The 70,719-nt window shown below is 45.7% G+C and overlaps 4 protein-coding genes across 8 annotated transcripts in view; 3 read left to right on the top strand and 1 right to left on the bottom strand.

The window, feature by feature from the left end:
- Positions 1 to 5,968, top strand: part of LOC135254458 (synaptopodin-2-like) — a 26,981-nt gene extending 21,013 nt beyond the window's left edge. For both annotated transcript variants that reach the window (XM_064334633.1, XM_064334632.1), the window contains exon 5: positions 2,136 to 5,968. In XM_064334633.1, coding sequence (XP_064190703.1) covers positions 2,136 to 2,690 — 555 coding nt within the window. In that variant the 3' untranslated portion in view covers positions 2,691 to 5,968. The remainder of the gene's footprint in view (positions 1 to 2,135) is intronic.
- A 6,221-nt stretch (positions 5,969 to 12,189) lies between these two features.
- On the top strand, positions 12,190 to 20,845 carry myoz2b (myozenin 2b). Of its 4 annotated transcripts, none has more exons than XM_064334628.1 (6): positions 12,190 to 12,348; positions 14,012 to 14,129; positions 15,367 to 15,533; positions 16,708 to 16,825; positions 18,622 to 18,805; positions 19,451 to 20,845. In XM_064334628.1, the coding sequence occupies exons 2-6, from the start codon at positions 14,048 to 14,050 to the stop codon at positions 19,674 to 19,676; spliced, it is 777 nt and encodes a 258-aa protein (XP_064190698.1). In that variant the 5' UTR covers positions 12,190 to 12,348; positions 14,012 to 14,047; the 3' UTR covers positions 19,677 to 20,845. The 4 variants fall into 4 exon arrangements, with proteins under 4 accessions (XP_064190698.1, XP_064190699.1, XP_064190701.1 ...); XM_064334629.1 differs by having other exon boundaries at positions 12,191 to 12,322; XM_064334631.1 differs by lacking the exon at positions 14,012 to 14,129 and having other exon boundaries at positions 12,191 to 12,322.
- A 3,899-nt stretch (positions 20,846 to 24,744) lies between these two features.
- Positions 24,745 to 63,683, top strand: usp53b (ubiquitin specific peptidase 53b). Its single transcript, XM_064337899.1, has 18 exons — positions 24,745 to 25,423; positions 32,813 to 33,505; positions 35,013 to 35,105; positions 35,210 to 35,344; positions 38,000 to 38,062; positions 38,851 to 38,933; positions 39,128 to 39,233; positions 40,571 to 40,717; positions 42,701 to 42,850; positions 44,883 to 45,051; positions 47,485 to 47,640; positions 48,124 to 48,270; positions 50,444 to 51,122; positions 53,545 to 53,615; positions 60,229 to 60,307; positions 60,506 to 61,347; positions 61,477 to 61,569; positions 61,875 to 63,683. Exons 2-17 carry the CDS (start codon positions 33,362 to 33,364, stop codon positions 61,551 to 61,553), a joined length of 3,141 nt encoding a protein of 1,046 aa, XP_064193969.1. The 5' UTR covers positions 24,745 to 25,423; positions 32,813 to 33,361; the 3' UTR covers positions 61,554 to 61,569; positions 61,875 to 63,683.
- Positions 63,684 to 64,129: 446 nt separating this feature from the next.
- LOC135254456 (fatty acid-binding protein, intestinal-like) lies at positions 64,130 to 68,019 on the bottom strand. Its single transcript, XM_064334627.1, has 6 exons — positions 67,824 to 68,019; positions 67,310 to 67,482; positions 66,550 to 66,657; positions 64,866 to 66,185; positions 64,569 to 64,684; positions 64,130 to 64,445 (listed from the first exon to the last, which is right to left on the bottom strand). The coding sequence occupies exons 1-4, from the start codon at positions 67,888 to 67,890 to the stop codon at positions 66,135 to 66,137; spliced, it is 399 nt and encodes a 132-aa protein (XP_064190697.1). The 5' UTR covers positions 67,891 to 68,019; the 3' UTR covers positions 64,130 to 64,445; positions 64,569 to 64,684; positions 64,866 to 66,134.
- Positions 68,020 to 70,719: the final 2,700 nt, after the last annotated feature.

Here is a 70,719-nt window from a genome sequence, read left to right as displayed (position 1 = left end):
GACCCGATGTTGCATCATACCGCTTGTAGTTCTATTTTTAAAGAGGGGCGATTTCTTTTATATGCTTTCTTAACATCAGTTTGGAGGGTTGATGCAATTTGGTATATTTAGGCGACTGACTGTTAGTCCACACCCCCTTCCCCAATGTTGCTGGCCAGTCTCATCCACCATCCCAGGCCGCCACCTAGTGGTTATTGATAATGGATGGATGGATTAGTGTTCTCAGCTATTCCAGTAAAATCTCTTCTTCATGAACCTCCAAGATAAAATTTCCATCCTGTCATATGCTTTACTATCTTTACCCCTTTGTGGCATCACAAAAACAGATAAAAACGAAAATCTGTTAATTACTTGTGATGACATCCACTTATGGAAGACAGCATAACATGTACATTTTTTCATCCATGTTAAGTATTTCTGTCACCTTTTTTTTATTGATAAAACAAGTATAATCTCACAGTTTAACCTGTGAGGTAGCTGGTTTGAACAGGGCTTGTGTGTGGCCCCCAAATTGACTTGTCAATAGTCCGGTTCCTCTCAAAGTATTTTCTCACTACTGTGCCTCCCGTGCTGATTTTGTGTGTGTGTATGTGTGTGTGTGTTTTGGGGTTTTCAGGTTAGTTTTTTATCAATATTTCCAGTTTTCCTGTGAAGTTTCTTGGAAACAATACCTGTAAAAAGCAGTATACAGATAAAAAATTAATTGAACCTATCTCCCACACGGTGTTAGATATTATAATCTGAAGCAAAACGTTTTTTTATTTATTTTTTAAATCAATGACAAGAAACCCCATTGAATTAGAAATGTAGCTATCTTTCTCAAGAGGATCTCCCGTATTATTTCATGGAAGTAGCTTCCCTGAAAATGAAGATTAAATTGTGTGACCAATTTTTAAATATACCACATGGTGGCAGCAAAGTTCCAACGTTCAATTACCAGCTGCTGTCATGAAGACGCGGGTAAGACGTCAGTGTGCATATCGCAAATACATGCTCTCTGGCTACGAACGTCTTACCATCAGTGACAAACAACCAGTGTTGTTTACTGTAAGAGTAACAGACGCGATAGCATGTGAGAGTGATTTATGGAAGAGAAAGTCACTGTCTCGTTGAGCTAAACTTGCCACTGTGTAATCCACAAATCCAAGCACATCCAATTTAAAAAGGGCTAAATTTGGCAAGTCTCGATTTCAATTGTGACAAAGGTCACTTTGATGAAGAGAAGGAAAAGATTTGCTCACATGGTGGAGGTTGATATTCATGAGCTGTTTAGTTTGCATTTGCTACTGTTTATATTGCATTTTTAGTGGTAGTGATGTGGAGCTTTCATGATACATGGGGATACAGAGTAATGCATCCTGTGCAACAATGAAATGCTTTGGAATTTAAATTAAGACTAATCTCTCTTGTTAGCATATGGATGTTTTAATTGATATATCCTGCATTCTGAACAATAATCAAATGCAATGGAATTTAAATGGACTCATCTCTCTTGGTTGTGGCGTATTGATGTTTTAATTCATTTATAATGTACTGGCCAATTAACCAGTCTTACATTTGAAAAAAAAAAAAAATCTATAGTTTTAGCCTTAGCGTTTAGCTTCACGTGTCCAGTCCGTTCTCGTGGGCCCTGACTGTCGGTCTCAACGCCAGCTGCCGCTGCCTGTACCTTACCTTTCCTCGCCCTGGAATGTGCCAGCTGACTTCCGTAAGCTTTTGGCTGAAAAAACGAAGCATGTGCTGCCCGCATTTGCGAGCGCACAAAGGCATCGTGCGCATGAACGCCAGTGGAAATGCATTTAGTATTAGCATTTAGCGCTGCGCTCCGGAGTGCATGGTTTTAAGCAGATTAGCTGACCTCGGGGTGAATCTGCGGCCCCCGGCAGATGATGATAATGCTATTTCTAGCGAGTGCACAACTGTCGGAGGCTGACGTCATGGGTGTAGGTAACTGCTGGATGACAGAGAGACCGCAGTGTTGCACAGGCTTACTTAAGTTTGTATTATTATTATTATTATTTTATTTTATTTTATTTATTTAGGGTGTTAAATGGTGGAAATACAGCCTTATATGTTCAGTTTTCATGCAGGTCTTTGGCATTATGGGTAAAACCGTTTTAAACCGTGTCTTCCAGGCTCTGGGCAGGAGCTGCTCCCTGTCTCTGCCCCGGCGGCTGCCGTCCATGAGCTCGCGGTCGGACTACGGGTCCCCGGTGACCACGCCCGTGTTCCAGCCGTCGTGGGGGCCCCTGGAGAGGCAGGCGTCCTGGCTGGAGACGGGCCCCAAGCCCCCCAGCCCCTGGGAGGCCGCGTGCCGGAGCCCGCTGGGCCTGGTGGACGAGGCCTTCGCCCGCCGCGGCGTCCAGGAGACGGTGGCCTCCGGGGTGAGGGCCGCTGCCCAGCGCAGGTCCCTCCCGGAGCCCCCCGCCGAGTGGAGGGCCAGGGTGGCCCACGAGGCCCGTCCCGAAGGAGCCCCGCCCTTCGGCTCCCCCACCAGGAGCACCCCTGCTCAGTATGGCCCCCCCTTCTCCTCCCAGACCAGGGCCACGCCCGCTCACTGTGGTCCCCCCTTCAGACAGTACCAGCCTCAGAGGTCTGTGACTGGCTACGCGGGTCCTGGCTGTGATTACAGGAGACCCCTGAGTCAGCCTGGCTACAGGCCCATGTACAATGCAGCCTGGAGACGGTAACCAAGCACAGCGATCACGTCTTAATGCCTAAAAATAGCAGGATACGCTTTTTTCGGTTTGTTTGTTCGTTTGTTTTTGGCGTACCGGTAGATTGAGGCTCCATAAATTTCAAAAATGGGTGGAGCTATCATGTGAAAGCAGAAGAATCGCTTATTGCAGCCAATGACTGTGCTTTGTTGTGGCGAGAACAGTTGTCTGATTGGTTCATGTGAATTGGTGATTGACAGCACAGGGTAGCTCCGCCCACTTTTGAAGCCTCATGAACCAGTAGTCTCACAATATTAGTAGCTAGGACGTTTTTTAAGGTTGGTTAGAAAGTGTTTGCCACTATAATAAAAGGGCTGAGGTTAAATATCAGTTTGATGATTTATGAGCCTTTATTATTCATCATCCACAAATCAAAAGTGAAAGAAAACCTGAACCGCAGAGATGTAGAAGGGTCGGACAGTGTCTGTTCTGAAGAGATAAAGTGTTTCGGTTCTCTTCGCTTTCTAAGATTTCATTGGCACAGTTGTAGGTGAGGAAACCTTGAGCAGCTCCTTAAGCTCGGAGGTAACTTCAGGTCAATCCCAGTTTTTTTTAAGGAGGTAGTTATACTGGAACCTAAAGTGTTTCAAACTAGGAACAGAGCGCCTTTCCCTGGTTTTGGAGCAATGGTTTTAAGGAGGTTTTGTGTTTATTCAATTAGAATACAATTTCTTCCATTCCTATAGCTGCCAAACATACAAGCTTTTGCAAGAAAAAAAGAAAAAAAATTTTTTACTCACAGTTGAATGCAAAAGGTTTTGTGATTGGTCTGAACAAAAGCCAGATTCCAGACTTGGCTGGCACTAACCTTGGTACAAATCACATCACATTTGATCATAGATTAGTTAATTTTTCGTTCTTACAGTTTTCTGTTCTTCAAAGTCCGAGTCACTTTGTGTCATATGAATCAAGAACATCAAATGTTTCTTTGGTGAAGGATTTGGAAAATAAACCAAATCACCAACTTTTATCCAATTAAAAATTATTTGTGGGTTGTGGCTGTGTATTAGTTTTATGGAAACATTTAGGCAGTGTTGTTATACACATCCACAGTGGAGGAAAGTTGAATGAAATGAGGCAACACAGACAACTAGGCTGTCTAGACGATCATAAATATATCATGTGAGCTTTTGAATACTGCGCAATGTCATTTACAGCTCTGAGTGAAAGGTACATTGACTGTTATGGGAGTTAGCGATGGAAAATAAACAACTCTATTAAAGTCGGGCAGAGAGAAGGTACATAAAGAATGTTCTAGATGCGGTGACAGAGATGTGACGCAGAGCTGAGATGTATTCGTTTTTTTTTTTTTAAAAAAGGTTGCTTTGAGTAGGAAGTCAGTTCAGCTGAGAATGAATATCATTTTTTGGGAGGCTTATATGTGCAATCAAAGGAAGAGGTAAATATTCCACCATTTTGGTTTGTGCTTCATTTTCACTGAAGTGTAGTGTAAGTTTTTTTTTTTTTTTGCTGATTACATAACATATTTTTTTATAATCTCACAGAATTCCAGAATTGTTCATTCCAAGTTGTTAATGCAAGTTTTCTACAATAAATAATAGTTGCTTGATATTGTTATTCGCAGGGAAGTTGCAGTTATCTCTGTAGCAACACCCTAGAGACGTCCCTGTCTAACATCATTGTGAGCTTTCACAGTCTGTGACAATCTGAAAAAATGTACTTTGCAGAGTTACAAGGGAGGCTTTCCTACAATCCACATGGCTTAACATGTCAGAATTCATAATATCAGACAGAGTGGATGCTAGACATTGTTTTCGACATGGTGGCATCAGACCAGAAACATACAAAACTGAAAAGTTATATTTGTCACTGTAGAAATAACAAGACAGAATTGCTGTAGAATAACGATGCAACAATAATAATATTGTGCGAGAAAAATGTCTCCTAAAATCAAACAAAAGTAGCTTTAGAAAGTACATTCCACTGTATCGAGGTCACTTATTCAATACCAGTCCTGAGACAGTTTTTTACAGAATGAAATAAAATATATTTACTACAGTCTGACTGAGGGTGCTCCTGCACTTCGTTTTTAATCTCTGTGAACTTTACTATCTTTTTGTCAGTATTCACGAGCAGGTTTATACAGTGCGACAGAGGTCCTGTACAGTGAGGAAATGGGGGACAGGAGTGGGAGAGTCATTAACCACTGTGTCTGTAAGATTGAATTAAGGCATGTAATATTTCCTGGGTCGTAACATGGCTTGAAATGTGTGATAGATAGATAAATGTATAATTCAACACAGGTGGTTGGCTGTTACATAAGACATTAAATAAAGAGAGATTAAATGAATTAATAAACAGGTTAAAATAGTTTAAATAAATATATATAGTTATATTTTTGCCAGATGACTTTATTCTGTGCCTCTCCATGCTGTTTCACACAGCCTGGTAGATTGACAGAGAGATTTTGTAATTCCATTTACTAATTACCAACAAGACTTACTTTGCCTGACAAGTGTCACGTGACTGTTACACTAACACCTAGTCATATTAACCATATTATGTTATTTTTGAATGTACAGTGTGTTCTTGTTGCATTGCAGAAGGAAATGGATTTCCTTTTGTTCTAATTGAAACAAAAATTCTTGAAGATGTATTGAAGCATATTCACTTGGAAAATGGCATACACAAAGCATGTACGTTTTCCATGTTTATTGGATTTTATTGAACAAATGTTTTGCATCATCTTCTTGTGGCTTGCATTATGATTACATTATGTTTGCCTGATAATTCTTGGTTGTTCTGTGTTTCAACAAAAACAGAGATCTGTTCGCGCAGAGCTTTAATTTCCCTTTATATTGAAAATTCACGCCAATTATAAAACACATTTTTAATCCACTTTTGTTTTAATATGCGGAAAATGGTATAATCACATTTTTAAAAAATAACAGTTTCAAAGTACATTGTCTTCGTGATTTTTTGTGAAATGCTCTGTTTTATGCCATCCAATGTCCTGATGTGAATTGTCACTGCTCTGGAGCACTGCAGTTTGAATTTTTTTATTTATATTTTTGTTGCTAGGATATCTTGGTTTCAAACCAAAGCTTTATTTAAAATCAGGTTTTGGTGGTGTGTTTCATGTGGCCTTGCAAGGTCTTCTTGTGAAAGCATGTGACGTGCGCTAATTGAATATTAAGTTGCATTTTGACTGTATTTTATGAAAGAAATGGACAAAAATGTGAAGTTAAAATAATTGTCATTAAACACTTTTTCAGCATCTGCACAGTTAATGAGTGGCTGTGGAGTTTTCTTTATAAATGGTAACATGCTCAGAATGAATGAGGAAGTGACTTTCTCATGACGATTATAAAATCAGATGCACTTTCACAATTGGACTGAAATATCTAAACACCTTTTGATTTAAAATCAAGCACTTTTATACATAGACAGGTAAACGGAAGTGAAATAGCTTTGGCATGTGTGCGATATTTATACACTCATGGTGATGTCAAACAAACATTTCTGCTTGACAGTACAAAAAACGAAACACCATTGTAAATTATTTAGTTCCGTTTTAGGAACAGTGACCACCATATTTCGTTATAGAAGTTTCGCTCCGAACAGCTTTGAATAGATTTACTAATGATGCTGCGTGCTATGCAGCAAAGTGACATTTGTATTATTTGTGTTACCCATGCAGAATGTTTCCTGGACATAAAGCATTACCCTGGGCAAGGTGAGAGATGGTACAACGCATTCCTTTGTTTACGAGCGTCACCAGCGTAAATCTCACCTATTCATAGCAAGGAATGCTTCTCACACTTAAACGCACCAAGTTAGTTTTGCTTTATGGGTATGACTTAAAAACCATTTATCTTCTGTCAGCTAGTTCCCAAGCCTCTCTATCCTGGTTGGAGGGGTGGGATGGCGGGGGGGGGGGGGTGGTCGTAAAAATATGAATGTAAATCTAAATGAGACAGCTGGACATGGGTAGTGTGGTCAGTGGGCTCTGTGTGTCCAGTGGAAAAAGTTGAACGATAAGAATACTGATTTGAGATTTTCGGGGCTGCTGGGTAGCTCACTCAAAAGCACCGACCCCTGCCCGTGGCGTCTGAGTCCGGCAACCCCACGGGAACAGCGCATAATTGGCTTCATGTCACTCAGGGATGTGGGCGGGATACAGTCGGTAAGGATATATAACATCGTTCACTGCTCGCGTGACTCCTGCAGGCTTATCTGGGCATCCGTGGCCAGCTCTCTCTCTGTGCACACGCGTATGATTGGGTCTCCTCCATTCCCTGCTTCGCCCATGTGTGGCACGTGGCTGCGGTGTGAAAAGAAGCAGCTGGCAGGTACGCATTTTGGAGGAGAACCGCGCATTGCCTTCACTCTCCCGAGCCAGCAGCAGGGGCCGTGTATGAGTGTGCTTGTGCATAGTTTGCAAATTGGGCACACCAAATTTGGGTGGGATTGGATATGACAAATAAAAAATAAAAAAAAGAAATTTGAAAAGAAATTTTAACTAATGATAAACAGTGATAAATGACACAGCTTGTGAGCTGCTGGGTTGGCTCACTCATGTACTTGGTGGTACATGTTTCAGAGAGGAGCATGTGATTGTGTGACCCTACACAGCTCTTTAAATCCTAAGCATTAAGTGCCATCATTATAAATGCAACATTAATTAACAATATGGTGTTAAAATAAAGGTTAAAAATAAAGGGGATAAAAATGAATAATTTAAATGGATGGAAGCCTGCAGTGACGCAGTTTCAAATTATTGAACAGGGAAGTAAGAGGAAACAGATACTAGGAACATGCATAACTTTTAATCTTAATGTGTTTAATGTGTTTTAATCCCATGGGCCCACTGTACAGCAGGATGGCAATCTGGAGGCATTAGGCTACACTAGGACCCAACCGACTGTTTTTAACTGTATTAAGTATTACAATGTGATTCCTCTCAGACTGGTGTGACATCACAAGACACATCACTGCTCTTAGACTGTTGTGACATCACAAGACACATCACTGTTCTGCAATCCACAGAACTCTATCCCATGCATCTTCTGAAAACATTGACATCCTCAACAAGACGGAACTGAATTAGCGTGACGGTAGGCCTATTTCACAAGATGGCGACCAAAACCGGATGTAGGGATACTTTGTTTCCGGTTACCGTTGCTACGGACGCAAGTCCATTTCTGACAGCGAAAAATTGAGCCTAAACAGCGACGTGTGTTCTCACAGTCCCTGATAGCTCTGCCAACGTTCACTGTCCGATGTTATCCGCATTGTCGAAGCATTGCCGGTGAACGTTAAGCGGTCTAAACTGGACAAGGGCTATAAATTATTTTTTGAGAAGTTTATATTCGGTTATGAAGGTAAGTATAAAGTTAGCTCTGGTTCACCAGAAAGCTAAATAGCTAGCTTGCTAACCACATCAAGTTAGCCGATTAAAGAGATGTTTCACTTCGACATAAATTCTTTTCTGGAGGCGACTCCATTGTGTTTTCGTAGCGTGAAGCAACATCTGCTGTCCGTTAACAGCGTCTCTGTTCCTCTCGGTTGTCCCGAAAATGAATGAATAGGGAGCCTGACAACCGAGGAAAAGCGATTATGTTAACATTGACGGTCAACAGGGGAGGCAAATGCTATGTAAGTACAATGTTAGGCTCCACAAAATAACTTATGTTATTATACCGAAGTGAAATATCTCTGAATTAAGTTTTGTACTACCGTTACTATTTTGTGACATGTTTGTGCTGTACTTGTTCTAATAAAGATTTATATTGCTTGTCAGATCGCCTGTGTAATGGTGTTCAGTTCACTACCGAGCTGTTTGTTTTCATCGCTGATAAAAACTACCCACACATTTTTAAATCAGCTGATATATCTTAAGTAGGCTTGTCGCGATGTCCGTCAATACATTTTGTAATTACAATTAACAACTAAAATAAACGTGCATCTGCAGTTTCAACATTGAATATCCAAATATGTGCTTGCTAACAAGCTAGCTGGCTAAAACGTAATTTGCTAATCATAACATAACATATAGCTCGCTAACTGATTTTATGACATTCCAAGTTCCAGCGCACACCAAACTACGGAGGAAGAGGTCTGCATGCTATTTCGCCGAGGCTGTCAACCAGGCGAACGTTTCCCTGCTCCTGTTTACAACCTGAGACACTTCTCCAAACCGCGCAGAGTACAGATGAGCTGCTTAAACTCTGAATAACTCGCGATGTCGGTGTTTGAGGTGCTTGGCTAAGTTAGCTAGCTAGATGCGTTTCCTCATTCAGTTTGAAATGAGCAATGACAGTGTTTCCAAACGCGTTTTTGACAATGTTGTCTTGATTATATAACCAAGGGCAAAGTATTCATACACATGAATTATTATTTTTTTGTTTCTCAAAGAGTGGTAGGGCCTATGTTTGGTGGAACTGTCATGGCAGGCGCACTGCCGCTAGCCATCTTTACCTGTTTTTAGCCGTTCTCAAGCAGGCCAACTCAGACTAGAGTGCGGTACGAAAATGGAAAAAACTAGAACTGTTACAATCACTAGGCCTGTTTGATTTTGATTTGTACTTTGTACTCTTTGCGCGGTTTGGAGAATTGCCTCAGGTTGTAAACAGGAGCAGGGAAACGTTCGCCTGGTTGAGAGCCTCGGCGAAATAGCGTGCAGACCTCTTCCTCCGTAGTTTGGTGTGCGCTGGAGCTTGCCATAACACGGTATTCTGTCGCATGCTGCAGCAAGGGTTTCTATGAAACTCGCTGGTTAAGAGATTATTTTCTATTTCTCTAGCTCTTTGGGCCATTCCCTGTGAAATTTGGTGCCCCTACTTGAAAGGTCCTAATACCAAGAAAATAAGGACCCCTTAATGAAGTCCGAATTATTGCCTCATTCAAATTTTAATTATTTAACGTTTTTGTTTGCTTATCCTTGATTGTACTGTCAAATTTTACTGATGCTAATGTTAAACTTGTTTTTCTCACTCAGTAGCCCATGAAGAAAAAAAAAGAAATTATTCAAAAAGTAAAAACGGCTGTCTTGTGATATGCCTGATTATAAACCGAGTTATATATATATTCAGAATTGAAGTTATATATTCGGAATTGAAGTTATATATTCGGAAATTGAATTTATATATTCGGGAATTGTACTTATATATCCAGAATTGAATTTATATATTCAGAAATTGAATTTATATATTCAGAATTGAAGTTATATATTCGGAATTGAAGTTATATATTCGGAATTGAAGTTATATATTCGGAAATTGAATATATACTGTTTCACCCCCTGCTCTCACAAGCAGCTTGTTTTATTCACTGTTAGATCACTGTTCAGGCAGACTGTCTGACAGCACATCCAGTACAATATGCAGAAGACTAGTTACCAAGGAGACAGCTGCATAATCATAGAGAGTCGGCTCAGGAAGCTAATAATAACCTTTTGAAGCTACTGTTGTAAACTCTTTTTTTGTCACAAACTCAATGATCTTATCTTTAACCACATTGACTCAGCAAAATATAACGGGAAAAAAACAGACTCATTTCTAAATGGTCTAAAGTGCATAAGATGGTTTACTTAAAATGTGCTGCTTGTTCTAAAGCATGTCATTGTGAATACTTTTCTACATATATTTATGAAAAAATTTAAAAATGAGCAAAAAACCCTAGGAATTCAAAGTATCTTCATCTGACATATTTATCTAGGAACTGGGTATGTATTCATTTTGTTATGATCTTAATTAAATATGCAACGACTGACACGATACGCATGGCAATATTTGATTTCGCAAGATCACATCACAGCTTACAAGACAGACAAATGTACACACGTGTTTTTAAAAATAAAACAAAGCACCTGCAGTTTCCTACTAATTTCACTGTGAAATGTTCTGTCGTATCTGCATGACATTTTCTCACAGCCATGCAACCATTATAACTACTCACTGTAGGGAGAAATGTATCACGATATTGTGCCTCCTGCTTGTCGTAGTGAGAAGGGCTGCCATCTCTTGTGAAGCGTGTCATACAAGCCCTTTGTACAAGAGAATGCTGGGATACTATTTTTAGCAGTTCCTCCCCAGTTGTTTTGCCTGTTGCTAGAGCATAGTGTTCCCTGAGTGCTTAGATAAAACAAAAAATTTCAACAGGATCTTAAACTATATTTCAAAAAATTGTGTGTATAGTGGAATTTCAGTCAGATTGATATGTAATGTAGTGATGTATCTTAACATAATTACAATTATTAACATAATATATGTGACAATATGTTACAGTAATTAACATAATAAATGCTGTGCATACAACATAAAGCTCACCTCCCATTTTATTACAGATAACAACTAATCTAATAATAGATGATTCTGATTATTTTAGGATATTTACTTTTTGCCCATAAACCACGAATAATGTCGAACCTTCTCAACGTTTGTTCCCTCCATCAGCGACTGACCTGTCTGAAGAGGCTTTCCCCTCTTCTCTCGGCTTTAGGACATTAACCATTCTGAGTGTGCCCCGATACAGACCACCGTACCTCTGCCTTATGCGATTCAGCTTAGGTCTTAACATGACATGAAGAAATGGGGAAAAAAAAGATTCTCTCCACTCCGTCTGAAGTTCCGGGGGAACTGCCTGATCGTCCTCTCCTGGAGATTAAGGAGCAGACACTGAGGTGGTCAGCTGACCGCGGCTCGGGCCGGTCCTGGGGTGTTGTGGGGAATCGTTACGCAAGAGGGACCCCTCGTTGTGTAAGCCTGTGCGGAGGTGACCTTGGGACACCCCATGCGCAGGAAGCGGGTAAGGCCCACGTTCGAGGGCCCGGGACCCCCCCCCCGTTTAAACTCCGAATAAACCCCCGCCGTTTGACCTTCGGGGGCTTCTCGCTTTAAACGGCGGATTTGCAGCTTTACCTGCCATCCAAGGGGGAATGGGGGGGGGGGGGGTCAGGGGAGGAGGAGGGGACATGTGTAATCTCCCAGCCCCGCCCCTTCTGTGCACTGGTGTGTGGGGGGCGGAGCAGGGCGCTGGGGATGTCTTAGCTGCTTACCTGAGTTGATTCCAAGCGTCCTGGAAACTCACGTTCTTGGACGTGTCAGAGGAACAATACCTCTGCCCCTCCCCACCTTCACTTCACCCCCCCCCCAGACTTCAGGAAAATGTGGTATGGCAGCCTTGACCATCCGCTACACACACCGCCCACTCGTCACAACTACTCACGCATGTTCACCTCATGCGTCAATGTGATGCGCGTGTGTGCGTGTCTGTGTGTGTGTGGGTATGTGGGTATGTGTGTGTGTGTGTATGTTTGTGTTGTGTGCATGTGTATGCTTGTGCGTGTGTGTATGTATGTGTATGAGTGTGTGTGTATGTGTATGTGTGTGTGCGCATGCATGCTCATGTGTATCTCTGTGTGGATGTACGTGTGTGTGTGCGTGTGTATGTGCGTGTGTGTGGTAGTGGGATGGTGAGCGCTATATTTAGCCTCTTGATGTAAGCTGCATACCGGTGACAACAGACACACACTGACAACCCCCCCGGTTGGCCTCAGTTCTGGGGAGTGTGGAGATCTGGGCAGTCCAAGCACCCAGGTTGACCCCTGAGCTCCGCGCTCGCTCCAAGGATACCCTCTGAAGGTGAGGCAGCTGGGACGTCCGCGCAGGTAAGGGACCTGCCCACCGCAGGTGTGCCTGTTTTTGTCGGCTGTCCGTCTCCAACGCCGGGCCGCTGTGGAAGGGCTTCAACCGCACCGCGGAAAAAACAAAAAAACTGACCAACGCTCGCACCGTCGCTTTCAGAGGTCTGCTCAATGATAACCAGCGTCCTGCGCTTTGCCACAACGCGCTCGCCGTCCGCCACTGACCCACGCACCTCTCATGAGCTTAAAACTTGCTCTTATCGTTCAGAAACTTAAAAAAAAAATTGTTTTGTGTTTCTTCTTAGTTGCAGGGTTTAGAGTCAGTTGTTAAGGGCTTCATAAAAAGCAACGGCCAATTCTCAATGTGACTGTTGTGATATTTGAGTAATTTACTGATGGTTAAAGCTTGAATAATTTCTGTACTGTTAATAACGTCAGTCTGTACAAGCACAGGTCAGTTTGTAGTTTATGGCTTCTCCCTGGTGTTTTGGCTCGAGGGTGTCTGGCTTTGGGGCTTTAAAAGTTGCGAAGACCGCTCTTACTATAGAAGCAGGATCAATCCCGGCTGATGTGCTGTCATGGAAATCTGCGGGATTGATCCGTGGGGAATGTCACGAGAAACCGGAGGGAAAGCCTGTGAGCCCCCAGCAGGCACTGAAGGGCAGATTTAGAGGTTAACTGCTGTAGCCGTGCCTGTGCCTTTGTGGTGATCCCTTTGTGGGGACCTGTCCGACCAGCCCACAGTGTTACCCAGAGCCCATTTCAGGACAAAAACCGACAGCAATACGAGATTGATGTGTATCTATCTGTTTGTTTTGGGGTGCTTGGAAACCTGGGCACCCCTGTCTAAGTGTGTTCTGTCTGTCTTTTTTCACTCTTGCTCTTTGCCATTGGAGGTGATTCCTGGCAAATATGGCATAAAAATGTTTTAAGGCATAATTTATTTAATGGCGACAATTGAATAAAACCCATGTGTTAAAAAATTGAATTGTATTTCTGTATAATTCAGGGGGTTGTTCTACTGGATATAAATAATGGTGACACAATGTGAGACATCTATATATATAGAGGTGGGCAATTTCTTGCAGACACAGGTGCCGTGGGACAGTACGGTTTCGGGTGGCATGGGCAGGCCGGGGGGTGGGTTGGGGGGGGGGGATGGGGGGGTTATAGCGTGTGTTCAGCGTCACCACTAAAGTACCTTTAACCCTTACACTGTCTGACAACTGCCTATGAATTCGAGTTGGATTCGGACCTCTGAGAGTCTGAGGCAAGGTGTGCTCACGTGCAGGGCGCGTCGAATGGAAAGAATTACTTCAGTGCAGTCGCCACGGTGACCAGGTTCCACAGCCAGCGCATGCCACAGAGCACTCTTTTTTTTAATATCCAGTGGCATGTCAGTACTAGGTACGGCTGAAATTCAGCTCAGGGACGTTTAAAAAGGAAGCGCTGACGTCGCCCTTTTAAGATGTCCGGTGAATCATCCTGGGAAATCTCAAACGTTTTCCACTGGGAAGCCACGAGCGGGGCAGACAATTGATAGCACTCCTCCAGCAATCTCCCCGAAAATAATCTGCGGCGACGCATTCTCTCTCTTCTTCTTTTTTTTTTTTTTTCAAGTCAGCGGAAAGGAACGTACATGCTGTGTTCCTCTCTTTTTTTGTGTGTGTTCCCGATTGTTCCGCAGGGTTTTAGCATCGCGCCGGCCCCATCCTTAAACGCCATGTCCCGATTCAGCACCCTGTCGGCCAGAGAGCGGAAGATGCAGGCGGCCGCTATCTGTCGAGAGGTCCAGGGCTCCAACGGTATGACAGAGCCTAACGCTGGCAGCACTGTGACGCACACACACACACACACACGCGCGCGCACACGCCCACCCGCCCCTCCGTTTGAGGGACACACGCTAATCGGCCGTCCAGAATGTTATTCCGCAGCCCTTCTCTCGATGGCCATAAATAAGTTAGCGGGACGAGGCGCTGCCAACGCCCGCTAATCCTTTTGTAGTTGTCCTTTTTCAAGCGTCTATTTCTGGCGGGAACAACTGCATAGGCCAACCGGGAAGGCACGAAGATCCAAATCAGCTGAGATACATTCCGCCAGGATATCCTTTCGGCTTTTGATCGGACACTGACATCTCCATAAGCACCGTTTTTTTTCGGGACCTGCTTCTATAGACGCATTAAAGAAGAAACGGGCTTTAGAGGTGAAAAGGTTCCCCATTACATCCACTTAGGCTGTAGATGAGCACCTAGGTGTCACATGATGAAGAATATGCGAGGGTCATTGACCCTGGTCTTAGGAGCACGTGCAGATTATCCAAAAAAACCATTATGGTGAAGACAATTTGACTGCTTAATAATCTGGTAATAATAACTGGTGACAACATTACTGGAACATTCATAATCTGACGCCTGAAATGCATTAAGAGATGGTTTGAAGAGGTTTTCTCTGATTCAAACTACCCCTGCACATTTTTAGAAATGAATATGTATCTAATATTAACTTATTGAATTCAAAACAACTTAAAAGTTGTGTTATCAGATGAGAGTGGCAGCCTTGATCTGTGGGAAGAGTGCATCGTTCGTAAGGGCAAGGTGACATCAGTGTACATTTTGAGAAAGCGGCCTTTGTTGATCGTTGCTGAGGAGAGAGCGACAGCCGTGGCTGGGATCAGATTCCCTTTCAGAGGAAATGGAGTACTGGTGATACTCAGGGTTTCCTCCCTGGGGGAGGGGGGGGGGGGGGGTTGGGTGTTTTGAATAGACCAGAAAAGGCCAGGGAAGCCACCACACGCTGTTTCACACCAACAGCATCAACAAGCCAGGGACCCTTTTACACGTTTCGCCTTTCCCACCCAGGGGCACAGCTAGGAATTCTAGACCTCCTGATTGCTCTGGGACCCCCCCCCCTTTTTTTAATAACACTAATTAATTTTCCCTCCCCAAGCTGTGAGCCCCTGGAACCATCACCTGCTTTCACCCTACCGGCGACGGACCTCTTTCTACCTTAAAAAAAACATCCCGTCTGCTCTCTCTCCTCCAGGAGACACCATGGATTTGGGGAAGAAGCTGTGCACCCCGAAAGACATCATGCTGGAGGAGCTCTCCCTGTTGTCCAACAGGGGGTCCCGCCTCTTCAAGATGCGACAGAGGAGGTCGGACAAATACACCTTCGAGAGCATACAGAACGAAGCCAACGTGCAGCTGAACGTAAGGGTTTTTAAAAAATACATATACAAACATTCATACACAAACAAAGGACATAAACACATATACAGCTACATGTACAACTATACCATACCTATAATCTGCAATGCACAACTAGCTATAAGCTACATGCACAACTATTCCATACCTATAATTTATAAACCAGTATTTCATATATGTCATATGTATATGTCATATCCATATACATATACCCACATACACGTATGTATATGTACACTTGCATGCAAACACAAACATTCTCCCTTGTACATCCATTCACATTGACACAACATGAAAAAAGTAATACACTCCTGAGAGACTAAACAGTTGAATGAGAGGCTTCATATTATCTGCGTGAACAGTGGCTCTGTTTGGCGTGGGAGTTATAGGAAAAAGCAGCAGACCCAATGCCCTGTCTTTGTCCTTTACTGGGGAGTCTGGGCGGAACCTCCACAGGTGCTGATCTGAGATCAGTTTAATGTCTTCAGCTCCTTGTTTTTAGAGTCAGGACTGCTGGTGGGGAAGCTGATCTTGGACCTGTGCCTATCTCTGCCAGTCCTCAGCGCCCGTGGGGCAGACGCCAGCTCTCTTCGGTGAAAGGCCGCCACTTGGTTTTATCGGTGTCCGTTGACGTGCCTTCGCTCCGATTGGCTCGTGGAACGACGCTATCCAAACTCGGAAAAGAGAGATTGCCCGGCGGCGACAGGAGTCAATCTGCAGAGGCTTTTAATGCCTGAAACGTTTAACGAGTCAAACTTTCACTCGCGCTACCGTTAGACTTAAGCGTACGCAACGATCTGGAAGTTTGCTTGTGTTACACCCCCCTGAATGCTGAGCTTGTCGAGAGCTCTTCTCCCAACACTAGGCCCTTTAAGCCAGATAATCACGGGGGACTTTGGGGTAGGTCAGACTTTGAATAGCTGTCACCGAGACTTCTGCGGGATACACCTACGCCATCTGCGGATAAGTTTGATTGCAAGGTTCGCTTCTTCCTTTCGGAAAAGGTCGCAGTCGTTTGACGTCCACGGTTCATTTGAGGCGCAGGTCACGCCGGGTTGAGTGACACAGCCGATGGGGTGAAAAGCGTTAACGGACTTCTCACGTGGGGGATCGATGTTCTGTCGAGGGTGAGTCCGGGTCCTGTCGGAATTTAAAAATAGGGCCTCTTTCTCCTCAGAACGACGTCCAAGCTCAGAACAACGGAACGGCGGGCGAGGGGAATGACGCGGAAGCCAAGACGCCCCCCAACACCCCAGATCCGAGGAACTCCGCAAACCCGGAATCCATCGCCCCAGGTAAAGGGGGGGGTCCCCCTCATCCCTGAGTCCCCTCTGAAACAGAACAACTGAAACACCCCCTGAAACAGAACTTCAGAGGAGTCGTGCTACATGTTCAGCGGTTTTGTTTTTGCCGCTCTTTTCATAGGTAATGTGGGGTCGTCACAACTCTGCAGCCTCTCTGCAGTTGTTGTAATTCACTTGGCCTGTGCTGAGTTCCACCAGGACATTCCTTCTAGGTGTCACACCGCAAAAGTCCCAAAAAAATTACCGGAATTAATTTCCAGAAAATTAATTGGCGAGCGTGGGCGTCCTCACGCGGACGTGGCAGTCCTGTCAGGCGACACATCTCGGCACACAGCATGCCAGACACTTCCTGTCCCGCTGTCTCTCGTCTTCTCTAAAAATCATCAGCGGGGGGTGCTGGCCCGAAAGGGGGGGGGGTTAGGTTAACTTGATACCCTGTTGCTCTGCGCCACCCTCCCCCCCCCCCCCCCCCCGCTGGACTGGGCGAGTCATCTCCTCGCACTTCACAAGATAAACACGGCCTTTGCGTTGCTGCTATTTCCAGTCTTTACCCCAGCCCCCCCCCACAAGGGACACCGTACTGTAATTACTGATCTTACTGCACTCAAAAACTCATAGCGCATTAGCCCACTCCTCATCACACCAGCCCAAGCTCACGCTGCATTCAGATTCATTATACATCATCATCATCATCATCATCACCAGGCCTGGCTGTGCCTCTAATGTACCGCGCCCCCAAAGAGGAACGCTACGGGCGTGAAAATGGGGTCGCGGAAGCCTAATGATAATGTGACACACCTTTCGCTGAACGATCGAGCGCTTCTCATTTCACCCCCCACCACCCCCCCCCCCCATTATTGCTCTTTCCAAACCAGATGCACCTGTGCGATGTGAAAACCGAGAGTGATTTTCACTCTTAAGGTGGTCCAGAGGCATTGCCTTGCGTGCTGTTGAAGCACCTACGGCAGTCTCCACCATAACCCCTTAAATGCCCTCTGTCACTCGCCGTAGAACGCGATCTTTGTCTCATACAGTCTCAGTGCAACCCGAGGCCCGGCAGTCATAATAGATTTCTATAATATGAGACCATAAATATAAATAGGAAGCCCAGCATGTGTCTGAAGTAAATTCCTTCTGGCACGTTGAGTGTTAGAGGAGGAAAACACAAATGGGCCCCCTCAGGGTCAGACTGCAGTTCATACTGTATCTGCACACATGATACTCTCATTAAATAGACTGTTTCGTGTACCAATTTAGACACTGAGGAATGAACTAGGTTGTTTTTTTAGTTTACTTTAAGATCACAGCCCACATTCTGTTCTACTCTGTACTGACTTAGTAGCCCTGGAAAATGTCTGTATTAGATATTTAACCCTTTGATAAGTAGATTTTCTGGAATACTTTTTTTTCTCCAAAATTCTAAATCAGTGTTCTAGAACTCAATTGCCTTCAACCAGTAGTGACTGTTACATCAGCATTAGAATTTTCAGTTAAGAACATTCTAATCACATTTTTGTAACCTCACACCTTAGAGGGTTAAGTCACCTGTACTGCAGAAACTCTACAGAGAACTTTTCTGATACCCTGTCCATTCGTTTGGGCTAAATATCTACCAAAGCAATTTTGATCCGGTACTTTAATCACGGGTACAGCAGTACTGTTGGGCTAAACCTACAACTCTCTGGGTCTAAGCCTGTCGCAACAAAAAATAGATCGCACTCCTGTTCAGAATACTGTGAGGGGGCTTTGGAGGGTTAGCGGTCACAGCAGACTGGCGTGTGTTTCAGGCTACGGGGAGCCCTTGAAGGACATCCCCTCCGAGAAGTTCAACACCACGGCCGTCCCCAAATCCTACCACTCCCCTTGGGAACAGGCCATCATCGATGACCCCACCCTGGCTGAAACGCTCAATGTGAAAATGCCAGTACCTGAACCCAAGCCAGAGGGCCCTGACTTCAAGAGCTTTAACAGGTAGGACAAATAAAAAAGAATCATCTCTACTTACGCTTATTCAGGGCTGAAAAAAATTCAGGTTAAGTTCCCTTCTCAAGGGTCCTACCTCAGAATTTAACCCAACAACCAACCGGTAGGTTACAAGCTCAGTTCCTTACCTCTCATACCGCACCCTACCCATTACGCTGAGTCATAAGGAATAATTGCTCTGGAGAAGGGCTGCCCAACCCTGTTACTGGAGATCTACCATCCTTGAAGGTTTTCATTTCAACCCTAATTTGACACACCTGATTCTGCTAATTAGCAGCTCAATGAGATCTCTAGCTGTTGAATGAGGTGTGCTTCGTTAGGGTTGGAGTGAAAACCTACAGGACGGTATATCTCCAGAAACACGGCTGGGCAGGCCTGCTCTGGAGCTTGACTGTGGTCTCACGTATTAGCAAAATGGAGAAAGGTTGAATAGGGAACAACAGAATAAGCTGACCCTGGGCAGTGCAGTGTCTTTCATAGAGAGCGCACAGCCACTGTCAGCATGCCGTAAATCTAAAGCACGAACGTTTCCATGTGCCGCTGGTCATCCTGTGAAGGTTACTGGCAGAGGGCTGTACAGAACGATGTCACCCTTACCACAGTGTCCTGCCCCCACCCCTCCCGCCCCCCTAGGGTTGCCACTCCGTTCGGAGGTTTCGATAAAGCCCCCAGGGGGATAACGTTCAAGCTCCCCGAGGTGGACCTGAACCCCCCCAAATACCCTGAGCTCCAGGACCCGGCGTCCAAGCGGCCCAGCTTCAACAGGACGGCCCAGGGCTGGATTTCCGACGGCGCCCCCCTCGTGCTCCCCAGCGTGGGGCTGGAGCCGGTGGACGTCCCGGAGTCGGATGACCTCTGAGCGGCCACCACCGCCATCGCCATCGCCATCGCCGCCGCCGCCATCTACGCCGATGACCTGACAGGGGCGTGATTGATTCAAACAGACAGACGGCTCACGCGAAATGTGTCGCCTCACACCAAAAGCTCCCCCCCTCCCCCTCTTCCTCCCCCCCCACCCCCCACCCCACCCCCACCCCCCGCTGTGGTGCAGTCAGAGCAGAGGCACGCCATTGTTGATGCACACCAGAGCGGACAGACAGCTTCCATTTTAAAGGGGGGGGTGGGGGAGGGTGAGAGCTACTGTGCCACACTTTCTACTTTAACTTTCGCCGCAGCCATATCAGAATTGTGCCATGAATTATAAATGATAAATTACACACATTCAATTTAAAATAAAATTTAAAAAAACCAGTGGGGCCTTCAGCTGAAATGTGCTGACACATTTACTTCACTTTTTCGGAAACTGGACAAATATTAGAGGTTCAGCAGCTCTTAAATTTAAAGTTTATTTTTATCCAACTCAACTTCCCCATGTGAAAATAAGGTATTCCTGAATTTAAACGCACATGTAATGTATGTATAAACAACTTAACTGATATTTGTGACTCAGTTAAGGTAACCCACACTGGAGTAGGACTGAATTGCCCCAACATGTTCTTTTGTAAATAACAGTAAAGTGCCTGAGTTGTGAGGCCAATACACTATTTTACCAATTCACTTTTCATGTATAAAACAAAAATGGAATGTCTCTTCAATTTATAAAGAATTTGTGTGAATATTTTGATGCTGTTAATTATTATTTTTTTGCTTCATGTTTAATGTAACTAAGGTCTGTATACATAAGGTGACTTTAAATGTGCTACAAGAAGGTGTTTTATTGTACCATAAAAATAGATATTTAATATTATACTGTACATGGGAATGGACTGAAAGATGGATTCAAAATGCTGTCACACGAATATACATAGTCAGAAATGTTGACCATTTTAAATCCACAGCTATTTAATTTGCATTTATAGTAGCCTGTAGCGTTTACTGGTATTTGGTGTGGAAATCTGCCATGAGAGTTGATCCTTGCTGCTTGACAGTTTCCATTTGTATCCCGGGAACAGTTATGCCAGCCACCGAACTGCCCTGTGAACCCCGCATTAATCAACCGCTATTGGCAATAAATAGCTTCATGTCACACCGGCGTGCGCGGTCTCGACTATTTCAGCCCTCAGGGTTCGACGCGTGTCAAACTGACAAATCCCGTTTGTTTTACCGCTGCGCGCCGAAAACACGCGGAGCCCAGGCGACAGGCCGGATCACCTGGGACAGCCGCCGCGGCCGGATGAGACCGGAACGCCCGCCCGCCCGCCCGCCCACGCGCGCCCGTCAGACTGACGGCGTTCCGCCGTCCCGCCTGCTGAGCTCTGGAAATCCAGGGAGGCGTGCGTTGGGGGGGGGGGGGAGCCTCGACGGAGAACCTTCCGGAGGGCCGGGGAGAGACCTGGTGCCCTCTCGGTGAAGCGACGGGTGTGATGTCACAAAGGGGCGGTACTGCAGCCCCCCGGCCTGGCGCCCCCCTCGAGGCGCTCGATGAGGCTCGCGCAGGTGACGCACGCAGAGCACAGCAGCTCAGTAAACAGGCGGCGCTGAATAGCCACAGCGGGCCTCGGCAGCGGCGGCCTCTGCTTCTACGGCGCTCCAGCGCGGATGAGCGCGACGGAGCAGCGAGCGCGCTCCCTGTTTCCCAGATCCGGTTCCACGCATGGCGCCCTGCCACCCGATACCCCCGGGTCGACTGCCGTGGACTAAATTAACATCGGCAGCGGACACTTTAGCGGAGGTGGTGGACCCTCTCGTTGGTTATTTATGACGGGGACAGATGACGATGTCAAGAGGTCTAGGACAAGGTTTGTTTGGTCCCATATGCCCATTTTCATCAGAAAATTCTAAATTCATATTCATAACATGGTTTCACACACACACACGCACACACACGCACACACACATGCACACACGCACACGCACACACATATATCATTTTGTACCACTAGGTCGCAGGTTTGATTAAAGCTGTTTTTAAAACCACTGCCCCTAGTGGCTGGTTGTGCTCATAGCAACACAAACGACTGGGTCAAGACTAAATATAGAAAGAAAAAATAATAATAATACAGATTAGTCGCGCCTTTAAATCATTTGCATTTCAGCAGAGCTGGCCCAGAGATGGCCGATGGAGGTGAGAAACAGCCCGGAAATAGCTTCTGACCGCAGCGATACACGGTATTGGCAGCCTCATGAAGGTCACCGATTAATTGAGCTTTGAGTCTAAACAAACACACAGGTCACCTCTCTTTCACGGGTCACAGAAGCACATCCGTTTCTGTTCGTTTCATAACAGCGCCCTCCACAGCCACGGGCCATTAATGAGCAGGGCCAGTTTTTATTTTTTTATTTTTTTTTAACTGTCACATATATTCATTGAGTTCCCTTGGGGAAAGAGTGCTATACTACTATAGTATTTTACACACCATAGTATAATACACTAATACTCATATGCTAGAGCAGTGGTCTCCAACCCTGGTCCTGGAGAGCTACAGGGTCTGCTGGTTTTCATGGTGACTCTGCACCTCGTGAATCAATTAGAGCAGTTGATTACACAGTTAACTCAACTCACCTAGTGTCTTGGGTCTCAGTTGGGTGCTGATTTTAAGGTGAGAACAAAAACCAGCAGACCCCGTAGCTCTCCACGACCAGGGTTGGAGACCACTGTGTTAGAGAGTACATTGACTTGTCACTAAACCTGCGATGTTTAGCGAACGCTTTGTGTGATGAACCTGGTCTGTGTGAAGGTGAGGACCCAGAAGCAGTGTCACAGCTCGCGAGACCACTGGAAAGAGTCCCGTTTTACCGCCTGTGCATCTGCATAATTAATCGTTCATTAGCGATGCACTTTGCAAGGGGAAGGAATTAGACGGATCAGCAAGTTTGCTAATGCTGCTCGTTCCCTGTTTAACTAGAGGAACACAGTGAACGGTAACAGTGACAGTTCAGTAAAGGCTGCCTGATGACATTTTCATCCAATCACAATGGGCTATGTTTAATAAAACTGCATACAAATGGAGTGTATTTGTTTTTTTTTGCACACAGTGTTTTTTATTTCAAAGGTTAACATGCTGATGAATACATATACTAATAATAATCAAAAATAAAAATCACAAAGTTTTTGGAAAAGATTGATAGCAAATAATAGATTGTATGCCCCCAATAAATTACAGGGCCGTTTGTTCTCAGGTGTAAAACAGCACCTGAAAATCGAATCCATAGCATGAGCATACTGGACCAAGGCAAACATTGGTATATTCCCATTTCAGCCAAACCGGGTTCTGGTGCAGACACTTCACTGAAGCCGGCCCACTGAATATAGACTTGGGTAGGTAATTGGCTCTGTGCTCAAATGCCAGCAGGTAATTACTGTCTAGGCAAAGAGCACGGAAGAACTCGCACTCAGTGACCCACTGCTACATAAAAAGGTATACTGAGGAACATAAAACATCATGAGGAACATTAAAAAGTGCATTGTCCTAACATGATTCCAAATGACCTTTTTGTTAGTAGCAGGAACAACTGGTCACATTGGTTATTAATTTATTTAACAATTTGCTTATTTCAAAATATCCATGTACACAGCTGGACTGAATGTTTGCTACTACAATTCAGGACAAGTACTCAGTATAAATGTATGACAGCAGTGTGCGGAAACAGAACCAATAACCTTGTGATAAAAACTGGGCCTGAAGCTCAGCTCGATCACGTGACCATCAGGGCTGCCAGGCTGAATTTCCACAGTTACCCTCCAGGTGTCGCTGTTGGCAGTCCAAGTTCATCAATCATTTGCCAAAAAAGCACAGCTACATGACTAATTACACAATTAGGGCCGAATTATGAGGTGTTCTTGAATGCCAAACATTGTAATGTGTTGCAGTCATGCTCACCTGAAAAAAAAAACCCTCAACCACAGATCATGGTAGTCATTTATCAATTCATGACATTAATTTACATTTATTTTGTGAAATGACTGCATTGAATGTGCAATTTACCCCAACCCTGATATTTTATGGATTGCTTGCATTGCCTAATAGGTTACAATAAAGAGTCCAAAATGTAATGTCAGAATGAACACACAAACCTGCCCTGTCATTCTGCTTAGGGGGCAAAATAAGGGGTAACGGAATGCTCAGCACATAACATGCCTTTACCTCGGATTACAACCCCCACGCATTCATCCATAGCTGACTTGTGCATACCACCATGGAAGGACGATCACACTGTTGAATCTGCAGTAAAAACTTGGTCGCGACAGGGTTAACTGAATCAACGCATTATAGTCCGTGACCATGATTGATTCTCTTTCATACCGAGAACTTCTGCCGCTCTGCAAGCAAAGGCAATTATCCAGTCACTCCATCAGCAGAGCATATGCCGCATTCACCCGGCTTCTGTAGTTGCCTTGGGGGGCTGGCTGGATTTTAAATACAGTAAAACGATAGATATTTCATTCTGTCAATCAAATGAAAAAGATTACTTCAAAGTCAGGTTGACCTCTGCGGACTTCATCTGCTTCATCAAATGATAACGCGAAGTTTTAAAAGGACGCTTACGCGTGCATATAATATCGGATAGTTCGTCTACAAAACAGTCTGAGTGGTTATTTGATTTATGCACAAATATAGTCAAAACTATGAATAATACATCTTAAAAGAATAAATACGAATGTGTCATGGTTTACGCAGAAGCAGTTGCGCTGGATTTAACAACGCGCATTTGGTTTCATAAAAATATAAGACTGATAATAAATGTAGATTACAGAATTGTTTTGTAGTTGCTTTAATTAATTCTATTTAGATAAGAGACTGTAGTACATGGAAGTAAATGTTCAGAGAAAATATATAGGCTATATATTTTTTTTTCCTTCAGGGAGTATTACGGATTGGGCAGATGGTGTTTCAAAAGCGCACGTGTTACTCTTGCATCATAGACTTTTTGTAAGGCGGCTTTGATTCATCGTTTGCACTCGTTCCGGAATTTAAAGTGAACGCAAGAACAGAAAATATTATAAATCTAAATATGGCGCGTGGTCAGGAATATGTTTGCGCGTAAATAAAAAAAAAAAAAACCCTATTAAAACAGGGACAACTGTATCGTCCGTGCAAACAACAGAATGCGCTACCTGTGCGAAATATGAAATATTAACAACGCGTCCGTACAGCTACACAACTCACCCCGTGACAGCGTGACAGCGCGGCGGGGGAGCGTTTGCTGAGATTGCTTCAACAGTAAAGACTGTACACTAGGGGCGGCGTTTGACCTCGCAGCTCTTCAAACATCACTAATCCCGGACTGACACTCAGGTGGAGAGTCGACGGCTCACTGCCGTGGCTCATTAACAAATACAAGCAAGCTAAAAAAAAGCGAAAATAAAAATAACAAAAAAACTGCGAGGAACATGTCATTGCGTAAACTGGAAATTGTGACGGGAACGGGAAACCAAGAACGATTGGATTGTCTTACTTTTGAATAACACTTCATTTCAACAGATCCCAAGATGTTCCAGTAGAGTTTCCTTCGATATGTAGTCACTTCTTCCGAACTCCCGTATTCGTTGGTTTAAAAAAAAAGAAATACAAAAGAAAATTATCCAACAAGATCCTATCCACATGACTCAAGAGTTGGATGTAACCGAAACACATCTGGGCTGCCAATTATTCGCGGTTTGATTCGGTGAGTTTTGCTGTCCGTCGAGTGTTTTGTTTGTTAACTTTTCAGTCGCCATTTGCCCTGTCCTCTGTATATAAGTGTCTTGTAGCTGGGGTTTACCTGCATAACAGGTACATCGTTTTCAGGTTGCTGTTGGAAGTAGGCGATTTGTTGTGCGTGTGGAACCAAACGAGGTCTTGCAGATGCCGCCTCTGTCATGCCAGGAGCTGGCGGTCTAGGCTACATCATGTTTTTGTTATTTTCTCGTGTTGTCTGCTTTGCTGGCTGGATAACACGGTGTTGCATAAATAATGAAATACTAACCAAGCATGTCATTCCATTTATAAACAGCAACTGCAATTGGTGCAGTTTAAGAACTGACTTGGCGGTAATTTTGTGACATATTATTCACAGTAAATGATACATATGTTCTTTTGAACGTGTCGCATGATGCAGAGAGGTCGTGAATCCATGAATTTTACGCTGTAAATCTGAAAACATGATCCCCGTAGCTATTCATTTATTTTGTACGACGTACATACACTAATTCACACACGATTCTCAATATTTTGCGAAAACAGTTAACTGTAGTAAATATTTACTTATTTAAATATTTACAATTTGCTTATTTAAAAAATATAGTACTTAATATTGATTAAATTAGCACTATTTGTTTAAATACTAAATATTTACTGTGAATAGAAAGGTTACCGTTAGTGTAAGGTTTAATGACTGTTTTATACAACAGTGATAGACAAATGATTCTTGCAGTCTAAGAAGATACTAGCTATATATACTGTGTCCTTGCTTAAAACTTGGCGAAAATACTCGTTTATGCGACATATATCATATAGGAAGATTATTCAACTGTATTTAAGCTTGTTTTTTCCCTTTTGCGCGTGTACACATGCATGCCTGCCTTTCTGAATATAGAATATATGATACAATAAACATAATTGCCGAACCATTCAACAAGATGAGCGTCTGTCAATCATATTAAAGTGTAATTATTCATAACAACGAGGAATACCAGTAATATGGTTGCTCTGTAGAACTGTACCTGAGCAATACAGTTTAATCTCTTCTGATAGATTCCTAAGAGCACCATACATGTTACATTGTTCCAGACCCCATAAAAAGTGTCAACGGAACACAAGCAGTATACTAAACGTTTAGGATTGCAGTACGCCTTTAAGTTCCTGTTCTGTATTTATTCTTAATTTATGTCCTACTGCTCGCCCATGTTATTCATCAACGCAATATCCCTTTTCACTTCTAAACAGCTGGTGCGCTCCACATCTTAGGAAACCCGGTGACTCAAGTTAAATAGCTACCCTTCTTGAGTGTCTTCATGATATTAATAGTTGGATTTCTGGGAACTTTCCACAACTCAGATAAAACCAAAGTAGTTCTCTTTCTAGGTCCTAAGTCGGACTGAGTTGCTCTCTGTAGTAGGAGAGCCAGCAAAAGAGTGACAAAAAACATTGCTGTTATTTTTGACCCACACTTAGAATTTTAGAGATATAGTTCTAAGGGGTGTTACTTTCAACATAGAACCATAGATACAGTTAGGCAGCTTTTTCTAGTAAAAGTCATCCGTCTATTTATCTCTTCAAGACTGGACTAATATAAAGCTATTAATTTAGCTCAAAATACTCTTTTCTTCCCCTCATGAGCTCCCAGATATGTCCAAAATTCAGCAGCTAGGATTAAATTCAGCACCTTTTTTTTATATGCCCCCCTTCCCACCCCCCCCCCCCCCAGTTTGGAATGCCTAATCATGCTGACGCGGCGAAGCTCGATGCAACCTCAGTTGTCCATTTATGCGCACGTTCTTGTCTGAGGCCTTCACTCTCAGCCAGTGCTGCTTCTGACAGTGCACTTCTGCGGCAAGGCCTGCACAGTCCAGCGCTGGAGCAAGTGCAGCTTGGCAACCAAAGAGCTGATGCCTGATTGGCTAATGGGGGAGGGGGGCGGGGGGGTGGGGGGGTGGGCTGCTAGTGCGAGACGGGACACCCAAACGTCTGAAACCGTCCCGTCCCTTGGCGATGCTAAGAAAATATTATACGCATTTGGGGTGGAAAACTCGGGCTTCGCCACGATTTGGATAGGCCTACGATTTGGATTTTTCAGGCGACGTTTCGATATTTGGCAATATCACACATTTTGCTACGATGCGATCTGATGTAATAAGAACCGATGGATATTGATATGATCCAGCTAACACAGTCATACTACAATGTACACAAACAACCAAAATGGGGTTGAGAGTGGCGTCATGTTGAGCAGAAGGAAAGACAACACTAGTGTGAATGTTGAAGAGGTCGAGTTGGAAATGTAAACTATAATGCTGGCAGCGTTGTTACAGAGCAAACCGCTATAAAATTATGGATATTTTAATATTTTGCTATGATTCATAACGATACTGATTGATTTTTGCATGTTGTATCGATGGGATCGAATTGCTGACCTTTGAACCGATACATCAGTTGGGATCAATGTATCGTTTCACCTCTACTATGCATCACTGTGGGGCTGCCAATGAATCAGTAAGTCAATCAATCAATCAATCAATCAATCAATCAATCTTTATTTAATTCTTGGAAGACACACTGAGTGAATTCACACTCATTTACAATGGTGCCGAGATTACAAAACACAATTAAAACAAATACAATGAAAAAGTTAAAATAATTAACTTAAATTTTCTTTGAAAAAAAAAAACCAACAAATTAAAAAGAATAATAAAATAAAAGTTCACAAGGACAATTGTGATGCGGTATGATAATCTGTCCAGTTGTAGTTCCTTCCTCGTCAGGTTCAGAACCTCCCCAACAGGAGGATTTGAAAGGTGTGGCACATGCACGTTTGGCCCTGGATGTCCTCTCTTTAATTAAAAAAAGAAGAAAAAAAAGAAAAAAGTTGCCATTCACGAAAGTGATAAACTGCAACGTGTTCCGCGATGAATCAAATCGGATAGAGTGCATCTTACCCTGATGGACTGCGTTCGATTCGGTCTGGCCTGCTATCCGCCGGTGCTCTGAATTACGGGTGTCCGTTGGAGTTGATTTAACGCCGAGCATTCTGCTGCGCGCGCGCTGACGCCGGGCCGCTTTCCTTGGCTGGAGTGGAGCGCGGCGGGCCGGGACGTGTAAGTGTTTAATAAAATTTATTTCCTCGGACGAGTGGTAACTCAAAACGGCCTGCGCTGCTTTTTCAGCCGGAGATCTCATTGCTCGGTGAGCTCTGGTGAGTGTGTCCGGTGTCTCCAGATTACTGTGCCTCAGCCCAGAATTCAGAGAAAGGCCTAAGAAAGTGGCTATTGAGTGTGAATACATGTACACATGTATATATGTGTATATATAGTGAGCTCCATAATATTTGGGACAAATACATTTTTATGTATTTTTCTTGATTTGGCTCTGTACTCCACAATTTTAGATTTATGTAATCAAACAATTCACACTTGGTTAAAGTGTAGACTCAGCTTTTATTAAAGGGGGTGTTTTATACATTTTTGGTTTTTATCATGTAGAAATGACCTCACTTTTGTAATACATAAAATGCATATGTGCATGAAACCTGAAAATGTCAACTTCAGGAAGAGAGGTCCTGGTTTGCGCACGTGCGTGTGAGGGGGCGAGAGAGAACGCTACAGAAGTGCCATAAATCACGTTTGCGTTCTCGCAGCAGGGAGCCTCGTGCGGTTTTACACCAGCTCTTCTGAGTCAATAAAACGAACGATTCTCTACTCTTTACGGTCAGTGAAGCTGCGCTCCGCTCCGTGGTTTTTGACCGGTTACAGAGCCGCGTGTAATTTATCACTCCGCCGAGCTGCCCGAAGAAATGACGTTTTTGAAATACGCTGTGAAATAACAGACCTTTATTAATTTGTATTATCTGTATTACTTTTATCTGTACTTTATCTGTATCTGTTTTTTTCCATCGATGTTACTTGCAGTGGCAGATATAAGCTTGTCTGTTACAACACAGATATAGAAGCAGTTTTGAATTTTCTTGCAATTATTTTCATTAAAATTGTTTTTACATTAGGTTGACTAGGCCCTAGCCACCAATTTCAAACCCATAGCCGTGACTAACTGGTATATGATGTTTCCAGTTATAATTGACAAACTGGAAATAGAAACTGAAGGGATAATATGACATGTGAATGATGAGTTTGTAGACTTTTTGCCCAATTTCTTACATTTAAGGTGGTATTTTTAATGGCAATGATGCTCATTTTAAAATTTTTACTTTCCTTGAATCAGTGTGTGAGATACAGTTTGAGGAGAGTGTATGATGGTGTCCTTGTGATTTGTATGAGACGAGCCGTGATTGGTGAATAATGACTGAAAGAAAGAAGTTTTCGGCTTTTTCCAAAAATGATTATTGGAAATCAGCTTTAAAGGGATGTGATTTTATTGGATTGTGTTTATGTGTGCAGCTCTAGCACCTGGAACCCAAGCTGCAGTTCATCAATCTGTAATCAGTCCCTTTTTTTAAGCTCTGTTCTGTAAATCCTTCCCTTGTTTCCTGCTTTTTTCGTCTCATTACTGTGACATTTGTGTGTAATGTTGCCCAAAAACTGTGTACACAGTGTGCTGCCCCCCCCACCTCCCCCCGCCCCCCATTTCACACACATCACTCAAATTAATCCCAGTCATCTGCCATTCTCATATACCTGGTGTAAGACCGGTAGTAAAAAAACACACCGCTGAACAGCCTGCCCACTCGTCAGGGTAAATAAGCTTTTCGGCGTCACCCGGTACACACTTATTACCTCAGCCCGCTCGTTCCCATGGTGTCTTCTTACTAAGCCTGTGGCGAAAGAGCGAAATTAACACCCACAGATAGAGTGATTGCTTTTCACATGAGCTCAGACGGGTCCTTTTGATTTGTGGGCAGTAGACAAAGGGAAGTTTAATTACTCCTCACGATCTCCTGACAAGCGTTAGACTTCTGGACGTTCTGTGTAAATGACTTATTTTTGCGTTGAGGGTTATCGCAGCGAAAGACAGAAATGGGAGGCTTCCATAGCAGGTACCACCACCACCATCATCACCACCACCAGCACCACCTCCACCAGTACCATCAATACCACCACCACCACCACCATCAGTACCACCACCACCGCCACCACACCTCCACCACCTCCACCACACCTTCACTACCACCACCACCTCTACCTCCACCACCACCATCACCACCACCACACCTCCACCACCTCCACCTCTACCTCCACCTCTACCATCAATACCACCACCACCTTCACCTCCACCACCACCATCACCATCACGACCTCCACCACCACCTCCACCACCATATCGCTCCAGGCTCCATGCTTTCTCCCTCCTCTTTCTCAGACGCTCGGTTCCTGCTCTGGTTCCGTGACTCAGGCTGGGACCGGAACCCCAGTCGCTAAACATGCTAAACATGCCCTCTCCAGTCCAGTGTCGATGGTCGAGCGTACAGAGATAAGAGGCTTGGAAGATGAGTGATTTAGCGGGGCAGGTCCTTTTACCTCAGTGACGGGCCCCTGCGTCCGTTCTGCGTACGGTAGCTCTCCTCCAGGGCCACTTCCCATTACCGTAATACAGTAAGCAACACGTGGCCCACTGACCTGCGGAAGGTTAAGACAGGAGTTTGTACGCTCGGTGTGGAAACCAGTGCACGCTAGGACATGTGCCGTTACAGTGTACTTAGAAACAGCGACTATTTGGACACTTTCATTTGATTTCTGTTAATGTAGTTATACCATACATTTTATTTATGTACTGTATGCAGTACTTTCTATCATTCTAACATGTGCTTAACAAACACATATTAGAGCAAAGTGTATTTGTATTACAAATATGTCTTTAAGATAATTTTGCAAATATAAAATCTTGCTGATTTAGCAAATATTTCTTTCTGAGTCACCTTTTCAGCCCTGTACCTGCATGAAACCTGCAACTGAAGCTCATACTTTGAAGAACTAATCAATATTTTTTTTTCTTCCCAAACAAAGCTTGGTGATCACCTAAACTTTCTTGCCAAACTGAGTTTGAGAAGAAAAAGTACTAGAGTTAATACTTTAGTTTACTTGTCATTTAAGGACACAAATGTTTACTGAATACAGACCAAAGTCTAGAATGGTCCTTGAAGTAGGTCAGCAAAGGCACCACAGGCTGGGATTTCCTTTACTTTTTATAGGTGCCCGATTATAGTCTCCTTAATACCCCCCGTTCAGTTCTGTTTCCAATGCGCACCCAGATAGCCCAATCAGAGACGGTCATAAACAGGAAGTGCCTATGGGCTCGATAATCAATGTAGGTCTCAAAAAGAGCTTTCTAATAAAACAAAGCAACTTAAGGCCTGCCCAAAATAATGTATGATCAACTTTGTGATGCTTGGGGTGAGCCTCTTTCATAGGATGTGTGGTAAAGAGCCTCATTAGCCCCTTAGAATCAGGGCAAATAATAAAAACGTGCTAATTGTGAGACGCAGTGTTCGTCCGAGCTGGCTGGTGTCCCGGTGATCACCCGATTAGGAGCGGCGCGAGCTCGGTTGTGAGCGGAGGATTTTAATCGCGGGCGCGGACTGTCACGCCAGTCTTACGACGCTCACACGCCAGTGGAGGATTAGCCCTGGCGCTCCTCGGCCCCGCCGCGGTCAGTCGGCCAGTCGCGGAAACCGAGTGCTGGAAGGATGGCGTGAGACGGGCCCGGGGGGGAGGGGGGTCGGGGAACGCCAGCGCGGGCGGGCGGGCGTGCGGGCGGGCGAGCTGAGCAGTGATGTTACGGCCTGGCGCGGTTCCCAATCTCACTTAACCTTCAAGGTGGCGGTTTGGCGGAAAGGCGTGACGCAACGCTAGGGCGAGAAGCTGCGGCAGAAACGAGTCCCAGAGAGGGAGATGAACAGCCGAAGTGGCTCAGGGTCTGTCTTAGCGTACTGTCGTGTTTTTTTAAATAAAGCTTTGTCCTCGCGGTCCTCAGTTTCTGGGGATGGGCAGTACCATTCCTTCATGGAGGCTAGTGGTCTGGTGTATTTTTTTTTTGGCATCTGCCTTTTCTCCTGATTGTTCAATTGATGTAAAACTAGAAGATTGTTTCGTGTAACATTTTGGCATTGCAGCTGAATGGCTTTTTAATTGGATTTTCTTGAAGTGTTTTTAATGGTCAGTAACTTAGCAGGACTTAGCAAACTGGATCAAACTACCCTTCTGTTGTACTAACAGGAGGATGGTTTGATCCACACAAAATCTCTTAAGGATTCACTCTCACAGTGCACTTCAATAAGTAATGAAGCAATACATTTATGTGGAACCATAAGTGGCACTCACCCGTTTCAACAGGGACTGATGTGTCGTTGCACTGATTTCTGTTTCCTGTTCATTCTGACCTGGGCTGATTTGGTCTCCTGTCGCTGCAGATTTGCTCTGTGCTGGTGTGCGATGCTTCTCCGCGAGTGAGCCAGGCCTGCGGCTCATTGGACCCGGAGCGATGAAGCCCAGCCAGACCCCAGCGAGCCTGCAGCCTCGTCCCAGCCTGCCAGGGTGCAGGAGCACCCCCCCAAACACCGGGTGGGGAGAGTAATCGCCAGCATGCAGGATACAGGAACACCGAGCACCGCACTTTCTCCCCCCTGGATTGCCTCGGAGCCCGCCTTCTGTGTTGCGTTCGGGCGCAAAAGACGCCAGCGGTGATTTTATTTATTTGTTTGTTTATTTATTTTTTGGTGCGATCGAGTCTTCTGACGTACTTCCAAACGGATTGGCGGAATTCTGTTGTTGTTGTTGTTGTTTTTTTTTTTTTTTTGGACCTCGACAAGGGTGTAGACAGCTGTGAGCGTTAGAGACGCTCCCGATGTTTCTGACGACGCTTCGTTTGGGCCTCTGTGACGGATTCGTCGCCCCACTTCTCTGAGTGACCCCCCCACCGTCCCACCCCCACCCTCCCGTGTGGCACCGCCCCCTACCCAATGGCATGGGTCAAACTCTTCAAGAGGCCGGGGGGCGGGCTGGGGAAGACCTACCAGCCGGGGAGCATGATGTCACTGGCTCTCACCAAGGGCTTGCTGAACGAGCCCGGCCAAAACAGCTGCTTCCTCAACAGCGCCGTGCAGGTGAGTCGAGCGATGGCTGACCGGTTTGGCTCGACCCAATCACAATGCAGTGTACACAATATTTGAACAGATACGCACACGTCAACCACTGGCCCACCACAATACGGAGTACACAGTATTTAAACAGATACACACACATGTCAATCACTGGCCCACCACAATACAGTGTACACAGTATTTAAACAGATACACACACATGTCAACCACTGGCCCACCACAATACAGTGTACACAGTATTTAAACAGATACACAGACACACACACACACGTGGATGGATTTCAAGCATGGAAACAGGTAGTTAATTTGTCATTAACGCTAGTTCAGTCAGATGATAGCCCAGCTATGCTGTTTCTGAGCATAATTCAGGAGCTACTGCACCTTTGCCTTCATACCATGGTCCACTATGATAATTTAGATGTGATTAGTCTTGTCTGACTGGGCATTGCTGGACATAGCAAGAATCTTGCTACATTTCATGTAACCATGTGTTTGACCTTGCGCTAGCACAAGGGCTGCCGTGTGAGACCACTCATTCTTTACGACCCAACGGAATATTTTGTTGTGGTGACATTTCACATGATTTTTACAGTGCAGTATGGGAGTTTATCTTTGGCTGTAGCCCGCGGTTAGCATCTGGTCATCGAAGTGAACACACGAGCCTTCGGCTCAAGTACACACAGGGCAGCCAGCGTGGGTCTGGGTTACATAACTCCTGTTTTCTATTCCGGAACACAAGGTCACAGTGGGACGGAATCCATACTGGGAAATGGTGTTCCACGAGAGGAAACTGACAGGGTGCTTGACCCTTTTAAGGTGTAAGATCGCAAATACGTGATTAGAACGTTCTTAACTGAACATTCTAATGCTGATGTCACAATCACCACTGGTGATTGATAGCAGTGGAGTTCTAGAACACTTACTCAGGATTCTGAAAACATTCCAACAAACCTGCTCTTCTAAAGGGTTAATTAACCCTCTACACACATCTCCCTTCCAGTGTCGTTGTTAGGTCCTCCCAGCCTGTAGGTTCTTGGCAGTGTGTCATCAGCTTGTCTTCCTGGCTAGTAGGCCACTCCCTGCTGCGTGTGAGGTCACCAGAGATTCCATGCCTGGTGGCAGATACTGGAGACGAGGCGCTCAGAGTAAGAGGTGCTTAGATGAGCGGAAGGCCACCCCCACTTTGCGCAGTCCCACCAGAGGCTATCCTCGATGTTACTCAGCCCAATGAGTCAGATGGCGTTTCCCAGAGTCCCTCTGTGACCGTCCCTTTGTGGAAGCAGGCACTTGAAATATTACCCATTCGTTTGATGCTTTGCTTTACACACAAAAGGGAGTTCCTGTGCATGCTGGGAAAGCGTTCACCTCCAGCTGAGTTCGGTGTCAGTTTCGGGGGCCGGTGAAAAGCGCGTAGGAGGCAGGGTGTGCTGCGGGCGTGCTGTTGATGTGGGGGTGTGGTGTAAGGAGGGTAAATGCAGGGGGCAGAAGCTGCTGTTTGTGCCCCACGCAGGTGCTCTGGCAGCTGGACATCTTCCGCCGGAGCCTGAGGCAGCTTCCTGGTCACTTCTGCCTGGGGGACGCCTGCATCTTCTGCGCGCTGAAGGTTTGTTCGCTTGTTTTTTTGTTATATTTAATTTATTTTTTTAACCTGTGGGGTTGGCTTTGGCATGCTCTACAGCCCAGCTGTCTGTGCCCCCCCCCCCGCAGAGCATCTTCACGCAGTTCCAGCACAGCCGGGAGAGGGCGCTGCCGTCCGACAACCTGCGCCACGCCCTGGCCGAGACCTTCAAGGACGAGCAGCGCTTCCAGCTGGGCCTCATGGACGACGCGGCCGAGTGCTTCGTGAGTCACGCCCCCCCCCCATGCCCCCCTCCACCCCCATCCCAACCCCCACCCACACCCCTATCCCCAACCCCACCCCAACCCACACCCCTATCTCCATTCCAACCCCCACCCACACCCCTATCCCTATCCCAGCCCCAACCCCCATTCCCATCCCAACCCCTCCTCCAGTTCCAGCCCATCGTCATGGTGACCTTAGCGATGGTCTGGCCGCCCTGTACAACCAGGCTTGAGGGCAGGGAGGTGGGGGTGGAGTGTGGGTGTGTGGGTGTGTGTGGGGGTGGGGGGGCAGGGAGGGGACATGCTGTGACAGTCCCATCGGCAAGGTTACGATACGAACGGGGGGGGGGAACGCCCCTTTGAATCCTGCTGTGGAATCCCAACGTGACTGTAGCCCGTTATGTAATACCACTCTTAGCGCCAATCGTTAAAATGGCCAGACAGACACCAGTGAATGGGCGGTGCCTTCGAGCGCATTTAACTCGGTTAAATCGCATCTATCGTTTTTTTGGGTTAATGTTTTCCACATGATGTTCTTGGGGGTGCGCAGGGGGGTGGAAATCTTTTGATATTTATCTCTATCTCTCTCTGCTATATTTTAAAGAATTTAAGCTGAAACTGTATTGTCCGTGTTTACGTGCATGTGTAATAAAATTGGCAAGGTGTGACAGTTACACACAGGTGAATAGGACTGCCAAATAGGCTGCGTGAGACAGCTGACAACATAATTTCATTTGCTCTTTATTTTTAAAAGATCTGCTGAGACAGCTACTGGGCCTCGTCCATGTGCTGAGTTACTTCTGATTCTGACTGCCGAGATACTTTTCCTCCTTTTCCCCTGCTTGTGCAGTTTTGTTTGATAAAATGCCGAGTTTTCCTATTAGTATGTGTTAACTTAAAAAAAGTTTGCCATGTGAGTATAATAAAGCTTACGTTTATTAAATCTCATATTGCATACTTAGTCTTTCAAAATTTATTCAAAGGACGATGTCCTTTGATTTTTGTTTATGCTGCCTGTTACATAAGAACTTAATGGGATTCTGATACTAAGGTGCTAGGTGGTGCTGTAATGTGCTGTGGCATTCTTGTCAGCTGGTTAAGATTAAAATGTAAATGAAGGGATAAGCTAATAAACAGGAAAGCAGAAGAGTCGTATTCCACACACAGATACACACACACACACACACAAACATGCATACACACACACATGCACATGCACACACACACATGCATAAACACACACACACACACCCACACAGATACACACACACACACACACACACACGCTCACACACATGCACACGCACACACAAACATGCATAAACACACACACACACACCCACACAGATACACACATAGACACACGCACGTACGCATGCACAAACATGCATACACACACATAAATGCACACACATAAAAGGTATTTTTTGTCATGGAAATACTGTACTCAGCATTTTAACAGCTGCAGTACAGATAATGGAGGAATTATAGCCACATTATACGGAGAGAGAGTCATTTCCTCTACAACTCAGCAGGCCTATGGAGGTTAACTCAGTCTTACCGAATAAATCTTCACTGGATTTCAGCTAAAAAGCACGATAATTGGTAGAGAACAGACAGATAGATTATGCCCAACGTGGAGGATTGTTCGGGACAATACTGTTGAGCAGATAATGTAATTTTTTAAAATGCAATACACTCAGTCATCATTTGCACTGCCTCCAACTCGACAAGCATTCTGTAGAGTAGGTAAAGCGTTGAGCAAAAGTAACTAATGATCAATTAAATATGAAATGAACCGGGATGTTGGATGCCAACTAGACCAAAGTGAAGCCTTTGTCATGTTTCCAATGTGTACTATTCCCTTCTGTGACACAAAGCCTTCCAGTGAAACCTTCAGTCCGCTCCATTCAATCCTCACTGGAGCCGCTAGTTGAAATGATCTTCCAGCGAGACGGAAGCCCAAAGGACAGACCGTTTGCAGACGTCTGATAAGAGCGTGCTGTGTGTGGCTGTCAGGGCCGGCTGCCGACGAGCTCGGAGGCTAACGTCTGAATGACGCTAGTCAGAGTTTCAGCCCAGCGGAAACACAACGGAGCGTACACACTGCGCGATATGCTTCCCTCGACTGGTATCAAAAATAAACCACTCGATTAAACCCTACCTACTCGATGCTAACTGCAAAGTGCTTTGATGGCAAATCGAATTCAATTTCTTTTAAGAGAAATTGAGCTGGTCTTCGCCTTTTCTGTTATTTTCTCGACAAGCATCAGTCCGTCGGTTTATTCATTACTTCGGTGCTTTTGGTGTATCTTTCTGTGTTAAGATATTTTATGTTTGGATCCTACACAGCACCCACTAGAATACGGATTGAATATTCCCCTGCTAAAACAGAAGCTGTTCTTTGTGATTCATCAGCACTACAATGCAGATAAGCCTAGAGTAAACACAAAGAACATGTACAACAGATTTGCAACTGAGCTTGCTCAATTTGCATGCTAATTTCCTTCAGGCATCTCATTTGTTCTTGACGTTTTAGAGTTAGGGACTTTGCTCCGATTACTGTTCCAATAAAGGGTCAAATTGATTATTAAGGCAAAAAGAGAAGGGTAAGATAAGATGCTAGGACTGTGTGTTTGTCCCTTTGGATGACAGGAGAACATCCTGGAGCGCATTCACTGCCTGCACGCGTGGTGTCGCTGTACGAGAAGCGGAATGGTCTCGCATGCCTCTCACCGTCCTGCAAACACCACTCAGTAATTGTTCTGCATCGTGTGGGCTCCTGTAGCAGAGAGCCCAGGTAGGCCGGGTGTTCTGCTGACTTCCGTCTTCTGTCTTCCTGTCTTTTCCACAAATGCATTCAGCAAGTGATTCTGCAAACTGTTGCCTTTTGTCTTCAGTCCATACAGTCGAGATTCAATCCATTCAGTCCCATCTTATGCCCGCGCCTTTATCTGGACAGAGCTGCATGTAACTCCAGGACATAGCATCGTTTTACACTATTACCTAACCGACAATGAGGAACTTGGGAATATTTAAAGGCAGCTGCTTATAAATGCTCAGTTTCTTACCTGTATTGAATAGGTGGAAAGAAATGCACTTTTCCCGTGTGTTGCAAAGCACACATGTTGGGTTATTAATGGGTCCCATGCTGGGCTGTTACTGGGTCATGTGTTGGGTTATTAATGGTTTGGGGTAGCGAGGTGGTGACTTGTTAATGCCTGTTTTATAATGGGGTCGCGGTACAGTGTAGCGTAATGGTTAGGGATAATGGGCTAGTACATCAGAGGTTGCAGGTTTTATTCCTATATGGGGCATTGCTGTCCAACCCGTGAGCAAACTACTTGACCTGATTTGCTGCAGTTTCCTAACTTTATAACTGTAAAAACTTTTTTAATACGGCATGCAAAAAAATCTATTGTGTAAATCACTGGGGATAAGTGTGTCTGAATAATACCTGAAAGTAAATGAATTGTAACGGCTGTGTTTGCTCCTGTTTATTTTAGTGTGTGTGCCGCAGCTGTGGAGCTTCCTCTGACCCCCTGCCTTTCACACAGTTAGTGCATTATGTCTCCACCACCGCCCTCTGGTAAGCACCGGACCACAAAACACAGCACAACTTGTCTCTAATCAGAGCCAAAATGGACGCCTGCTCTGCATAGCACAGCAGGGTCCACCCCATCTCTGATCAGAGCCGTAATGGACGCCCGGTCAGCATAGCACAGCAGGGTTCATCTCTGTTCAGAGCCATAATGGACGCCGCCTGCTCTCTCTGTCTCCCAGCCAACAGGCCGACCGTGTGCTGGAGAAGAGCGAGAGGCACAGGTCCGAAACGTTCGCGGAGCTGCTGCAGGCGGCGAGCACCATCGGGGATCTCCGAAACTGCCCGGTAGGAAACTCCGCCTCCGTCACACCTCTCTGTCGCCCCCGCCACCCCTGCCGTCTTTCTCCAGGTCGTGAGCCTTTTTTCTCTCTGCCCCCGCTGCCCCCTTCTTGGAAACACGTGTTCTGCGGTTGCCCAACGCTTGCAAACAGATGGCGTGAGTCACGAGGCCCGTGTGCTTGTGTGCAGAGGATTGTGGGAGTTTAAGTAGTCTTCGCCTCTTTAGTGGGGTGGTTCCTTTCGTCTGTCTTTATTTTATGTTTTATGTTTATGTCTGTGCAAGAAAGAGCAAAAATCACATTTGTGGTCTTCGTTTCCTTGCTGCTAGTTTCCTGCTCTAATGTAAATTATCAAGAGGAGGATATAGTACCCATTTAAGGAAGAAGATCACTAATATGTGATTAGAATGTTCTTAACTGAACATTCTAAGCACATATTAGTGTGTGTGTGTGTGTGAGTGAGTGTATGTGCCTGTGTGATGGGTGTATATCTATATATGTGTGTGTGTATGTGTATGTGTGTGTGTGCGTGCTTGTGTGTGTATGTGTGTATACGTGCGCCTGTGTGTGTGTGAGAGAGAGAGTGTGTGTGTATGTGTGTGTGTATGTCTGTATGTACCTGTGTGTAAGTGTGTGTGTGTGTGTGTGTATGTCTGTATGTGCCTGTGTGTAAGTGTGTGTGTGTGTGTGTATGTCTGTATGTGCCTGTGTGTAAGTGTGTGTGTGTGTGTAAGTGTGTGTGATGGGTTTTGCAGTTGTGCAGGGTGCCAGGCTCTCCCACTGAGCCCTGCTGTGGCGTCGTGCTCCAGCGGCTGAAAGATAAGCAGCCGATCTCACGGCGGGATATAAATAGAGCCGCGCCGCCATCTCCAATGGCAACGGAGCCGCGCTCCACCTCTGGCTGTCCAGAGGGCTTCACGTGCTCCACCTGCAGACAGCACCAACGCCGACACAGTGCATTCTGGGACAACTAGCACTGAGTCCATCACAGCAGCCCTGCCACAGGACCTGACACAGTGCATTCTGGGAAAACCAGCGCTGAGTCCGTCACATTTCCCCTGTCCCAGTGCCATCACAGTGAATTCTGGCAATACTAAAGCTGCGTCCGTCTCAGTGCCCGACACAATGGATTCTGGGAAAAGGAAGGAGATTACATTTCACAGAGACAAGATCCCACAGTGTTTGCACAGTAATCAGCACGCATACATCACCTTATCTTGTTCATTCAGAAAACAGAATACTTGGGGAGGGAAGGGGGCCCTTGAAATGACAGAACTGTGGATTTTGCTAACAGGACCACTGCTGTGTGCACCCCCCCACCCCCACCCCCCACCCCCCCAACAGAGTAACTGCGGGGAGAGCATCAAGATTCGGCGGGTGCTGATGAACTGCCCCGAGATCCTGACCATCGGCTTCGTGTGGGACGCCGAGCAGTCGGACCTGACCGAGGACGTGGTCCGCTCGCTGGCCCCTCACCTCAACCTGTCTGGGGTAAGAGCGCCCCCCCGCCCTCCTTTCCCGCCGCTCGTTGGTTACCGCCAACGGGCCGCCGGTGGGGCGGGTTCTCGCGCGGTGCGTCACCAGGTTGCTGTGGGGTTGGTCTTTCCAGCTCCAAATTCTGTTTAAAATGGTGCACTATTATGTGCAATAGTGACATTCCTGTGTTAATGAGTGCTTCATTTGAGCTTGGATGCTTGGATGCGCCAAAAAAAAGTGCTTAAATGTCTTTGTGGGTCAGCCTTATTTTCAGGCTGGTAGTGGAAAAAAGAAAGTGGTTAAAAAAAACTGCAGAATTAAGGCATCTTATTGAATAAACAGGAATCTTTGCCTTTGAGATTTTACTAGTAGATTAGCCCAACTAATCAGATTTACAGAAAGGCTTTGGATCATGACAAGTAAAAATCTGAGTGTGACACAAAAGAAGAAGATGCAGAGTGCATTTGATCGCCATTGTTCTATATTCTCTTCTACAAGATAAGCAGTTTTGTTTTTTCATAGTGTTTGCTTTGTGAACCGGTCTCTGTTTTACCGGAGATGTTTTCTTATTTGCATGTTTGCTGTTGTTTTTGTGTTGTTGAGCTTTAGCTGCCGCGCGCGATTAGCGAGCCGCCAGTGCTCCCTTGCGCGCCCCCTCCCCGTTTCGTGACTCCCCCCGGGAGCGAGCCGTCACTTCGCTTTTGCGTCCCAGGAGGTGCGTGCCCGCGGTGTCACGCCAGGGTTCGTAGTGCCCGCGGGACCCTGGGACAGCGTTTCGGCACTCTCGCTTCCTCTGCACCCGCCTCTTTCTGACTGAGCAAAACCCGCGTGGCGCAGAGTGAGGGTCGAACCCGCGGCCATCGCAGCCGCGGGGAGCGCCGTCTCGCAAAGAGGCAGGAGAGACGCGATTGGCTCAGTGCGCTAAAGACCCAGTTTCCTCTCACCGGAGGACTGTTCCAGCTCTTAATTTTAGCCCCGGGCTGATGTCACTGTCCCTAGCAGACTCAGGGATACAGCGAAGACCAGACTGACAGGCAGACACTTATCCGTCTCTCTCTGTCGGGTCTGCTGGGCTGCTCGTCGCTGTCAATAAGAACGTCTGCCAAGTGTAATGTAATGAGTCAAATAAAAAAAATTCTTTGATCATGAGAAAGGTCAGAGGTCATGTGGCTGAGGTTTGGTGAGCAGGAAGCCAGATTGAGTTCTGATCTGCAGAGGACGCTGGGATATACAGGTACATGAATCAGTGACCAGTGTGCCCTTTACACAGTAAAGGGCACACAGTGCTGAGAGAGAGAGAGCTAGTGTTGGGAGGGGAGCTGTATCTGTTACAGCTGGCTGTGGGCAACTGTCACGTGATTGGTGGAATCAGTGCAGTGGTAACCCGAGTAACAGTGGCCTCTGTAAACCCCTCCCACCTATGACCAACTTTTGAGCCCAGCCTAGAGTTGTATACAATTTAACTTTAGGGAACATCTCAATTTACGTGTGTGTGTGTGTGCATGCGCAATGTAGATTAATGTCATGGTCAAGGATGGTGTTGTTCAGTGGATTTATGGGTATTGGAGAGATGAACCATATCCACACTGAAGTAAGCTCATTATAGCAGGGCTGCCCAACCCTGTTCCTGGAGATCTACTATCCTGTAGGTTTCACTCCCACCCCAACAAAGCACACCTCATTCAACAGCTAGGCCAGGACTGTCCAACCCTGTTCCTGGAGATCTACCATCCAGTAGGTTTTCACTCCAACCCTAACAAAGCACACCTCATTCAACAGCTAGAGCAGGGCAGCCCATTCAACAGCCAGCTATCTCGTTGAGCTGCTAACTAGTAGAATGAGGCGTGCCGGGTTAGGGTAGTGAAAACCTCCAGGACGGTAGATTTCCAGGGAGAGGGTCGGACAGTCCAGGATTTTTGGGCTTATGTTACGGTGTCCCACAGAAAGACCCAGACCCCCCCCCCCATGGGATGACCTGGGGCTCGTGTGTTTCCTCAGCTCTTCTACAGGGTCATGGACGAGAAGGCCAAGCGCAGCGAGCTGATCCTGGTGGGCATGATCTGCTTCTCCAGCCGCCATTACTGCACGTTTGCCTACCACACCAAGTCCGCCAAGTGGGTCCTGTTCGACGACGCCACCGTCAAAGAGGTCAGCGTCAAACCGGTCTGCGTTTGGATGTGTAACGCACGCTAGTTAAGGTGCCATTTCATGGCAATGTTGAAGAGCGCACTAGTATAGTGGTAATTTGCACAGGAAGTATGTAAGTGAAGGAAATAATAGTTTCATTATCATCATCATCATGATCATCATAACCATCACTATTCCCATCAGCACTGTCTTCATCAATATTCCTCATCATTTTTGAGAAGTTTTTTTACTTAAACAAAAAGAGCAGCATTGTTTATTTCAGCCTGAGGAAAGTATGTTGACCAAAATGGATCTTTGTTTTACAAGCAGCCTATAGTCATAAATCAATTTTCTTGCTTAAATTTGAAGCATGATGAAAGTAAATTAATTCTGGTAAAGTAACTGTTCTTGCCTTTTTGTGCTCAAACAGTTTATTTTCCTGTGGTTAGATTTGTTTGTTTTTGTACCTTTTTCATTGACTTATTGAATTGTATTTGTAACAGTTGTTCGCTTATGGAAGTAAAAATTATTGCATGCAATGCTAAAAATGAGGGATGCATGATGAATCTTACAATGGATCGGTTGATCTTTGAAGGTTGTAAATTATTATTTTATTGCAGATATTTTATTTATGGGGAGTGTGGCCAATTTAGCTGCAGAGACATAAACAATGCAAGTGACAGTGATGACAGTTAGAGGCAGTGGTGCGTGAAGACACAGTCGTGGAAGCAGAAAAGTGCGTGCTGTGTTTTTCAGAAACATCAAATGTTAAAGCAAGCCATTTGCACCGCATGAAGACTGTTTTTGTAACATATTTTCCACCTGTTTCAACCTCAATTCCCTGATGCAAGTTCTTTCTTGTGCCACACCTCCCATGAGCCTCTCTGTTCCATCCTGAAAATTCTGCCGTTTAAACTCAAGAGCTTTTGTTAGGCCTTCCGCTGCCATAAGTTACAAGAAAATATAAATCGCAGAAATGTATCTGTCAGAAGCTGATCAAAGTGCCTTCTGTGAGATTTCTCTGTTTATAAAAAAGCTCACCCATTCCACCTTGTTTGGTTTGGTATTTTGTGTTTTTCTGTCCCAATTAAGTACTCATGTTTTTCCTCCTTTTTAAAATTGTTTTGTAACTTGTTTCCTTTTTTTCATCATTTCAAATTGGAACCTGTGCATCTTGTGGTGCTGTTTATCTTTTTTATGCATCTCAGTCCCATTTTCAGGTTGTTTGGGAATTTAACATAACAGGTTTATACTGAATTTGTGCTTTAACATATCTGCCTTTATACTGACTTCTTAGCTCCACTCAAACATTGACTCGTAGGCCCTCTCCTTAGTAAAGGTGATGACATCATTAAAACAGGCACATATAAAACTACATTACCCAGGCAGCTCACAGAAAAAGAGCAGTGAGCAGTCCTGTCTGTGTTTGGTAAAGCTGAGCAGGTGGTGGGAGGGGTCAGGAGGGGTAATGGCTATGTCTGGTGCTGGCTTTGAGGTGCGCTCCAAAAAACGTCTGCCTTTTTCCAGCTCCTCCCCCCCCCCCCCCATCCCTCGCTCTCAGAGACCCGGGAATGATTACTTTGCAGAACCCACATCACATCATTCTGAGTAATCGCCCGCTGGGGGCTTAAGAGCTTAAAGGATCCTTTAGCTTTAGAATCCTGCCATTGTTTTTATGTATGTTTGGGAAATCCAGACGGAGCACTTTCTCTGAGGGGGTTTATATTCAGATGCTTCCTGGTACTGACTCCGAGAAAGATTTAAGCTATTTCCAGTTCCAGTTAGACATCAGTGTTAAATTATGGCTGTGTGGTAAACTGCTCCTTCATTTTTCAACACCCACAGGCATCTTGTCTTTTTAAAGGAAAATCTGTTAGTCTTAAATTCATTTTAATTTAAGGTAAATTAAGGTAACTAGGCTTACAGTTTGTAAATTAAGGAAATGCTATGTAGAATGTTGTGTAAGTTGCTTGGGATAATAGCATCTGCTAAATGCCTGCAATGTAATGTAATGTAATGTAGGTTTTCCAACTGCTTTGTCCTGGTGTTGCAGATCGGGTCCAAGTGGAAGGATGTGGCCTCCAAATGCATCCGGGGTCACTTTCAGCCCCTCCTCCTGTTCTACTCGAACCCTGACGGGAGTGCCGTCTCCACCGAGGACGCCCCCAGGCAGACCTCCCTGTGGCCCCACTACAAGTCCCCGATCAACGGGGAGACCGCAGGTGAGGGTGTACCTGTCCCTGCACGGAGAGGTGTGTGACGCCGAAAACTCCTAAAATAATCACACCTTCAGCCACACTCACCCTTAATGCCATGGACTGAGCTATTAATGCACGTTCCTCAGTAAATATCCAGCACTGTCTGTGGAAACATATGTGAACAAATATATATGGTGTGTGAGTTGCTCTAGGCAAATGCCACTGCCAAGGAAATAAATGAATAAAATTAAATAAAATAAAATAGTGTTGTGAATTCAAATGAACAGATCATTTTGGCCAAGGGTTGTACAGCAGTGTGACTACTGTGTGGCTAAGTCCACCGATTCCAGGGCCTTTTTAAACACGATTCCACCCTAAATATCTGTTAGCCTTTTTTCTAGCCAGGGCTTCGACCTGAATGTTTAGTAAGTCAGTGAAATATCAAGGATATTGCTGAACTTAATTTCCTTTAGTAATGGCTGTGAGAATTACGTAAATTCTGTACAGACATTAGGAAGAAATTTTGTTTACGCGGAGAGTAGTCGATGTGTGGAATAGCCTGCCAGGTCACGTATAGTAGAGACAGAAACTCAGGGGATTTCAAGACCACCCTTGACACGGTGTTCAATTCTGTATTCTGTCAGTAGTCAGAGCACTACTAGGTACAATTTAGGCAGGAAAATGGTGAGCATGGTTGGGCTGAGTGGCCTGTTCTCATTATTATGTTATGTTATGTTTTATGTTTTGTTATGTTATGTTATGAGAAATGCGTGGTGAATTGCAAATGGACACAGTTGGGCCTCTGTGAGCTCTGTGCTTTGGACTTAATTAACGGCTCTAATTTAATTCTCTAATTAATACATGCTCCCGGTTCCCAGAATCCCCTGGGATATCCTCCCCCTGTCTGCTTCCACAAAAATATCCTCCGACTCTCATACATTATTTATTTTAATTAGCGGATAGCGCCGCCCGGGACCGCTCGGGGAGCTTCCACCCTTGTCTGTTTTCTGTTAATATGGTGGGGTATTTACTGGGGCAATTAATGTTAAGTGTCTTGCCCCAGTCAGAGTATCACTGTAGGGGGCCATAAGGTAATCAGAGGCCGGGACCTGCTGGTTGTGAGTCCGCTTGCTTTTGCCACTCTTCATGGTTTAATCAAGCCTGGCAGGAGCAGAACGAAATCAGAAAGTCATTTAGAAGTAATGCCTGTTTCATATGCCGAGTTTAAACCCCTCCGAGCAGACTGTTCCACTGTAGCTGGCTCTCACTTTGCATGGCTTTCTCCACCAGAGCTGAAGGTATGTCATTTTGGGGCCTGACAAGCGAGTGAATTTAAGACTAATGCTTGGCTATGATCTGTTCCTTTTGTTTTTTTGTTGTTGTTTTAAAACCTTCTGGGTAAAAAAAGAGAATTGGCACGCCGTTGTGGTCTATTTTTTGACGCCCCCGCATTCAAATCCACACTGTCTCTGGCGAGGGCAGCAGTTGCTGATGACGACAGATAAATGTGTGTTTGTTTGTTTGTTTATTTATTTATTTCTCCCGGTGGATTAAAGAGCTGGATTCATTTGTGCTCTCATCTCTTGCCGTAATCTTCCTTAAAATCTGCCGGCCCTCTGTCTCCTCTTCTGTCGTCAGCTTTGGCGGCCATTTTATCATACGCTGTTAATGGGAATCTAAGCCGGCCTTATGGTGAGCATAACGATAAGGCCACCATCTTGGGGCGTGGAGAGGGACACGCTTGTTAATTAGAGCTGATAAGCAGGCAGCTCAAGGTGGTGATGTTCGGGGAGAATCGCTCAGAGTTTGGCATATTTAGACATTTCCTGTCCGATGGTACCGGCTTCTCCTCAGCTTCTAATCCTGTTGTCGTTATCGTTGCCAATTTAAATCCTGCAGCCTGCAGTTTAAAAACATTTTTTCATAACTTCCGTTCTCTCACAAATAAAGGCAGATTCACCATTAAAATAAATATGTCAGCTAGTTGAACCATTTGGATTGTCATGTTAGAGGATCCCAGGGAAAGTGCCCAGTCAGACACGTCAGGTGCGGTAGATCAGCCACTTCTAAAAATACCAGTATTCCTGACCGAAAATCATTTCCGTGGTTTCACCACTGGCTATGTTGGGCACCTTTATTTTTTCTGCTTACCAGCAGAGGGCGCTGTGGTTGGGTGACCCTGTACGGCAGGGATACTCAAATCTGGCCTTTGAATCCAAATCCGGCCACGGTTTTCTTTCCACCCAGGTAATTAAATGAACAGTTAGTGCCACCGAATGGCCAGACTGTCCTCACACCTGACTCCCAGGTAAAGGGAGGATAGAAAAGCTTCAGTTCTCGGCCCTGGAGGACTGCGATTTGAGGAAGAGGGCTCGGCGTCCCCTGGGATGGGGGGATGAAAGATGGGCAAAGCTTTTCATGTCTTTGTTTTTTTTCCCCCTCCGCCATGCGCCACAGGCCCCGAAGTTCCGTCGTCCGGATCAAAGAAGCCGGACGCGTCCAGGGAGAACGCGGGCGGCTCCGGCCCCGGCGGCTTCAAACCCAAACACCAAGCCCCCTCCAGCCAGGGCTTCGGCCGGTCGAGCGGCCCGACCAGCGCGGGACGGGGCCCAGGTACTCCCACGGGACACCCGGAAATCGCCATGGAAACCATTACTCTGTGTACCCTGAGACGATTTCTGTTTGGCTAGTCTCCCTAAAAACCCAGCAGATAAACACCATGTTAAATAATTAATGCTTCATAAAAACAATATTCTGCCTAAGGCTTCAAAAACAAAAGACAGAACCTCTTTGTAAGGTGGGTTATTTTGCTCACTCTCTCTCCCCCCCGTCTCTCTCTCTCACTCTCTCTCCCTGCCTCTCTCTCTCTCTCTCTCTCTCTCTATCACTCCCCCTTCCCTCTTCCCCCCTCCCTCTCTCTCTCTCTCTCTGTCCCCTCTCTCTCTCTGCCCGCCTCTCTCTCTCTCTCTATCCCCCTCCCCTCTCTCTCTCTCTGTCCCCCTCTCACTCTCTCTCTCCCTCTCTCTGTCTGTCCCTCCCCCTCTCTCTCTCTCCCTCTCTTCCCCCACCCTCTCTCTCTCTCCCCCCCTCCCTCAGTGAAAGCTAGCCCCAGTGACCCTAAAGGCAAGCTCAGGGAGGGCTCCAAAGAGTGCGCCCCGAGGGTGGGGGAGGCCCGTACCCCCCACCTCCCCAGGAAGGAGGCGGAGAGGGGGCAGCGGAGACAAGACTCCCGACACTCCCGAGGTAGGAGCGCAACCTCCACCCACACCCCCGATTCGAACCCTTTCCCAGCGACGCCTCGCTCAGCTGCGTCCGCGAGCGCGTCCCCCCCGCGCTGACTCCGATGCGTTCTGAAGTGCTGACGCGTGCGGGACGGGCCCGCCGCGGTACGCCACAGGTCCTTACGTAACCCGGGATTAGGGATAAGTGTGTCAGAGGAAGATTACTGTTGTGACATGCGGGGGCGGGGTCACAGGGGTCTGATCGAGCGTGCGGTTCGTCCTCCTCTTTGAGTCTGTCATCCTGTCTCCTAGCGCAGCATAGTTGCTGCTCCGCGGCAAGTCTGTTTTTCCCAACTGAAAAAGTTTAAATCAGGATGTTTTGCAGACGTGTGTCTGAAGCTGTGTGTCTGTAATGCAGTGCTTAAGACCATTGGCAGGGCTGCTGGGATAGCCTCCTGTGTTGTTGGCTATTTTCTCTTTTATTGATGGTTTTCAATTGGAAAGAGGGAAGGCTGGTGACAAAGTGCTTCCTGATGCATGGCTTTTGCACAGGTTTCTTGTTTTTATTCCATCTCGATGGTAGCAGAAGATTGATAGGATGTCTCGGTGATTGAGAAGTGGACTCATCTTGACGTTCGGAGACGCGCGCATTTAAACGCGTGCAGTATGATGTCATGATGTCAGTACGCGTGCGCGAGGCCGGGTAAAAGCATCAAACCTTCCGTTTACGAGTCAGCTAAGCACAGCTATGCTAGCCCGCCATGCTAGCCCACCGTTCGCCCGCCTCTCTCTCTCTCCGTAATCAATCGGTGAAATGTGGCGATGACATCATCTAATCCATAACTGGCGACTGTGCGAGTCCCAATAGACCCACTGCTACTGTACCTCATGCCCCTGACCTTCGGGCACTGAGCATTCTTTAGAGTCCGGGAACAAAACACACGCAGGGTTCAGGAGATGCGGTAACCCGTGGCGACGCAGCGATGACACAGTGTGACCTTCCTTTGTGCACTGTAGGCTTAGCCTGTGCTCCCTGTACAGTAACACTGGCCCCGGCGTTCCATTACTGTTAGAGTGTGTGTGTGTGTGTGTTTTTTTATTTTTTTTTTTTAAGTGCCTAGCGTGATTCATGGTGTCCTTGAAAGATTCCTGCATTGCCGCAGGGTGTCCCAGTGTGGAGTTCTGCGGGGGCGGGGGAGGGGGGGATGGGGGGGTTTAGGATGGGGGTGGGAGGAGTGGTGGAGAATGCAGGCGCTGTACTCCCCCGGGTCTCCTCCGCTAAAACACATCGAGCCGTCATCAGACCCGTCACACAACGAACCGAGCGGGATTCGCGCGGGGTTCACGGGGTTCGCGGTCCCCGGGGTTCGTGGTCTGCCGCATCGCGGAGGCGAGGAGCGGCCCCCGGTGCCCTCCGCCACGTCCCGGATGCGGTCGCGGGACGGCGCGTGCCCGGGCACAGTTGGCCTGGCACAGCCTACCGGGCGCGAGCCAAGCTTGGCGCCTGCGCTGAGTGAGAGGCGGGACAGTATTCCAGTCTCATCGCTGCCAGGCTACAGTCAGAACCTTACAGTACAGCAACCAGCGCCGTCCCCTTTTTCTGTGGACATTGCTTCATTTTCGGGAAGCTTTTCTTGAAGGAAGCTTTTCTCGTAGGCAGTACTCTGCAGAAACTGGGTCCTCTTCCGCCGGTTCGGACCCCCTGCCTGAACGGCGGGAACAGAACAGGGCTGGGGAGCCGGCGGCTGCCGTGCGACCTTGCGTAATCTAAGATTAGGAGCGAGGGTTTTTTTTTTTTTTTTTTTTTTTTTCGAAAGAGGATTACCGCTGACGTGGGCGACTGGAGTCGCCGGGGCCCTGGATGGAGCATCCCGGGACAGGCCCGATGCCGAACGCAAGCGCGGCGATCATAACATCTGCATGAGTCACACGTGTCGGGAGCCCCTGCCTCTGTCCGAGAGGCGAGAGGGGAACGCGATCCGCGGAGAAGAGTTATCAAAGATTATTATTATTTGACGTCACGGCGGTATTTTTAGCCTTGTTTGCGCGCGCCCTCTGGACTGGCGGTGCCAGCGCGTGCGCATGGACGCGCTGCGGATAGCGAGCGACCGCGGCTCGGAGCGTAGACGCGGTCTGTGTCATGCGGAGAAGCGGCGGTGTCTGCGTTAACGGACGCGTCTGGGCCTCTCTTTCAGACACCGTCGCGGAGAAGACGCACGCCCGGTCCGCCTCGCCCCCCGAGCTCCGGCAGCACGCGGACGCGAGGGGGTACGGCAGCCCGGGGAAGGGGCAGAACTGGGCCGACAGGACGTCCCACCAGAGCCGCCCGTCCCACGAGTCCCGCCTCCCGACCAGCCCGCCGACGAGCCGCACGCGGAGGCAGGAGGCCCCGACGGGGGCGGGGGCGGGCGCGGGGGGGGACCCGGGGGGGCAGGACGCGCGGGAGAGGAGCCGCGGGAGGAGCAGGTCCTGGAAGCCCGTGCGGGAGGTGCTGAATGTGGACAGCGTGCTGAGCGAGCTGGAGCGCCGCCTGCGGTCCTCCGCCCAGGAGAGGGCGCCGCAGCGCGAGCGGGAGCGAGCCCGGGCCCGGGACGAGCGCAAGCAGAAGAGCCTCATGACCATCTACGAGGACGAGCAGCGGCTGGAGAGCGGGAGCCGCAGCTCCCTGGAGTCCGACACCCGGGACGGGCGGGGCAAGGCCGGGGGCGGGGCCGGGCTCAAACTGCGCAGCGACAACTGGACCATCCAGCGCACGGAGTCCGGGTACGAGAGCAGTGACAGGCTCAGCAACGGGTCTACGAATCCGGACTCGCCCGTGGTGGAGAACTTCGCCGCTAAGGAGCTGAGGCCCTCACCAGAGGCCCAGCAGCCGAGGTGAGATTACTCTCTCAGCCCTTTATCTAGTACCTTTAAACGTTTAAGGCGTGACATCACAAATGTGTGAGATCACAAATGTGCGATTAGAATGTTCTTAGCTGAACATTTTAATGCTGATGTCACAATCACTGCTGGTAACTGAAAGCAGTGGAGTCATTTTGTGAGTTCTAGAACACTGACTTAGAATTTTGAAATACGAACATTCCAAATAAATATACTCTTCAGAGGGTTGATACTATTCCTATTTAATGTGTTTAATTGTATTACTCTATTAAATACATTTCATACTGTTCCTTTATTTACTGCATTTGAGTAGAAATGTCTTGGAGTTATTCTTGAAAGTTGTGCAGTGGCATCTGTATCTGTTCAGCCAACAAAATGATTTGCATCTGTCTGTCTGTCTGTATTTGGACCAGTGGACTGAGGGTGTGTGTGTGTGTGTGTGTGTGTGTGCATGTTTGTGTGTATGCGTGTGTATGTGTGTGTGTGTAGACACACTAGTGTCCACAGGGGATCTGTTCATCTTATGTAATAAATGTATTTTGGTATTTGTCTGAGCTTTAAGAGATGCATTAAAGCACTTGTTTTACTGTGCGCAGCAAATTGCTGTTCTTTCATTTTACAGTTTAATGCTCACTTTTTCTGCTAATCCCATTTTCTGAATGTTGTCCAAATTTCCATGGTCAGCTTACGGAAAAAAAAAAGCCATTTTGTACGCAACACATTATCCGTGCTTTCAAAATACGCTATTCTGGTCCTGATACACGCATAGCATCCGTGTCGAGCGCCCGAACAAAATAGGCATGTTTTAACGCTAAAGATTTTATGCTGTGCATTTGTGTCCGTCGTATGAAGAGCACCGCTCTCTATTTCTGTACGTCGCTCTGCTCCGTGAAGCACCACGGGGGACGTCATCCTGCTTTCCAGACCGGTGGCTCGCTCTGCAGTGCGCGTAGCGGCTTGTTGTGCTCTGACATATTAAACACAACCTGCGGCCATGAATAATTTAGCCGCTCGCAAACATCGGGGATCGTGCGCTAAGAATAGAAGCGAGACGAGTCGCGGCCGTGCGCGCATGGCACACACCTGCTCGCTGCGTTCGCCGGCTGCTGCTGCTGCGGCGTTCGGGCACGGCGGTGGCGGTGCTGCTACGGGACCCGCCAGGGTTCGAGTTTGTTTCGCGGGAGAGAGGAAGGAGGAAGTGAGGCGTTCAAGGGCGGGGGGATGTACCCACGCTTAGCTGCCCCCTCCCCTGTCAGATGCGATCGTGCCCTCAAAGCCAGTGCCGGCACAACAGTTGCCACAACTGCGCGTTTCCAGGGAAACCAAACATCCAGGAAAACATTCTTTTTTTCCAGGAAATGGAAATTAAATGTAAATTTCCAAACGCGTCCCTCCCCGGGCGTTTCCTGGTTAATGTTCTGGAGGAGCGCTGAAAGAGATGCACTTCATGATGCTTTGTACGTCTTTAACCGCTGGTATATATATATTTGCATTTCTTACAACCGCTATCAAGGGACACTTTAAAAGGGAGCATTTTACACCTCATGAATGTGTCTACTTCGATATTTACTGAAGTAATTTAGGTAAAGCCCCTTGCCTGGGGGGGGGGGGGGGAATAGAGCGCACCAGCCGAGAATAAAACCTGCAATGTTCTAGTAACCACTGCGCTACACACATAAATATAAATTAGGAAGCTGTCACTCTCTGAGATTACAGGAAGAACATTGATCAGAAAATGTTAATTTGATGTTGACCAAGCACGTGAATTCACAATTGGACCTTGCCCCGAGCCCTAAAAACATAACCTTTCCCCTGTGAGAGATGATGCCGGCCAGCAATAACTTTTCTGTACAGCGAACAACACCAAGTTCTGTTAAGAAAAAAAATTTAAATTCCCAATTTATTCATGATTTATGCAGAAGGAAACAATGTGCTGAATACAATTTACCTATTGTCGTTACTGTAATTACGACCGGTATACAGTCACACTGCACATCCACACACACACAGCATCACACAACACATACACACACAGCATCACACAACACACACACACACACTCACACACACACACACACTTATGTGTAAAACTACATGAAGCAGCTGACTGTAGCTCATGCTGCATCTAGAAGCACTAAAATGAACATTGAACATTATACGTATGTATCTGCAGATAAGTGCCGTGTCAGATGACACCCACAGCAGCCCTCTGCTCTGCATGTCCTACGGGAAAACGTGCCCGGGGTTTAGCCTGAGCGTAATCTCTTAAAAGGGTGGGAGCGGTGCTACGCTACGCTACGCTCGCGCTGAGCCGCTACTGTGCTAGCGGGCCGCCTCCGAGCTCCGAGCCGCCACTCACTGACCTCACCATGACAACCCTCTCTCTCTCTCTCTCTCTCTCTCTCTCTCTCTCCAGAAGCCCCCTCCGCCACGGCGGCCGGTGCGAGGACTCCAGGGGGGACCCCCCGCGCCCCGCGTACTCCTACGGTAAGAGCCTGGGGTCTTCTGGTTCGGCTGAGGTGCACGTCCCGTACCTGGTTGTTGTTTCTTACCTGTTTGGAGAGAATGGGCCGGCCTGGTGATTGGTCTATCGTTCTATTATTGAATCATTATCATAGCAACTTAGATCATTACCTTGTGTAAAAATAATCCACAACAATGCAGTATAAAGCTCCTACTGGTAACCATATTTGCTATCAATACAACAGCATCATGACACGTGACCTCTCTCTGGTCTTAATCAGTAAAACCAGATTGGGCCATGGTATAGCTATGAATGGTAATATCTGGAAAAAGCACCACCCCTTCCTGTTATGTTTTGATTGGTCCAAGGCAGGAGCAGGAAGTGTTTTAAGTCAGGCGCTAGACAACGAACCTTGGCAAAGGGAAGCAATGCATTGTTTAACAGTTTTTAATTGACTTGCTGTTAAACTCAGGGATTAAGTGTTGTCGATAGGCTGATATAGTTATCCGTCATTGGGCGGTTTTGAGGTTTTAAGGAAAAGGCAAGGAAATGCCAGGCACGCATAAGCCGGTGGCCCACTAAGCACTTTCCCTGGGTTTTTGGGCTACTGTGGTTTGGTCTGTGCTGGCCTAGGCTGCTCTGTTTAATGAGGTATGAGGCTCAGTGGGAGGAGCCTGACACAGGGATCAGGTTCATTCTTCAGGAATCATGCTGTCCCAGCCAGTACAGCAACAGGATTTTTATTATTATTATTATTTATTATTTTTTAGCCATTAAAAAAAAAATGTGACCTAGAAACACATTTTATGACATCATTTGAAATCTAATATTCATCTGGAGATGATGTGTTTCATATGACTTCTTTTATTGATTTTTTTATTTATTATTCTTTTATTGATTCAGAAGTATGCATGTAGAAGCGCGGTCTTCATTAATATCAGTATTCCTCCTTAAGTCAGCGACCAGCGGGGTGTAGTTTTAATGATACGCCAGTGAAAAAGTACCTAAGCACAGACATTTTGCCCATCGGTGCCCGTGGCTGTTGATAATGCGACGCGCTTATAGCACGGGCCATATGCCGCTGTTTAATGAGCAGTCTGTTTATTTAGCCATGCAGACGTAATTTAACATCAGTCCGCCCGACTCTGTGAGACCGCAGGACTGCTTAGTGCGGCGCGTCGATATTTCCTATTTCTTTTCGCTTGCACCGTTTTTTTGGCGGGGGTCCAAAAATGACTTTAGCGCGAATAAATCGGCGTCACTTAATGGCTGAGCACAGAAAACGTTCAGCATATACCCCCCTGAGCACACGGCAGAGCTCAGAAAACGTTCAGTATATACCCCCTGAACACACATCAGAGCACAAAAAACGTTCAGTATATACCCCTGAACACACATCAGAGCAAAAAAAACGATGTTCAGCATACTCTGTGAGGTATCCCAGATTTTGCTCGAGCGCTTCGCTAATCATCGTTCTCCTGTTCGCGCTGCTTGTGAATGTTTAAGGGAAAACAGGCTTTCTTTTCTAAAAAAGAGAAGAAAGATAAGAAAGCTGATTAAAGTGGCGGTGTGTACGTAGGCGTAATGCCTCGTCTCTGTGGCCTGATCGGGGACAGATTACATGAAACGAGTGGTAAAGAGAGGCCAGAGAGCAAACAGAAGCCATTATGGCTCAAACTGTCACAGAGTGGTAAAGAGAGGCCAGAGAGCAAACAGGAGCCATTATGGCTCAAACTGTCACAGAGTGCATGATTAAACTGGCCAGGCCCCGTCTCCCTCAGAGAAACAGCATCCGATGTGTAATCTGCATTTGCTGTTTAAAACCCAGCATAAATTCCCAGAAATGAATTCCACGATACAGAGACAAACAGACATAAACATACACAGACAGACACACACATAATCACGTAGGCACACAAACACACACGCAAAACACATAGGCAAACCTGCATGCACATGTGCTCGCTGATGCGCGCACGTGCACACACACACACACACACATACACACACACATTTCTCTTTTAACACCTTGTCAGTAAGCAGGAACTGTGATGGAAGGGATATACAATTCCACTTTACGCCTCATGATTTTGTAATTTGCCAGTCGATAGTACAAGACGTGCTTAACCCGGTGTTATTGCAGTTTATTTCTCACAGTTTGCGGGTCTGAGCTGGGAAATCGATAAACAGATCAGAGATAGATGAGGTTTGTATTTTTGTGTTGTGTAGAAGTACTCTGCTAATAAAGCTGATGTAATTTGTCATGATTTTATGCTGGTACAGTCAGGTTTTCACTTTCCTGAAATTGCCATGCTAGTTTTTTTCACGCATTGATAATTTCAGCAAATATTGTAGTACACAACAAAAAAACATTCCTTGGAAAAATACTGGGAAAACTTCAGAAAAAACCACAGTAAAAATCATAAATGACACACTGTAAGTACACATAGCCAGATTACAGAGTGAAATGTATTTTTTTTTCTCCATTTTGGCAGCACGTTGCATTAAAGCTGCAGCTCTGCAGCGTTTTTTTTTTTTGTGGCAGCGGCTGACCTTTGACCTTAGAAATTTGACACCTGTCATTATCTCCCGTTCGCCTGCTGGATGGCCGCGCTCCGGCGGACCTGCCATTACGTCAGTTTGGCGGGAGGCCACGTCCCCACCCCCCCCCCCCGCCTCATCAGCGGGAGCTTATCGCTTCGTGTCCATTAAAGGCTGAGGCCATTTTAAAAAGCAACGGCAGGAGATAAATGGTACTAAACAATAGGGAGGGGGTGGGGGACAGGGGTGGGGGGGGGGGGGCAATCAAAGCCATTTTCCTCAGAGAACTGAGGGTGAGTGATTCCGAGTGCAACTGGACATGTTCATGCTGTGTTCGAAAGAGATGGCTTTCATTTTCCCCCAGAAGCCCTTTTCACTGTTTTTTTTTTCCATTAGGGGACTGACACAGTCTCATCGTTATTGTGGGAATATAGACACAAAAATGTGTTTAAGCGTGTGAAAAGGTCATTCCTCCCCCCATTTTTGACATGTTTTTTAAAGTGGTTGATCTCATTCAGGACTCAATATGATTTCTCTTCCGAATGGACTTGTACGGCCCTAGAAATATAGATGGTTTCATGTGATATTATACGATCTGTGTGGAAGAGATTGCTGATTAAGATTTAAGCTATTAGCAAAATACAAGTTTGTCTCCACGGCAACCAGGCAGACGTGCAAACCATTCATGGTTTGTCTGTCAGCACAAATTTACGGGCCCCAGGAAAAAAGAAAAAAAAGAAAGGTCCTGTTCCGTAGCGGGACGGAGAGGGAGAGGGAGAGGGAGAGCGAGCGGAGGAGATGCCATCGCCTGTGTTTGAGCTTCTTGCTGTTGCGACAGCTTGGTTACGGCTGGACCAGCGTCCCGGGACGGCGTTCGGCCCAGGCGACCCCTAAATCAGCGTGCGCCCGGCACGTGCCGTAATTCAAAAAAACGGCAGTTAAAGGTCAGGGTTTTGAATTCCAGCGCCGTGATCTGTAGGGGAGGCTCCCGCCCTCCCTCGTTTGATTGACACTGATCTCCTCCTCCACATATCCTGCTGACACTTGTCGGGAGATCTACACGGTGCTCAAGACATTGTTTTTTGGGGGGGGGTTTTTTTTTTTTTGGGTGTTTTGAGAGAAACGTGTTGGCCGCCTTCTTGCGCCAACGCGGCGCGGCGCCTCCTAGCTTCCCGTCGGCTCGGAATGCCGGGCCGGACCGTATTTAGGGCACCGTGAACCCCGAGCCAAAACTCCCCAACCAGCTCCTGCAGCTTTTATCCTTGCATGGACCTCTGGGTCAGCGGGAAAGAAAAAAAAAAGAAAAGAACACGTCTATTTATAAAGCGGAGGAATCCGGCGCGCGGGAGAGAGCGAGCGCCTGCCGACCCACAATCCTCTGCTGCCTCCACACGTCTGTACAGCGGCACACCTCCCGGCTCATCCCTGGAATCTCTCTCTCTTTCTCTCCCTCTCTCTCTGTCTGCCTCTCTGCCATCTTTTAATTATAGCTCATAAGACATGGGATTTAAAAATATAACGTGAAAAGATGAACGATTTAAATAGAATCAGGTTAAAAATAAATCTGTGTTTGCTTTCTCTTTTTTTCCCTAACTCATACATGTCTGTACTTCTCACGTTGTGATGAAGCACAGCTCTGTCTCTCTGTTTAACTTATACCTCCTCTGCCTTTCATTCTTCTCTTTCTCTCTGCCAGTCTCTCTGTCTTTCTTTCTTATCCTTTTCTTGCTCAGTTTCTCCTGGACTCTGTTGCTCTCTATGCCAGTGGTGTTATTTTTACAATCTGACTGAAATCCGTCGTCTTCTGACTGAATTACTTTTGCTCTTTGCCACTTTCCTGTACACAAATACACATGCACACACACAAAATGATGTTTGTGTCATCATAAGCTGGTGAAAGGTTATTTTTAATTTAGTTGCCAATAAATACTTTTGACAGTTTAGGGATCCTCTTAAATTACAGAAATATGCAGACCATATCTATCGCAGTTTATCAAGTTGTAAAGCCTTTCATGTAAAAGCTCTCTATTATCAGAGATTCTGCAGATAAACACAGCATTGAGCTGAAAACAGAATATATTTTGTGGCTCTATTATGAAAATCCTAAGGCGGTCAGTCAAAGATAGGGCGAGCAGTAGAGTAATAAGCGGGCTGCCCTTATCAGTCGCGGCGTTTTAATGAGTGCGTGGTGCTCGAGGCCACGTGGCAAATCAAAGCTGAGCTTCGTGAGCTGAAGTTGTGGCACGGGTGTGACGGCTCCGGCCAATCAGGACGCTCGCCGGATTCCTTCTTTTCTCTTCTTTGTTTATACAATTTTCTTGTGCCTTTTTGCTCTTTGAATATCTTCTGCAGTCTATTTTAATTAACAGCCCACACAAAACATAGTTGTATTTTTCAGTTTGTGGCTGCTTTCACCGGTGGTTGTCAAATTAATGTCAGAGAGAAATATGATTCCTTTCCAGCATATGGGTCTGAAGCACTCAGAGTAAATATTTGTTTATATGTAAACTAATTTTACTCATTTAGTTAGTTTTCCTGCGAATGCATTCTTTTTTTTTGCTTGCCTTGCACCTGTGCGATTTAATAGATGAGCGCATCGAACATTTGGTCGCTCTAACCGCAAAGGGTCGATATTAAGCAGCGGTATGGGGTGGTAGTTAAAGAGCTGGGCTCCGGACCAAGCGGTTTACAGGTATGGCAGGAGTCCCAGACGGACCACTGAAGTTGTGCTCTGAGCGAGGCATTTAACATTAATTCAATAAATGCATGTGCCAAGCAAATAAGTGATGCGGTGCATTAGAGAGATCTGCTCTCCTGGCACGATCGGGGAGGGGGGGGGGGGGGGGTGATATAGCACGCCCACGGATTCGCTTTTTTAATTTCATTACGAGCGCAGCTTGCTGACTGTGCAAGCACATCCCTGGTCCGGAATGCGAATTCCGTCCCGCGCAGTCCAACCGACGGCATAAATCTGCCAGCGGGGGGTCCTCGGATCTCGTTCGTCTTCCGAACAGGAACGAGGGGTTTGATTGTTTACGCTCATCGAAATGTTGAGTTTGCTGACGGGAACACAGTGGAATTTAGCACCAGGGAGGGACAACTACCTTTCGGTTTTTCACTTTTTCGCAAATTACTGACCCCAGGGAAAGTATTTACTCGAACGTGCCCAGATGCCACCGTCGTAGGTTATGAACTGTGCAAAATGTGCAGTTTGCCTGTCCCCAAGCGGCCACACAATGGGATCATTATGCACTGCAAAAGCACGTTGACAGGACACTTCATATCCATATACCTTCGAGAGGACTCAAATATCAGTTGACGTTTTATTAGGGGATTATGTTGCGTGAAATGGGGTTTAAGCCCATGACTGATTTATGGCCACAGAGCCTGTGACTGAGGTATTTGGGGCGGAAGCTTGCGGAAGGACAGGCCAATGAGGAGACGGTTCCTTACCACCTCGTAGGCTGACAGCTCAATGACGCGGGTGTCATAAGGAACAGTTATCGCGTGACCTCTGGTTTACAAACCAGGCAGAACATCAGGTGTTCACCTGCTCAGAAGGCTCTGCCCAGTGATCCTATGCTAACGTGCTACGCTACGCTCTGGGGACATTTCGTCCTTTTCTGAGGGACTGAATGCTGGCCCAGACATAAAGAAATGTGTTCCTCACTAAGAATTACAGACTAAAATAAGAAGTATATTTAATATGATGTAGTGTCAGGTTCCATAGGAAGAATTAATTCTTGGAATTAGCTGCAGAGCCTTTCATTTCTGCTCAGTGTGGTTTGCAGCTCACTGCCCTTCACCATATTTTTCTGGTTTGTAGTTTACCATCTTAGAAGTGCCATTTTCTTAAATGTGGGGTGGGGGGTCCAGATATTTTTCATGTTTTTATCTCACACAAGAGCACATCCAGCAGTTAATCACCCAACTGATCCAACTGTAAATGTAAATTCTCTATTTAAATGTTTTAATCAGAGTCAGATTGACGGCTTAAGATCCAGAATAAGCAGCATTCTGTCTGGTGCCATAACATACTGTATGACACCCCGTGTAGAGCAAAGCTGTAAAATCCTCTCTGTTTTCCTCCTGCAGCAGATTACCAAGTTAAAATTAAAGGCAAGGACGGCAGCACTCAAGATGCCCATTTCCTCAAATCCAGCCCAAGTATAAGGTAAAAATAAAAAATATAAATCATTAAATTTTAATGAACATTTCAATGTTGAAATAGCCTGGACTGATTAATGTTTAATATGGGATATTTGACCTGTTCACAGTCTGTTCACACTTGACTGCAGCATAGGTGAAGTGTGAGGATTATGGGCTGTGATCTCCGTGGTAACAGAGCATCCCGCCTCTCCTCCTTTGGCAGGAGGCGGTTCAGGCACCCCCACGGGGGGTCCGACAGGAGGAACGGAGCGGACAGGGAGCCCCCGCCGCTGGTGAGTGACAGGGGCTGCCGAACTGGAAGCCCCACCCTGCGGCACCAGGGTAGCCCCGCCCTGCAGCACCAGGGAAAGACCAGCAGCTCGGAGTGGAACAGCTCGGACGACCTGGCGGGCCCCTTCTCCGAGCAGGAGGACAGCGCGTACCGCTCCAGCAACAGCGAAACCGCCCCGCTGGAGTCCCCCGCTCCCCCCGAGTCCCCCGCCCCGCACCGTCACCCCCAGAACGAGCCCCCACCCCCGCCGCCGCCGCCGCCGCTGCTCTGTCCCAGCCTGACCTCGCCCCTGCCTCCCGCCAAACATGCGCACAGGCACGCGGCAGAGAGCCGCTCGAGCTTCCGCCCGCGGCTCCTCCAGGAGCCGTCCCAAACCAGCCCCCGCCCGTCCCCCAAATCCGCGCCGTCCCACGCCGCCCGCCCCTACGCCCTCCCGCACAGACGGTCGGACTGCTCGGCGGGACACCCCCTGTCGCCCGACCCCGGCGGCAGGGCCGGCCCCGCCCCCCCCGGGAGGAGCGACTCGTCGGCCAGCGAATCCAGCGACCGGTTCCCCAGCCCCAGGCCCAGCCCCGAGCCGCCGGGCCCCGGGGACGGGGTGGCGCTCACCACCTACTTCACCGTTGACAACTGCATGACCGACACCTACCGCCTCAAGTACCACCACCAGCGGGTGGCGCTGGAGCCCCGGGGCGGGGACCGGGGCGATCCCGGCGACGCCAGCCACGCCGCCCCCGCGGAGCCAGAGCACCTGAAACCCAGACCCGAATCAGGTACCATCCGCACCCCCGACACAGGACAGTCGCTTATTCACTTAGAAAGCTTATGAATGAGGTTTTAGTGGTTTTTGTTCCCTTTTAGTCTTTCTCATTGTAGTGTATGTTATGTGTGTTCATTCTTAGGCTATTCAACCAGTAAACCCACTGCAAAATGGAATCCAGTGACCCCAAAAGGTCTGGATGAACATGGATTTTTGTGATGCGCTGTGCAGTCCGGTAGGTCATGTGAGTTTTAAGAGATGGACGTGTAGCCGTTGAGGATCTGTATTAAATTAGCTTATTTTGCCTCGCTTATTTATTCCATGTATTAGTATGAATAATTATCATCTTCTTTCTTAAGTAATGATATGTTTTTTGACTATCTTTGCAGGTTAATTAGATGTAATATTTTTATTTCTTGAAATGCCTCATTCTTTATTTGATTTATATTCCATATATTCAAGTGCATTTTTAAATGGAAACGAATGACACATATCTGTACCATATCGTGGCTGAATTTTGTATAATTTTTCTCCTTCTAGGTGTAATGCGTAAGATTAAGCATTTCGTTGGATAACAGAAGTGGATTTTCCTTTGAAAAGGATCCATCCTTCAGCTCATTAAAATGAGGGCAACTTGCAGATTTATTAACTACCTAGAGACTGAAGCAACTTCCAACTTCCATTTCGGGTTCAGCCACCAGGGGGCAGGCTTCATTTATGGTTTTTGCACAGGAGTGAGCCAAATATAAAACAAAAGCCATTATTTTATTATTTTTGTCTGGGAAAAAATGTAAAGAAATGACTATGGGTCCTGGAGCTAACCTGTAAAATAAGTGTAAAAATGACCCTTTAAACTGCACTTTCTCTTTGATTTTTTTAAAGCTAATAATTTATAAAATATGAAGGTTTACTCACGCACATTGTAGCATTAACACACTCATGGACAAACTTTTTTCCCGATAATAAAAGTTACATTTTTGCATACCATAAAAAGTCAGGGATTTTCTCCCACTCAAAGATGAGTAATGCAATTTCTTTCATACCCAGTATTTAATAGATGTAGCATGTATTGAATTCCTGATATGTTATTGTAGACAAGTGGTTATTTTTTTCTTTCATTTTTGACTATAAGCAAGACCTGTGTCATGGGAAGAATATGTGTCTTTGAAGCAGCTAAAAAAATGATTTTTTCCTCATCCACGTCACACTTTACTGTGTGTTATACTGCAGATGGGGGACATGACAACGTTTGCCATGCAGCAAAGACTACATAAAGCCAGAATACGTTTTTAAACAAGCATGTTTTCTGACACTTGCTAACTTTCAGAAAGGAATAGCTTCTCAGCCAGACAATCAGGCTTGAAGACGACTGTCTTTTGAGCCGTTTGCCATTCCTTTTGCTGCAGGACTGAGTTTTACCCATCTGCACAGTGCAAAACATTCATCTTTTTCCAGTCCAGTCCAGTTCTTTCTTGCTTCTTTGCCTTTAATGCATGCTAAAGTTTCACTGTCTTTTGGTCTATTTTCAGTTTATGCAGCCGAGACCCACCTAACAGTTAAGTCAGCAGCACTTTGTTACCAATCAGAATCACCAACTGAGCAGGTATTATTGATAACATGTTATGTTATGCACACACTCAAGTGTATTTGTTATTTTGTATGCACGCCCAACAGAAATGGCTAAAATGGTGCTGGAATAGACTGGGGTGATGAAGTTATATTACAAAAAATACATGTTGGCCAACAACTCCTTGGGGTTAAAAAAAACAGTTTTCTAAACCTCAAATGCTGGGACAATTTGGACATCAAGTTCTACATCAAAGTGGGGATCAGGTGAAAGCACCTGGCAGGTGTGTACCACAATGAAAGGATGGTCAAAAGCATGCATGGAGCAACTCCTGCTAAAGACAAAACAATGCATAAATTGCGGGTAGTCAATTGGGAAATCCAAAGTCTAATAAATTTTGTCTTCCAATTTAACGATATGAAATCAATTCAATCAAAATCACGTGACATCAATTACGTGTTAAATTCCAGAAAAGGAACCCCTATCCAGTGAGAGATTAAGTTTGCATTGGCCATTTCACAAACTCACGTCACTTTAAATTATTTTCTACCATGGAGAAGAAAAAAAGGGGAGTTTGACTTGTTTTTTCCATCACTGTTTTCAGTTGCATGGGTACTGTTGTATTTGTACGCTCAGCAGGTACTGCTGTGGTGCCTTTCGTGTAAAATACATGTCATGATTTGTCTGCTGGGAAAAATATTTAAAAAAATACATATGTATATATTTTGGAGATACTTTTATAAATTTATTTTGTTTAATAAACTTCATTATTCAAACACCAATTGGATTTTGGTTTCCTCTCTGCACAGCAAATCGAGCCCTTTTGGTTACTAATATAATAAATGCTAGTTAACTAAATTAATTATGACTGTAGCTCGTCCTCGCGGCACTTTCTCCGGCTAATGCGCAGCCATTTCTATTTTACGCCCACCGTTAGCCTGCTGGCTAGTAAGACTCAATGTTAGTGGCAATGTTCGTGATACCACATTCCACTGCAATGGAGTAAGAAATGGCTGCTTTATAGCGCTTACCAGCGCTTACAATGATGCTTCATGAGCAAGGTAGGTATGTTTGCAGACATTGACGCAGGGTTTGAACGCACCCCCGACTGAACAATCGGTCCCTCGAGCTATGTCCTGCAGTTGCGCGTTGGGGGACAGAGAGGACCCATTTCTTATGGACAGCAGAACAGTTTTGCTATAAACAAGTCGCACATTCCAGTGCAAGGCAAGTTTAAAAAATAGTAGTTTATTTCACCCCATCGCATGGCTTGAAACACGAAATTAACACTGCGGATCCATTTAAAACGCGCAAAAACAATGCAGTTATTGGTCATACACTATACATGTTCGCTTAAATATGAATTAAGAGTTTTACATTTGCGACCACTCTCCGTCCCAAAACACCAAATGTAATTGCACGGTGTAATTTAGCATTGTAGGCACACATGGTATTTAACAAATCAGACGCAGAACGTTAACTGAAAATAACAGTACACAGTTGTCAGCTGGGAATGATCGGTTAAAGCACTCCAGGGAGGACGTCTGTAAGAGAACACAGAACAGTGTTAGATAGGTAACTCGTTTTGACAGTCCAGACACAATACCAGTACAATTTCTAAAAACTGATTTTAAAAATATTTGGCGGTGGTTAAATCGTTTACTTACCGTAACTTTGTCAAACTGCTCCAAACATAACTTCACTTTTCAAACCAGGCGTTCCCCCAATGGATCGTCGTAGGACAGACTCCTCCTCTCGCATGCAGTCATCTAGCTCAGATTTGCTATTATTTGGGAAAAGAATAGTACACACATATAAAAAATTGACAATAAATGGAACATTTCCGTTTATATTCGTTCATTCCCATGGTTACCAAGACGACTACAAGCGAGTTGTCACGTACACACTAACGTTACTGAAAGCACTCGGAAGAATACGGAAGACGTTTGTATCTCGTTACTTACTGTAAGTTTAGAACGGCAGTATGAAACAGGAACAATGCTTAGGGCACTATAAAATACATCACGACGAAAAAGGCGATGTCAAAGACGATAAAAACCCAAAAGTCAAACCAGTACGAGTGTTTAGGTAAAGTTACTAAAGCCCCTCTCTTCTCCTTTCCCTCCTTCTCTGGTTCCATGTTGGAAGCAAAATGACTGAGAAATAATTACTTCCTGCTTCAAGGTCAGTTTGTGAAATCCAATCAAGTTTTGTAATACTAGGACGCTCCGCCTCAATTTCTGGTTCTTCTAATTCCATTGGTCATTTATTTCAAATGGGGGCGAGCTATCCGAGCATCGGAAATCACGTAGATCAGTCCCAGTACTGTGCTCCTTACTCAGTATTATACCAATGCCATCTAGCGGCCACAAGGGTAACTGCAACATATCATTGCATAACTATAATCCCACACCCACTTGAAAATGACTTCGCCTTAGATACACAGTTTTCACTCCAACCCTAACAAAGTGCAACTCGTTCGACAGCTAGAGATCTCATAGAAACTCTAATTAGTAGAATCAGGTGTGCCAAATAAGGCTTGGAATGAAAACCTACAGGGAAGGTAGATCTCCAGGAGCAGGGTTGGCTACCACTGGTCCACACAGAATTAATTAAAAGAAGAGGAATTTAGAAGGGAAGCCAATTAGTCATTTTCCCTCCCTAAATGCCATAACATATATACCATGTAGTTGTATAGTTGCCTCTTTTGAAATGTACAGATTAGAATGTAGTCATTTTGAAGATGCTTTCACACAAAGCAAAAAACAAAAACAAACAAACAAAAAAAAAATTAAAATAAATGTTTGTTGGATGCTCGGTGAAAAGTTATCTTCAAATGAATTGCCATCATTTGAATTTCACCTCACTGTATTGTAAATATGGAGAAATGCAAAGATCATTTTTGGTGCAAACAACAGACTTGATTTCAGTCGATACAAAACAAACAGGCACAGTCGCTGGCACTAGGGAAGTGGCTTTATTTTTTTTTAATAAATATCCAAAGTTGTGCAAAACAGCAGCTGGGAGCTAAACTGTAAACATCAGGCCCACATGATGGTGACAGAGCACAGGAAGTGTTGGCGATTCTCATCAACCAGACGCTTTATTCGCGCAGGTGTGCAGAAAGGAGGAAGCGGAATCTTCAGACTCGAGGGGCGCTGCAGAGTTTCAGGTAATCTCAGATCTCTCGACGTTTGTCATCTTTGCCGTGTTTGTGGATCGCTGGGAGTTTCCTAACCCCGCTTGAAGATCCTCTTGGCATCGACGCCCTCATAGTTGTAGGACTGAAGTGCAGAAAAGACATGTCTCACACACAAACTAGCTCTGGAGTGGCTTTTCTGGAGAGCTTGCAGTCTACCATGTCTTAAAGTGAATGTCTGCACTTTGTATATGCTTTATATGAACTGATAATATTTTTTGACTCAAACTGGAAATTATATGGTATAGCAGTCAGGATTTTTGATGAAGTTGCCTTTTCTGTCAGAGAGACAGTCAGATTTATCAAAAATTGTCTTATTCAATATTAGGAAATCTTCATTTGGGGTCTGCAATAGCAACATCTGAATAATCGCTGTTTTGTTTCTGTCAGGGCAAACCTATCAGGCTATCAATTAAATGATATCATGACACTGATGACCTGTGACCCACCTGTATCATCTCATCACCAGAAACAATCCTGGTGGTAATCAGTTCCTTGCCGTTGTCCTTCCGGGTGAACTTCCCTTTAAGTGTTTCACCTTCCAGGGCCCAGGTTCCCTGTGTTGACCACATTTGCACACAGTTTAGACCAAGTCAGACCAGGGAAAATTTCATATGTAATTGCGTGCATTAAAAAAAAGAGCATTAAATAGAAAAGTCTGACAAGTTAAACGCAGGTGATGGAATATGAATATATAGGTTAAATGCTCAGAGGGACTGCCTGTCTATGGTATTTTGAATGTACATCGTGTTGTGTGAATTTACTCCCCTTCTGCAGAATAAAGAACACAGAATATTTACCGTTCCTGGCTCCTAACTTCTTCTAATACAGTAAAATGTCCAGCATCAATTCAACTGTAATAGTGTTAATTAAATTCAGAACAGATAATATCACGCCCCCTCCCCCCGCCCCCCAGAATGTGGGACCAAATGTTACCTGTTGAGAGTCGAATTAATACTGTTAGCATTGGACATTTTACAGTATAGCAATTCTTGGAGTCTTACGCTACATTATATGCATACAATCACATCACACACACCTTAGTTTAGTTGTCAGACGTGAAGTTGCATGTCGATTTCTGAGCGAGATGCACAATGGCAAGAGCAAGTAATACCAGTGTATTTTCTGGAGAACTTCCGTCGATGCTAAAGTGAGCCAATGCGCTTGGCTTGCGAAGAGCGTAGCGAAGGGCGAAGACCGCTCACTCACCTTGAGTTCGGTCCCGTCCGCCAGACTGTATTCGAAGTCGACGCCCAGGGTGAAGTTGATTTCGACCGTCCGGAACGCGCTGCTCTCCTTCACCTGGAACTTGTCTCCGTCCTGCTCGATGATAATCTTCAGGTTGTCGTGAGCCGCCAGTTTCCGCTTCACCATATTGATGCCTGTTTGAAGAGAGTCGTTGAACAGAGTAGTCTGAGAGGCTGACCGACACGCGCGTCCGCGCGCCCCTCAAAGGCGACCTGTGCGCAACGTGGTCGCCATACACATTTTTTCCCCGTACGCACGCTTTCTTCCCATTTTCATGTTACAGTCATTTTCTGTTCTCAGTTAAAATATGATGGCTCATCTATATGCAACATTTTTGCAACAGTGTCAAGTAGTGCAGTGCGCAGTATCCTCTTGGCGTTTTCATATGTTTGGGCCATTCCAAAATCACATCTGTTCTCTGAAAAGGCAGCTGCAGGGGTGCTGCTCTCCCGTGCCACTCTAGTCCTGTCCTTACCCATCTGCTCCATGAATTTCTCATAGTTCTCGCTTCGGTCCACTTTCCAGGTGCCGTTGAACGTCATGGCTGTCGGTGTGTGCGCGCGTTGTGCCGTATCGCGGACTGCCCTCCCTGGACCACTCAGCTGGCCTTTTAAACCGTGCCCGTCGTTAACGCAATCTCTTATCTGTGCTGATGTGGCGGCTTTGCTCACCGAACAAATCTGCCTTTCAAGGCAGTCGGGAATTGTGCCAAGAGAAGTGCCTTTCTTTCTCGCTGTAGTAGTGCATTGTGGATAACCGCGCCTCAGCTGTGCGCAATGCAAATTAATTGTCATTCGGCACAGCCTGTTTTTTCCCCCGTGTGTAGCCCAAATTCCGTTGGGCGCTTTTGTTTACTAAAGGAAGGTCTGACAGGCTGAGCTTTAGAAAACAATTCTGCTGTGTAAACATATTCTCCATTACTGGCAAGTGTTCGTTGGGAAAGGCTGTCGATCACTAGTTAACACTTTGCACTGAACGATAAGGTACTGCAGTGAACACAAAAGGTGAAGCAACGTTTGGCACTGACACCAGATCTCGTTGTACACCTTTGGCTTATACTCGATAGCACTGTAATTTGCACTCTGCAAGGTCCATATAAAAATGGTTTTGATGAGAATGGTGCGGAAGAACCAGACTGGCTTCCACACAGCCCTGACATCAGCCGCATCCAACACCTTCTGGATAAATTGTAAAGCCAAATGCGAGTCAGGCCTAATTGCCGAATCAGTGCCCGATCTCACTCTTCTCGCTGAATGGATGCAAATTCCTGCAACAATGCTCCAACTTCTAGTATAAAGCCTTCCCAGAAGAGTGGAGGTTGTTATATCACCAAACAGTGGACCAACTTTATAATAATGCCCATAATTTTGGAATTAGATGTTGGATGTCAGATGTCCACATACTTGGCTGATATTTTCACTACGTATTTTTTATTTTTTCATTTCCATTATCATTATGTCTAATTTGACCCTTAATCATTCTACTCCACTTCACTGCATCACCTAAGACCTTTGGAGTTATCAGGCAATACTAAAAAATTCAAAGCCGGCCGCTATCAGTCTTTGAGCCATCCCCTTCTGTTCCCCCTGCTGTTACTCCGAGGAAGCTATCGTGTTGTACATTTATTTTTTACGACGCGTATATCGTAGGCTGTAGCCTACTAGCAGTCTTAAGACGCTAAACACAATGCGCAGTGTAGGCATGACGATGGTCGGAGCCAGCAACGCAATCTGATCGCAGATAGTTGGGCAGAGTTGTTTACGGCGGTGGAAAGAAAATGTTGACCTTTAAGTAAAAGATACAAAAGGCAGTTTACTTTACTGACTCTGCAAGGACGAGGTTTCTCATCCAGGAGCAATGACGTAACCGCAAACAAACGTGAAGGCTGGCCTTTTGACACTGATCGGCAGTCATTAACATGGCTATGGTGTTAAAGGGTGTTACAATTGATGTCCTTTTTTGATATGTAGGCTCATTGTGGAAACATTTAAATGAGTTCGTACAGTTTGTATTGCTTCCGATGACTGGGAAGATTGATGTGCATTTGGGTAAAGGCTATGCTATTTGAAAATGCTCAAAATTGTTCATGTATTTTGTTTAGAATTTGTATGATGGACAGGGTAGCCTATAGAACAATACTCCCTCTAATTAAAAAAAAGATAGTGAAGTATTTGGTTTAAGGACAGGGTGTGTGCTCTTGCATTTACTTTTAACAGAGTATAAAGTCTGCACAAAGAAAGGATGACATTTATTGTTTAGGATGTTATGATGTCCTTAAAGATGATTTCACCCAGTTCTCAATTTTTAAAGGAAAAAAAAAAAAAACTACAGGCAACATTACTGATTTATGATTCATAATCTACTTATTTATGGGCAGCAAAGCACATATATTTTAAGCCTTGATCAATGACCATTATGTATTTTGAATTGAGCTGCGCCAATTAAATTGCGAAGGCCCAAAGTTACATTACATTACATTATAGGCATTTAGCAGACGCTCTTATCCAGAGCGACGTACAACAAGTGCATAGGTTCATGATGTAGAGGTGCAAAAGAAACACTAGAGTGAAGTAAGGATCGTAGTGCCAGAAGTGACCACATCGATCAGGAAGACCGTAGATCAAAAGTGTTGGTCTACGGAAAAATAAAAATAAAAAAACAATGGAAAGTTTTTAACTGTGCTTTAAAAAATATGTTTTGAGAAATGTGCTCGAATTGCGCTTTGCTCATGCAACAAAACTTTGTCATTGAATATTGGCTGTTCAGAGAAAACTGAAGATAACCGAAAGGATATCTTCTGACGTTAGATCTGATAAGGCTGATAATTTCAGGGCCAGCCGTCATTGTGTTTTAGGGAGATGTCTCAGCTGATTTTTGAACATAAAGTCCTAGTCCCCAGTCCACGCCTAGCCTGACCACGCCCTGCACCTACAGGCTGGACTATGTAGACAGAGCACAGTGGATTTGATTGGACTTTTTTATTTATTAATTTTACACATTCTGTAAGAGAGAATAAAAAGCATTTAAATAACTGGGGGGGGGGGGGGGGGGAGGGGGGGGGGGGGTAGGGTTAGAGACAAGAGACAACAAATAATCAAAATGATATGTGTGACATGATTTAATAATCATTATGTTTGTTTCCATAGCAACAGTAAATAAATGAGAATTACAAAAAAATATTAAAAAGTGACAGAGAGAGGGAGAATGAAAGAGAGTGAAATATAAACATGTGTATATATGTAGGCTAGATACATACTATGTCAACAGTGAGATTACATGTGAGATATGCTGTGACAATGTGACTGCAAGCAAAATAAACAGCTCTGGCAACAATGATTTAAACAATAATTTAAAATGGACAATGCAGTACA

Source organism: Anguilla rostrata, chromosome 5, assembly GCF_018555375.3.
Source record: "Anguilla rostrata isolate EN2019 chromosome 5, ASM1855537v3, whole genome shotgun sequence".
Taxonomy (NCBI): Eukaryota; Metazoa; Chordata; class Actinopteri; order Anguilliformes; family Anguillidae; genus Anguilla; species Anguilla rostrata.
Note: the sequence above shows the minus strand (reverse complement) of the source record. Positions and strands in the feature narration are given on the sequence as shown.

Bases quoted from the DNA above. Each gene is read 5' to 3' on its own strand.
- myoz2b (XM_064334628.1), top strand. From the start codon at position 14,048: ATGTCCCGATTCAGCACCCTGTCGGCCAGAGAGCGGAAGATGCAGGCG. The intron at 16,826-18,621 runs GTAAAGGGGGGG...CGTGTGTTTCAG, and splicing joins CCCGGAATCCATCGCCCCAG to GCTACGGGGAGCCCTTGAAG. The intron at 18,806-19,450 runs GTAGGACAAATA...CCGCCCCCCTAG, and splicing joins GACTTCAAGAGCTTTAACAG to GGTTGCCACTCCGTTCGGAG.
- usp53b (XM_064337899.1), top strand. From the start codon at position 33,362: ATGGCATGGGTCAAACTCTTCAAGAGGCCGGGGGGCGGGCTGGGGAAG. The intron at 51,123-53,544 runs GTGAGATTACTC...CTCTCTCTCCAG, and splicing joins CCAGAGGCCCAGCAGCCGAG to AAGCCCCCTCCGCCACGGCG. The intron at 60,308-60,505 runs GTAAAAATAAAA...CTCCTTTGGCAG, and splicing joins AAATCCAGCCCAAGTATAAG to GAGGCGGTTCAGGCACCCCC.
- LOC135254456 (XM_064334627.1), bottom strand. From the start codon at position 67,890: ATGACGTTCAACGGCACCTGGAAAGTGGACCGAAGCGAGAACTATGAG. The intron at 67,483-67,823 runs GTAAGGACAGGA...CTCTTCAAACAG, and splicing joins GAAATTCATGGAGCAGATGG to GCATCAATATGGTGAAGCGG. The intron at 66,186-66,549 runs GTGGGTCACAGG...TCTGCACTTCAG, and splicing joins CTGGTGATGAGATGATACAG to TCCTACAACTATGAGGGCGT.